Source organism: Sminthopsis crassicaudata, chromosome 1 (assembly GCF_048593235.1).
Source record: "Sminthopsis crassicaudata isolate SCR6 chromosome 1, ASM4859323v1, whole genome shotgun sequence".
NCBI classification, from domain to species: Eukaryota; Metazoa; Chordata; class Mammalia; order Dasyuromorphia; family Dasyuridae; genus Sminthopsis; species Sminthopsis crassicaudata.
This window is the reverse complement of record NC_133617.1, coordinates 406,640,163-406,701,110: the sequence shown is the minus strand read 5'-3', so window position 1 is coordinate 406,701,110 and position 60,948 is coordinate 406,640,163. Positions and strand designations below refer to the sequence as shown.

The 60,948-nt window shown below is 35.8% G+C and overlaps 1 protein-coding gene across 1 annotated transcript; it reads left to right on the top strand.

Annotated features, from left to right (window-relative positions):
* Nucleotides 1-486: 486 nt before the first annotated feature.
* On the top strand, nucleotides 487-45,431 carry GALNT12 (polypeptide N-acetylgalactosaminyltransferase 12). Its single transcript, XM_074280094.1, has 10 exons — nucleotides 487-1,190; nucleotides 6,563-6,732; nucleotides 11,518-11,707; nucleotides 20,586-20,771; nucleotides 24,245-24,362; nucleotides 31,787-31,963; nucleotides 33,326-33,457; nucleotides 33,636-33,749; nucleotides 36,730-36,876; nucleotides 43,512-45,431. Exons 1-10 carry the CDS (start codon nucleotides 760-762, stop codon nucleotides 43,647-43,649), a joined length of 1,803 nt encoding a protein of 600 aa, XP_074136195.1. The 5' UTR covers nucleotides 487-759; the 3' UTR covers nucleotides 43,650-45,431.
* Nucleotides 45,432-60,948: the final 15,517 nt, after the last annotated feature.

The following is a 60,948-nucleotide window of genomic DNA, read 5'->3' as shown; positions in this document are numbered from 1 at the left end:
AAATTTTAAAAAAAGGTACATTGGAAAACTCTGAAAGTAACACTTTGCCTTTATTTTCTATTTAAAGGAAGTTGTATGTAATGACGATCCCTAGTTCCATTGGTATTTTTTATCTGCTCTACTTTGTGTAAATTACTTTATACAAAAAAGAAAAAAAAAAACAACTTTTCTTTAAAAAGAAAAGTTAAGTTCCGAATAAAAAAAAAAGAAAAAAAAAAGATGAAGTAGACTCCAGTTTCGATCAACAAGTTAGCCTCGATCGGAGTTGCTTCGTAACAACCTGAATGCGCTCGCCCCCGCCCCCGCCCCTGCCTCATCCTTCCCTTCTTCCCCGGCTTCTGCTTGTCCAGGGGGAGGACCTCTCCTATCAAGCAGAATCAGCCAGGGGCTGCATTTCTAAGTTTTGCGAGAACTTCTCTGTTTTCGTCACCGTCTGCGGGACTGATCGGTCCACCAGGGGCAGGCCCCGGGAAAGGGCTGGGCCCAGGGAGAGGAAGCTGGGCAGGAGTTCGAGTGAGCGTGGGCACGAAGGCGGGGAGGGCAAGCGCGGGACTCCTGCGGGAGCGCCGATGGGCGAGACCGGAGGAGGGCAGGTGGGGCGGGGTGCCTTAGGCTAGGTGGGGGAGGGGAGCCTCGGGAGCCCGCGCCCGAGCGGGGTTCCGGGATCCGGATAGTATCCTCCTCCCTCTCCTCTTCCTTCTCCTCCTTCACTGCTGCGGCTGCCGCCGGGGGCAGGGGCTAAGACCGCTGCCCGGAGCCATGTGGTGGAAGCCGTGGCGGCGCTGCTGGCGGGGCCCCCGGCGCGGCCCGGGCTCTCTGGCGCTGCTGGTGCTGCTGACCGCGGCTGCCGCCACCTTGGCCTTGGCCTTGGTGCTCCGAAGGAGCTCCGCCCCGGGTCGGGAGGCGCGCGCGCCCCAGCTTCCCGGTCTGCAGCCCGAGCCCGCCGGGGCTGATGCCCTGCAGCCGGGAGAGAGCGCGGAGGAGAGGCTGCAACGGCTGAGCCGCCCCGTCTACCCGCGGCCGCCGCCCGAGCCCGGAGCGCTGGGATACTTGGGCCGCGCAGTGAGCTTGCAGCTGGACGAAGCCGGCAAGAAACGGCAGGAGGAGAGCATCCAGCGGCACCAGATCAACATCTACCTCAGCGACCTCATCTCGCTGCACCGGCGCCTGCCCGAGCGATGGCACCCGCTGTGAGTGACGCGCCCCGGGCGCAGGGGCTCCCTCTGCCCAGGGTCCTGGTACCCGCTCTGGCCCGGCCACCGAGGCGCATACGGTGCGACCGTGGCGAAAGAGCCACGTCTCTTGGCTGGATCTATATCCTTTGCAAAAAAGTTTTGTGGTGAGGGGGTGGCAGCACCCCAGGTGCGCTGGAGAGAAGGCTGGCTTGGAAGTCAGTCCTGTTCCGCTGCTTACTTTGTTCTGGCTGTGACTTTTGATCAAGACACTTCGGCTTCCTCAGTCTCTTGCTTCTTCAGTCTCTTGCTTCTTCACCGAGAACCTCTAATCTTAGCTTGCTCTTTTCCCTAAAAACAGGAACTGAATTGAGCTGTTCTCTCCCTGTCTCTGTCTGCCTGTCTGTCTGTGGTCAGTCAATAAGTCGATATATTAGTAGAAGAAATGACATTCTCATAATGAATGATACTAAGAGAAGGGAGGATCCCGCCTTTTCAACATTTTTGTCATTTTGTAAATACCTTTGACTTTTCACTACTAGATACACACAGCCCAAGCACCCTGTGACATTTAAATCATGAGTTAGGCCCATATCTAGGGTTTTTCTAAAGAAGGCAATAAAAGGTATTTATTGTATAATATAAATCTGGTATAGGAGTGATGTTTTGCTTTAATACACAAAAGGAATTCTAAACACTGAAATGTGCCCTTCCAAGGGAATATGTGAACAAAAACAAACTTAAAACAGGATTCAATAACTTATAATCATTGCTAACAATCTTCTCGCTTTCTTCTAACAATCTTTTGCAAAATTGCCCCCTCATATATTTGAAGATAACTTATTAGGACTTTTCAAAGTTTTATTTTCCCTTTTCCAGAGCAACTATCCCCATTTCCTAGACTTTTCTGCATCAGGCCACCCTCTGTTTATTATTTCAATTTAGTTTCTATCCCTAAAACATTTATATTTCAGATTGATCTGGTCAGAGCAGAATATAGTTGAACCATTACTTCTCTCCCTGTGATTACTGTCTCTTTTGCCTACGCTTTTTTGGCTATACTCTTGACACCCTTGATCTCTTTTGAACCTTACTCTGTCAAAGCAGTTAGATGAAGAACAACTCTGGACTTGGAGTCAAGAGGATCTGAGTTCGAATCTAGGGTTAGACACATACTATTTGGGCAAGTTACTTAGTTTCCTCATGCATAAAACAAGCTGGAAAAGGAAATGGCAAGCCACTTTACTATCTTTGACAAGAATACCTCAGAGAGATCATGAAAAGTCAGACGACAACAACAGTTATGAAAGCCACTAGATCCTAGATTTCATGAACAGTCCCAGCCACTTCTCCCTTATCCTGCACTTGTGGAATTGATTTTATGAACTCAGTTGTAGGACTTAGTATTTAATGCTATAGGATTTCATCTTATTAGGATCAGCCAATCATTCTAATATATAAAAATCTTTTTGCATTCTGACTTTGATCTTAAATAAATATTAATTTTCTCTCTTTTTAAAAGCTTGTCATTTGCAAACTTGAATGTTATCTGCATGTGCCTCCAACTTATTGATAAAAATATGAAACACTATAGGGTAAAGGATAGGTTCTTAAGTTCACACATTCCCCCTTCCTCAAAGTTGACATTGATTCATCAGTGATTAATGGCTTATATTCAGGTCTGGTAATTCAATCAGTTGTGAAGCCAGTGCACGAGTTTAGCTCATAACTTGACATCTTTGTACACAAGAATAGCTTGAAGGACTTTACCAAATTCTTCATTGAAATTGCATTATATTCTTATTATAGCATTTCCCTGATCTAATAAACCTGTCAAAAGAGGAAATGAAGTTAGTCTGGAATGGCCTGTTCTTAATGAAGTCATACTAACTCTTAATAGTCAATGCTTCCCTTTCTAAATGCTCACAAATTATCCCTCAAATGATATGTTTAGAATTTTGCTAGAATTGAAGTCAAGCTCAACAGTCATAGTTTGAGAAGTGATCCGGACGAAGTTTGCCTTTCAATACTGCAACATAACATAAACTTCTCCTGTTTTCCATTATTTTTCAACAATCACTGACCACTAACTAGTAATATCTATTAATTCTTTTATTATCATGGAAAGTAGCTTGCCTGAATCTAGTGATTTTAATTCCTGGATGTGGTAGCTTTTATAAACTTTCAGCACTAAGAGACAACTTTACCGAGTGGATAGCAAGCTATATGCTTTGGGTAAGAAGGGGTTGGATTCAGAGGACCTAAGTGCAAACTTATTGAGAAATCAGGGAGATCACTAGTTGTTGAAGAGGAGGGAGAGATTTCCAGACTAGAGAAAATGCTCATAGCAGAGAGATAGAGTGTCTTGTTAATAGAAAAGCCAGGAGGACAATATCACTGGATTGAAGAGTATGTGGAAGAGTAAACTTGTGAGTCACTGGTTTCTTATTCCTGAACGCTAGGGTCTCCTGGGACCGGGGTGCTTAAAACCTGTGTCAGAACTCTTCACTACCCACTTTCTGCTCTATTGGGTTTCTGGAAATAACCTGATGGATGGACTATTCTGATTGAATTCCCAACTAGTCATCCTTTCATTCCCTGCCTCCCATTCTTCTACTTAAATAGTCATCCTAAGTCCTGGACTCTCTGTAGGTTTTGGATCATGGTTTTATGTCCCTTTGTCTAATTCTCCTTTGGTCTAATCTACTGATTTTGCTTCTGCTTTCTGTACTCATGCCCTAAAATAAAAAGCCCTCAGCTTTGCTCTCATGTTTTGAATATAGGACTTAACTAAGCCCTTTAATTGGGTATAGATTCTTACTTTTAGAATTCTCAGGCCTGGCCCATCCTAGTTCATCCCAAGCTGCCTGAGCCCTGTGTATGACATATATCTTCAGACCTTGTTCTCTGAGAAGTGTAATTGCTAAGCTCAGATGATATATTGAGTGATAAACAGGATAGATAAGCTATTCTCAAACACAAAATGATAGACACTGGCTTTTTTGTCTCACTGAAGTGAAGGTTCACCTAAATTAATTAAAAAGCTTCTTAATAAAGTTTCATTAGAGATTTCCAGAACTCCTGACTCAATCCTATGATCCCATTATTGTCATAATACATTTTGAAAAGACTAATTTAGCTCAATTTTCTAACTTAGGTCAGTTCTGACCCTTGTTCAATTGCCTTGGATATACCTAGTATCCATTTATTCTCCTTGAAAGCTAACTGTGTCAGATGTTAGGAATAAGAATGGGATAGCCGATTTAATTCTGTCATTTTAGAGAATAGTTGACCCAATGAAACCACTTCCAATCCTTTGCTAGCCAGCTTTCTCTATCTCTAATAATCAGGGAGTCATTCTGTAGAGAGGGAAAGTCATCTTTGCTAGCCCTTTGCTAGGCAGCCCCTGAACACTTGCCACATCTGTGACCACAGATAGGTCAATTAATGTCACTGGACTTGGTTTCCTCATCTGTAAAATGAAGGGGTTGGATTATATGAAGACTCTTCTAATTAGATATATGAATCTATGATTTCTGTGTGGCCAGAGAAAGTCACAAAAATCTGATAACATGTTTTATTTGCCCTATTTTGTAAAGCACTAAGATTTTAAATATTTGCGGCTATAGTTTTACAGGAGGTTTTTTTTTTTTATACACACACATATGATAGTGTGATTTTACTTTGGCAAATTGAGTAATGTATACATACAACATTATTTGTATAATGAATGTATGTAGATATATCTGAGTATTAACACACATATCCCAATACATACACAGATTGTTCTGCTAACCATCTTTATGTATATACATATATAAAGAATATATATGTATATATGCATGTGTGTGTATATGTGGCTGGCAGAATAGTCTTAATTTACCTTTTGATGTAATCTTCTATCTGAGATGATTAACATCTATATGGTTCTTAGACATTTAATTCCTAAGTCCTCAAGCCTTAATCACTGGCATCTATCTAGACTTAAAAAAAAACTTTTATGTCAATTCTATCAGGCCAATTTGAATTTCTGAGATGTGCCTGACATCACAGAATATGTTTAAAGCCATGTCATTTTGTTACCTTCAGATATATAATGTAACCTGGGGAACAGTGTTGTCAAATACAGGCATACCTCAGAGGTATTGTGAGTTTGGTCCAGATTAGCACTTTAAAATGATTATCACAACATAAAAAGTCATGAATTTTTTGGTTTCCCAGTGAATATAAAAGTTATGTTTATAGTATATTGTAGTTTATTAACTGATTCCTTGTAACCTCATTTGACTTCATTTGAATTTTTCTAGTCATAAATACTGGAGTGATTTGCCATTTCCTTTTTCAACTTATTTTACGGGTGAGAAACTAAGGTAAAAGTGTCACATAGCTAGCAAGTGTCTGAAGCTAGATTTGAACTCAGGAACATGAGTATTCCTGATTCCATGCCTGGCACTATTCATTATACCATCTAACTGCCCATAGTATTATGTCTAAAAATGTACATATGTTAATTTAAAATACTTTATTTCTAATAAATGCTAACCATTGTCTGAATTTTCAGCAAGTCATAATCTTTTTTGTTGGTGAATGGTCTTAACTCAGTGTTGATGGCTGCTGACTGAACAGGGTGTCGGTTGCTAAAGGGTGTTGGGTGGCTATGGCAGTTTCTTAAAATAAGAAAACAATGAAGTTTGCCTCATAGATTTTCTCTTCCTTTAACACTTAGAGGACATTGTAGGGTTACTAATCAACCTGGTTTCAATATTGTTGTGTCTCAGGGAAAAGTGAGATCCAAGGAAAGGAAGAGAGATAAGAAATAGCCAATTGGTGGAGCAGTCAGAACACACAATATTTATCAATTAATTTTGCCATCTTATGTGGGTATAATTCATGTTACCCCAAAACAATTACCATAGTAACATCAAAAATCACTAATCATAGATCACCATAACAGATAAAATAATAATGAAAAAGTTTGAAATATCATGAGAATTACCAAAATGTAATAGAGACATAATGTAAGTACATACCATTGGGAAAATGGCACCAATATACTTACTAGATGCAAGATTGCCACAAAACTTGAATTAGTTTAAAAAAAAAGCAATATGCAAAGCATAATTAATCAAAATACAATAAAATGAGGTATGTCTGTGTTCTCTAAGTACCTATACTCCAAATACTAAGGTTTTCTAATCTGTTAAGTGGAGATAATAAAAATTTTGCTATTTGTCTCTGACCAGAGTTATTTTGAGGAAAACATTCATAAACCATCATGCTCTATAATGTGAACTATTACCATTTATAAATTACCTTCAGTCCAGCTTCATTTCTAACTTACAAATTAGTGGAGTCTGAATTAATGAGTTTTTTTTTTGGTTAATTTGCAGGTGCAGAGAGAAGAAATATGATTATGAAAATTTACCAAAAACATCTGTTGTAATAGCTTTTTATAATGAAGCATGGTCAACTCTTCTACGAACAGTATATAGTGTTCTTGAGACATCTCCAGATATTTTGCTTAAGGAAATCATCCTGGTGGATGATTACAGTGACAGAGGTGAGCAACTTTTTAGAATGAACTTTGTTTAAAGATGGAGTGTTTTTTTGTTACAGAAATGACAAAAAAAGTTGTAAAAGATAAATAAAGGGATAATGTGTGTGTGTTGCATAGAATATATGGTCTGACTTTTGTCATCATTTAAAACAGAAAGGAATTTTATGTCACTTTGGCCCAAGATTGTTTGTCAGTCTAAAGGACTAAAACCTAAAAGTTGGAAGTCGTAAATCTCTGGATTGGAACCATTGATTAAAAAATAAAAAGACAATGGGGAAGCCATTTTCTGCTTTATCAAATGAACAGAGTATGCACTTGAAGTGACTGACAACTTTTCTCAAAAGTTATGTAGAAATTTCATTGTAATGATATCTAAAAATTTCTGTCAAATTAAAATTGTTTACAAATATGCAGAGATAACTTTTGAATATTGGCCTTTGATTTGGGGTAGAAGTTGTAAAGCTTTTTGAGGCTTTTTGTTTTAGTAAACATGTTCAACTAAATGATCAATTCATTGTAAAGGAGGTATTGGAAAGAGAAATGAACATTATAAAGAGGAGTGAGTCAGGATTTCTATGCTCAAGTAAATTATAATTTTCTCAAAGGCACATACTACCATAACATATTTATCTTAATGATTATCTTTTTATTGGAAGAAAGGAAGCCAGGGTAGTATAATGGATAGGATGTTAGACCTAAAGTCAGTAAGACTCACATTCCTGGATTCAAACAATTACTAGCTGTATGAACTTGGGAAAATCACTTAATTCTGTTTGTCTCTATTTCCTTATCTCTGAAATGAGCTGGAAAAGAAAATGACAGACCACCCCAGTATCTCTGACAAGAAAATTCCAAATGAGATAATAAAGAGTTGGATAGCACTGAAAATAATTGAGTTATGACAGCTACAACATTAAGAGAAAATGCTACTGGGAGGAATATTTAAAGAAATACAGTACCTACACAAATACAATCACTCTTATGATTGAAAAGGCATGATGCCCCAGACTAATGCTGACAGTCTTGATCTACAAGATATATACTTTTTTTTAGGATATAGGGACTAGTTATTAGAAATTATGAAAGAAAGGAAGGAAACAAGCATTTATTAATCACTTATTATGTACCAGTGCTTTACAAATATTATCTCCTTTGATTCTCATGGCATCCCTGGGAAGTAGATGTTTTTGTTATCTCTATTTTATAGTTGAGGAAAATGAGGCAAACAGAGGTTAAGTCTGGGGTTAGACACGGTGTCTGAGACCAGATTTGAAGTCAGATCTTTCTGATTTCATTCTCAATAATATATTCACTGTACCACCTGGTATGGAAGCATAACCTTGCCAAGTCATGTCATAAGAGGTTAAATTTGAAATTCCTAGCTCTGGTTGCTAACACAAGAATTCACTGAGATAAAACTTTTTTCACCATGTGTCAGTCTCAAGTTGAGCAATTATAATCAGATACAATGGAACAATTTCCATAGTGGAAATTGAAGTCCATTATCCTTGTACATGGGGAGAAGTAACAATATTTCATTCTTTTTCTTGATGACTTTCCTCAAGAGTTAGAAGAATTCTGAGATATTTGAATTATCATGGCTACAACAAGATACGTTTGAAGAGAATGATAAACAGATACAGTGTAGTTAATGTATGATAAATCTTTTAGGCACTATGCAAAATATGATCCATAGAACCAAAAATGAAACATCAATAAGTCACAAAAGGATTATTCCATAGAAAAGCTGGAAGGCAAAGTAAAGAGCACACTTAGATATATAGTGTTTTTTAATGGGAGAACAAAATATTCTGTGATGTGAATCCTGAGACCAATCATCCTGGGAATCCAAGGAGAGAGCCATCTACTCAAAGAGAAAACTTGTCATTGTATGTTAGAAGGAATATTCAAAAATCCTCTATTGAGACTGTTTTCAGAGAGTATTCACTATTGTATGACCTACAATTAGAGATAGTCATAATTATATTATATATTATATGTATTCAGTATTGTGGCATGTGTGATACACATGTATAGTCTCTGCTATTAGGAGACTAAGCTGGTGGATTGCTTATGTTTGGAAGTTCTGAACTGGAATAGGATTAAAATTGATCACTTCTCCATATTGAGTACAGCACTAATAAAAATATTGGGGTTTGGGGAGAGAGATCCACTGGACTACTTAAAGAGGGGGTGAACTGCTTAGGTTGGAAGCTGAACGGTCTAAAGTTTCCTTGCTTATCAACAGCTGAGTTATGCCTGTGACTTAGTGACTGAACTTCCAGGTTGGGTGGAATCTTAAGAAAGAAAGGAAGGAAAAAATTAAGGAAAAGAAGAAGGAAGGAAAAAGGAAGAAAGGATAAAGGAAAAAAAAGGGAAGGAGAAAAAAGCAAAAATATTTAATGCTTCAATGATTTTTTCTTTTTTTCCAACAACTCTTATGAGCAAGGTAGTTAGTTCTAAGTATTACTATCCCCATTATGTAGATTAGAAAACTGAATTTCAGAGACCTTGCCTGTGCTCACCCAGTTAATATAGGTCAGATCTAAGAGTCAAATCCAAGCCCCCTGGCTCCCCATGTTACATCATGCTGCTTGTATATGAGATGAGTCAGAATTCCTTTAACTCTTGAAGGAAAGTTAACAGAAGAAGTAGTAAAATAAGGCAAACTTTCTATCAGTGTTACAAGGCCTTCCAGAAATCTCAGGTGAGGAGGAAAACAGAGCTTGCTGTCTTAACTATTTATCTTGTATATCAGAGTTCCATCTGGCCTCAGATATATCCTAATGGCAGGTTTTAAGAAAGGAGATAAAGACAGGTTGGCAGACTATCCATTCCTCTCTAATGTCATTAACTGGCTCCAGGGGAATATAATAGTAGGTAAAAACAATGTTACAGGAGGTATAAATTTCTTAGAAACAGAACTGAGTATAGTTACCTATGGCAAGAATCTCCAAACTGGGAAGGTAGGTATGACAGCTTTACTGTACTAGTCACTGAAGATTAATTTCACACTTGTTTCAAAATCTCCCATGAAAGTGGAAGGTTCAGAGCAGTATGGGAGAGAATAAGGAAGGATAGTTTTGGTGTTACAGGTATATTTTAGCTCAAAAGCAGTTCAATATATCTGAGGGTTAAGATAAGCATATAGCTCTAGAAATGAGAACTGGAGCTTTTAGTTTGAATGAAAAAGGACATCCTTTCTGGTTTATTATCAAAGCATCAAGAAGATATTGCTGGAATTGCTATTAAAGGCTAGGGGTTTTCTTTTTGGCATCTACATCTTTTTTAATACCTTTAGAACTTTGGCCAGGCTGATGGTTTATCAGTATGCATAATTATAACATTATAATGTAGTTCAACTAGTATGTGAACATAAACATATAATGAATTAGAGCACTATACCTGAGTTTCAATATCTTCACATGTAAACTGTAATGACATCAACAATAATACATATAAAGATTATAATATTTATAATTAGAGCCTTCATTTATTACCAGCTCCTCTGTTTTATTTCAACTATATTATTATCTTCATTATGTCCTTGTGTTTGGTGCCTCTGGTATTTCCTCTTCCCCAGTTTTAGCTTACTTTTGTGTTGTCTTCCCCCATTATATTGTAAGCTCCTTGAAGGAATATATTGTCATTATTTTTCTTATTTGTTTCCTTAGCCCTTAGAACAGTGTTTGATACAAATGTTTATTATACTGTATTGTAAATACACAGTATGAGTATGTACTATGGATAATTTTTTTACAATTCTTTTTACATGCTTTTACAATTAGCTGTAAGATCCATACCTAGTTGCTATTGTCTATTTAAGATCAGTTAACAAATATTTATTGAGTACTCACTATACATAAGAAGTTAATTTCATTGAATTTTTGGCATCTTGAGGAGTTATTCCCATTTTTTTAAGTGGGGGAAATTGAGGCTAAATTTGTACTTCAGATTTCAAGAAAGGTTAATGTATATTTATTTTGAATGTTGGTGATAAATTGCTTTTTTTTTCTTATACCTGCGTGATACACCATTAACATTAAATTGGCATGGAGAACAATATACATCATGGGTATTCCAGATATCCATCAAAGGATCTGATTTTGTTGGGATAGAAAAAATATTTTTCACCAATTCCTATTGCATCTAATCTACAACTTAGTAGATAAATCTCTGAGTGACTTAAGGCTCAGAGAAGCTAGAATTTCTCACAATTGCCCAGGTGAATTTGAACTTAGATGTTCCTGATTCCAGGTCTAGATTCATCTTAATTATTCTGTATTGGAGGAAAGTAGACAATTCAAATCACTGAAAACACCTACTGACAATAATATATGTGGTTTTCTGTCTTCAAAAGGCAGAAAGTAGCTGGAAGCAATATGATACAGTTGAAAGGGATGTAGATTTGATGTCCAGGGATTTAGATTCAAATTCTACTTGGGTAAGTCATCAAGCTCTTTGGATCTGAGATTTAATAGTAAAGTGAAAGAGGCTGAATTGCATAATCTTTAAGGTCTCTTGCAACTCTAAATCTGTCACCCTCTGATCCTTTATTTTTCTAAGGCATTTTATTTTAACTGAGTATGTGGAAATATTATAACTATTAAGGTTATTTTTCATTTTGTTTTGCAAAGCATTTAAATTTCTTTTGGAAGGAAGTGATATATAATAAATAAGGAAAAAATATTCAGAAAACTTTTTCATCTTTCTAAAATGTGAAACCATTTACATTAGAATTTGGTAATTTGTTTAGTTTTTTGTTGTTATTGTTCTTATTCTTATTAGAACATTTAAAGGAGCCTTTGGAAAACCATTTGTCTGGTCTACGTAAAGTACGTTTGATCCGGGCAAATAAAAGGGAAGGACTAGTTCGAGCTCGACTTCTGGGAGCTTCTGTGGCAACTGGAGAGATTCTGACTTTCCTTGACTGTCACTGTGAATGTCATGATGGTTGGCTAGAGCCGTTGTTGGAAAGGTAGGAGAATCTTTTAGTCAAATGATTTGAAATGAAGAAAGAATAATTTTAAAGAAACTACTATCTATTTTCTTTCCTTAATTGATTTGCTCTTGGCACTACCAATACAGATGTAACTGGTTTTTCGAACCACCTTTGAGAGTAGTTTGAGAACCTTGGAATTTCTTCCTATCAGGCAGTTGCCTTCCTTAAATTCATATTAATTCAGGTCCTTAGTCTCCTCTTGTCCAAACTACTATAATAGTTTCTTTTTATTTCTTCTCCTTCCTTCTTTTTTTTTTCTTCCTTCTTTTCTTCTTGCCTTCTTTCTTTTACTTTTCTTCTTATCTTCTTAATTCTTTCTTACTTAGGTTGTCTCTTCATAAACAAAGCTCATCTTCTGACTTTTTTCTAGCTGTCCTTCTATTTGGAATATTCTCCATCACTTCCTATGTCTGCTGAATCCCGTGACTTCTTCAAGTCTCTAATTAAATCCTATCTTTGGCAGGAAGATTTTTTTTTTTTACTTATAGCTTTTTATTGACAGAACATGATCCTTACAAACACTTCTGCTCCAACTTTTCCCTTCTTTCCCTTCCCCCCTCTCCTAGATGGCAGGCAGTCTCATACATGTTAAACATGTTAAAGCATATCTTAAATACAATATATGTGTACATATTTATATAGTTCTCTTGTTGCACAAGAAAAATCAGTTTTAGAAAGGTGAAAATAACCTGGGAAGGAAAACAAAAATGTAAGCAGTTAATACTCGTTTCCCAGTGTTTTTTCACTGGGTGTAGTTAGTTCTGTTCATCACTGATCAATTGGAACTAAATTGGATCTTCTCATTGCTGAAGATAGCCACTTCCATCAGAATTGATCTTCATATAGTATTGTTGTTGAAGTGTATAATGATCTGGTTTTGCTTATTTCACTTAGCAGCAGCAGCCTCTCTGTATTCATCCTGCTGGTCATTTCTTACAGACTAATAATATTCCATAGCATTCATATAACATAATTTACTCAGCCATTCTCCAATTGATGGGAATCCATTCAATTTCCAATTTCTGGCCACTACGAAAAGGGCTGGCAGGAAGATTTTTAAAACCCCTTCATTTAGTTACTCCTCTTTAAGATCCCCTCCCATGTACTCTGTATACATCTTATATATTCTTAGTTATTTACATGTTATTCTCCCTATTAGAATATAACCTCCCTGAAAACAGGACTCTTTTTGCCTTTATTTGTATCCCCATGGCTTAAAACCACATCTGACACATAGCAAGCTCTAAAAAATGTTTTTTGATTGATTAATTTCCAAGTCTACAGTCTTGAATTGTCTTATATGCACATTTTAGAGTTAGAAAATGCTAGATTCAGATATTGGCTTTGTTACTTAATAGTTGTGTGATCTTGAATTAGTTCACTTAGTCTTTCATAGCCTCAGTTTTCCTTATTTATAAAATGAAGACATAGAATTATTGGGAGGATCAAGTGACTGGAAAGAACCTTTAACACCGAAATACACAAGTGGCTGGTAATCTCATCAATAAGTATTTCATGGCTGCTTATTATATAGTCCTTTTTTCCATATTCCCTCATAAATTTGCCATAGAGGATTTATTCAAAGTACTGAAGGTCTTCCTTTTTTCCTTCTGTAACTGCATATCCTTTTCTCCTATACTTCCCACATGACAAAGCCATCATTCTTCTGTTGAATAGTAGGTGCTTCCCAAATGCTTGTTGAATCGATCACTTTTTTTACCTTATCCCTGCTTTCTTTGATGACATCTTTTACTGTTGTAAAAGTCTCTCATTGGATTTATATTCTGTTTATTCACACCTTCCTTTACTTTCCATATTTACTTTTAATTTTGAGGAAATTATTGTATTCCATGTCTCACTGCAAAACCACAGCATTGGTAGGTTGTTCATATTAGACAGATGAGACTTTGTGTCCATGGGAAGCTTAGAGTTATTAAAAGAGCTTTATAATTTATGGGGAAATTTAGCCTGTTCTTAAAAACACTATGAACTTATACTAGAAGAAACAAAATAGAATTTACTTATATTCTCTTTAAAAAGAAAAGATCCTATTTTTCCATAGGGGAAAATACTAAAATAAGTAGTAGCATCTTAGAATGAGACATGTGTCCAATTATCTTTCTAGTTTGCTTTACATAATAAATTTGCAACTGAGAGAAGTGCCAGTGGTAGAGGAAAAATTCTAGCCATTCTCTGCTTTAGACAAGAAGTATAAGGAAAGACTGTGATGATCTGGATCTCTAGTTGTTCCTGCATGCCCTGGGCACTGAAAACTGAAAACAATGGTACTTTTACCTAGTTCTGATCCCCAGATTGGGATTACATTTCTTACCAGTAGTAACTCTCCATGTTTTTCAATGTCATATTAATATGTGTCCTAGGATAATCACACTGGCCATGTTGCCCTTACCTTACTGTGTAATCTTAGCTAAGTTATCTTAATTCTTTATATTGGTTTCCTACTTCACAAATGGAAGAAAATAGCTGCCTGCTATGTAGGCATATGGGCAACTAGATGGCACAATAAATAAAATACTATACCTGGAGTCAGAAAGACCTGAATTCAAATCCAGCCTCAGATATTTATTAGCTGTGTGACCTCTGGGCCAGGCATTTCATTGTACAAATTCGGTTTTCAGTTTCATCTGTAAAATGGGATGGAGAAGGAAATGGAAAACCACTCTAGTTATCTTTGTCAAGGAAACCTCAAATGGGGTCACAAAAGGGATGGATGAGACTGAGTTGAACAACAGCACTTGTAGGGATATGAAGTGAATAAAACTTTCTTTGCTACAGAAAAAGACAGCATTTACCCAAGATCTTGAGGAAACTAAGGAAATAATAGGTACCAAGAATCAAAATATCAAATAGGTATCAAAGTACTTTGGCCAGGCAATGCAATTATATTGAGAATGACCGTGACCCTGGTTGAAAGGTTCTCAGAGCCAAATCATTCTGCTGTTGACTCTGGAATCTAACTCAATATGAAATATCCAAAGAAAACTCTATTTGCTAGTAAGCCATCAGAATTAGATCAATTAGACATATTAATAGTTTAGAAACTAAGTAAATAGCAGATTGGGAATGTTTTGTTTCTGAGACACCTTCATGAATCAGGCTTTGGATCTGAATCAGGACATAATAGAGCAAATTCAGGGGAAGCCTTAGGTAGATTTCTCTGTAGAGAAAAAGCTCCATGAAAGTTTTGGCAATGACTCTTGGGAGTCCTGTACTATTAACTATGAATCCTATAGAATATTAATCTAAATCTTCATGGATATCTTTGGAACTGAATTGGTTTCCCTAACATCCACTTATCGTGGTAATGACTCTAGACCACAGTACCTTAGATTTGAGCCATTAAGGTTTTTTTTAAAAATAATAATAACTTGTAATTTTTCAAAAAACGTGCAAAGATGGTTTTCAACATTCACCCTTGCAAAATCTTGTGTTCCAAAATTTTCTCCCTCTCTCCCTAACTCCCTCTCCTCTAGATAGCAAGTAATCCGATGCAATTCTTCTAAACATATTCCCACATTTATCAAGAAAAATCTGATCAAAAGGGGGAAAATGAGAAAGAAAAACAACAACAACAACAAAAAGGTGAAAATACTATATTGTGATCCACTTTCAGTCTCTATAGTCTCTTCTCTGGATGCAGATGACTCTCTCCATTACAAGTTTATCGGAATTTCTCTGGGTCACCTCAATGCTGAAAAGATCCAAGTCCGTCACAGTCGACCATCACATAATTCTGTTGTTGCTGTGTACATTGTTCTCTTGGTTCTACTCACTTCACTTAGTATCAGTTCATGTAAGTCCCTTCAGGCCTTTCTGAAATCAGCCTGCTCATCATTTCTTATAGAACAATAATATTCCATTACATTCATGTACCATAACTTATTCAGCTATTGCCCAATTGATGAGCATCCACTCAGTTTCCAATTTCTTGCCACTATAAAATATCTGCTACAAACATGCACATATGGTGCTCGCTTCGGCAGCACATATACAAACATGCACATATGGGTTCTTTTCCTTTTCTTTTTTTATGACCTCTTAGGGATATAGACCCAGTAGATATACTGCTGGATCAAAGGGTATGGCACAGTTTGATAATCCTTTGGGCATAGTTCCAAAGTGCTCTCCAGACTGGTTGAAACAAATTACAACTCCACCAACAATTTATTAGTGTTCCAGTTTTCCTACATCCCCTTCAATGTCATTACCTTTTCCTGTCATCTTAGCCAATCTGAGAGGTGTGAAGTGGTATTTCAGAGCTGACTTAATTTGCATTTCTCTAATCTAGAGTGATGTAGAGTGATTTTTTTTTCATATGACTAGAAAAGGTTTTAATTTCTTCATCTGAAAATTGTTCATATCCTTTGACCATTTATCAATTGGGGAATGTGAGTTATTAAGTTTTATCCGAATCAGAATTGCCTTAGCTTTGGAAGTCATTGTGAACAAGCAATGTTTTAAAGTTTGTCATGGACCTTAAAATAGTTCATGTAATTTTTACAACTCTTTAAGGTGATTGTTATTATTATCCCCATTTAGTAGATAAAGAAACTGAGGTTGAGAGATATAATGGGACTTACCTAGGATCACAGAGATAGCAGTTGTTTAGGTAAGATTTGAACCCAAATTGTCCTGAAATTGCATCCAGCTCACTTGATGGCACAATGGATAGAGCAGCAGTGCCATATCACCTTACTTTTTAATGTCAAATTTATCTTTTTATGTTCTGTTAGTTTTTATTCATTAGAATTCATTATTATCAAAAGCATGGTGCAAAATAGAAGATAAAGTACAATGGACCTTCTAAATACTAGAATCTGTGGAGGTTATTATTTAGTCTTTTATTATTTAACAACTTATATATACATATATCTATATATTTGGCATACTTTCTAGAGCCCCCAAATTGGGGTGCCAAAATATACTGTGCTTTCTAGAGCCCCCATGCTGGGGTGCCAAAATATAACATCCAGACTAGCTCTCTGGAGGATCTCGGGACCAGCCTGAATCCTTGGTCTTAGTGGAAGAATGATGAAGCAGGGGACCCAGGAGGCTGGTCAAAAATGGAATCCATTTGTCTCAAGTCTTCTCAAGCCTTAAATACCTTAATATGGTTACATCATTACAGCACACTGAGCATGTGCCAACTATAGAGCCATTATGTCACCACAGCACACTGTACAAGTGTTAACTATAAGCACTCTGCTATTGATATATAAATACCTTCTTACTGTAAGTATCCCTTGCTTTAAGTAGAATTATAGGTATACCCAAAGATTTGTCCAGATGGTCACGCCCTTTTTTGACTTCTCAGGAAAAATGAGGCACCAAAGGGAGATGGGGAGCAAAACCCGACATTATCATCAGGTTCTCTCTGAGCTGAAGTCTTATACCTTACCCAGAGTTCCCCCATTATCTACAGCCTTCTACACACACACACACACACACACACACACACACACACACACATTTATATATGTATGTATGTATATGTTATTTCTTTTACATCACAAACTCATTGAAGACAATAGTCATACTTTATATTAAAGTGCCTAGCATAATGCCATATATTTGTAAACTATAAAGTTCCATACTTCTGTTCAAAGTGCTTTCATATACATAATTTCATTTGATCTTCTCACTGATCTTTTTATGGTAGATAAAGCATTCTATTTTAACAGAGGGAGACACTAGTCCTTGAATGTCAAGTGAACAAATTTGGATATGATCCTATATATAAGCACTAGTGGAGCCATTATAAATTCTTAAACAAGGTAGAGACATAATGAAAGTAGTATTTTTTGGACAGCATTATAAAGAAGAGGGTTGAGCCCAAGAGACCAATTAAAAGACCATTACATCAATTTGAACCTGAAGTGATAAAGACCTCCATGATGGCCATGAAATATCTATATATATCAACAACAGAAATAATACTTTGATAGAACTAAACAATAGGGGTTTTTGTATTTTTTATTTGTATTAAATCATATGTTTACTTATCATCGGTCAACAACAGAAATATAAAACACAATCTGCTTAGCAAGTTTTAAACAGAATTCAGGGAATCCTATGATCTTAATTTTCTGATTCCCTGTAAGGAAGTTTTCAATTATGGTTACTTGAAAAATCATCAATAACCTTTTTTTGTTGTTGTTGTTGTTCTTACTCTACTAAATAAGAATGTAATCAATAAAAAATAGATAGGTGACTTTCAGAATATTAATAACAAAATCAAGATAATAAAAGTATTAGAAAGTCAAAGCAAAGCACTATTATGCCCACTATTATGCCCACTTAATAAATCTAGCTTCTGATCTGATTGCTCAAAATTCCCAGTGATTTTCAAATCTCAGTCCTCAACCCTCTTGATCTCTCTGTGACCTATGATCACTAAAGATGATCCCTTTCTCCTCCTGGATACTTTCCTCAATCTGGGTTTTTGTGACACTTCTCTGTTGGTTTTTGCACTTTACTTCTCTGACAGCTCCTTCTCAGTCTTCTCTCCTAATTAGAGGTATTTGTTGTTGTCTGCTTGTTTTCAGTTGTGTCCTACTCTTCATGACCCCATTTGACTTTTTCTTGGCAAAGATATTGCAGTGGTTTATCATATCCTTCTCCAGTTTTTTTTTTTTTTTTGATGAGGAAACAGAGGCAGATAGGATGAAGTGACTTGTCTAGAGAAACATAGCTAGTAAGACTGAGGCTAGATTTGAACTTAGATATTCCTGACTCAGACCTACAATATACAGTGCATCACCTAGCTGCCCAATTATAGGTATACCCAAAGATTTATCCTAGACTCTCTTCTGTTTCTACATACTTTTACTTGGTGATCTTGTCAATTCCCCTAGGCTCAATTATCATTTCTATGAAGAGGACTCTCACATTTATATATCTTGTTCTTGTTAATCATCATGAATTACTTTTTTGGATATCTCAAACTAGAAATTTAGAAGGAATCTCAAACTCAACATGCCCCAAACAGAACTCACTATATTTTCCTCAAAACCTATTTATTTTGCATATATACACATATGCATATCTTGTCTCTCTTATTAGATTGTAAGCTCCTTGAGGGTGAACTTTAAGGCACTATATAAAGATTAGGTACTATTGTTGTTGACATAATTGGCATTATCATTATTATCCTGGGATAAATAAGTTATCACTTTTGACTCTTTTAAAATGGAGCATGAAGGGAGAATAAATTAATGACTTTTTAAAAAAGCACTGATTAAGTTTTTGCTATGTGTCATATAGTCATTTGAGTACAGGGAACACAATAGAAAAAAAAATTACAAAAGTAAAGATAATCCCTTCCCTCAAGGAGCTTACATTAAATAAGGGAAGACCACTGGTACAAGGGGCAGTTTAGGTGGCTTCATAGTGGATAGAGTACTGGGCCTGAAGTCAGAAAGGCTCATCTTCCCAAGTTCAAATTTGACCTCAGATACTTACTACATGTGTGACCCTGGACAAGTCACTTAACTCTGGTTCTTAGTTTTTTTAATTTATAAAATGAGCTGGAGAAGCAAATGGCAAACCACTCCAGTATGTATGCCAAGAAAACTTCAGAATTGCATCATAAAGAGTAAAGAATGATTGAACAACAATAAATGTTATACCATTTGTTTTAGCCAAACAGAATCATTTGTTATTTCTGAAATAAATCCAGTCCTTTCTTGAGCCGTCTAGGTTGTGCTTTAATCATGTTTTCCTTCTGTCCATTCTCTCCTGCCAAATTTCTATTTGTTTTTCAAGGTTTATCTCACGTTCCACCTTTAGGAAACTTTTATATCTCCCAACTAAATGTCAGCTTTTCCTCCCTTGAAAATACATGATATGTTCTTTTGCCAAGGCACATTAGCACATTGTACCTGTATAAAGGTTATCTATGTTCTTGTTTTATCCCTCCTTTCCGATTTTAAGCTCTTTAAGGCAAAGGCTCTGTCTCACTTCTTTTGGTAGCTTTAACAGCACTTTGTACAAAGTAGGCTCTCCAGTATTAGTTGAACTGAATTCTGTGTTTCCTTCAGAACCCAATTCAAAACTTACTTTCTCCATGAATTATTTCCAGACTGTCTGGTTGGTTCCCAAGGCTTTTCTCCTTATTCAGAATTCTTAAGTCAGTTATGTTTTTATAGCCTGAATTTACGTTTGGACATGAAATGACTTGATTTTTCTTGAGTGGTTTTATGTATGGACTAATTCCCCAACTTAACTATAAGTACCTTAAAAACAGAATAGCTTTTACTTCTTTTGTATCTTTCACAGCTTTAGACATTTGTTTGGCAAACAGTGCTTCTAAGTTCAGATCAAACCTCAGATATTTACTTTGGAGAGTGACTAATCAAATAAAGACCAAGCATAGGCGATGGTAACCAGGAAAAATAATGATAAAAAACATCATTTTGGGAGGTTCTGTCATGGCTAATCATACATTATTATTTAATTAAAAACTGACTGAATAAATATGTAATTTTTTAATGTTCTACAGCAAGGACCTAAAGTCAGACAATATTCTCATCATATTTTAGTCTCAAAGGGGACTTTGGGGTTCATGTAGTCGAAACTTCCACCCAGGGCAGGAAGCTTATCTCCAACATCTTCTACATTGCTGACAAACTTCTGCACCAACACTGACAGAGATGGGGAATTTATCACCTGAGAGAGTAACCAGTTCCATTTTTAGTCATAGTAGTGTGACAAGTACAATCTAAGCATATGTTCTTATTTGAAATTAAGGACAATTGTCTTTCAAAATAGAAGTACAAATAGAGCTTTAATTTTCAAATTTACTAAGGGGAAAATGTCTAACTGCTAATTTCAGGATTCATGAAGAAGAATCAGCAGTTGTATGTCCTGTGATTGATGTCATTGATTGGAACACATTTGAGTATTTGGGAAATTCAGGAGATCCACAGATTGGAGGTTTTGACTGGAGACTGGTATTCACTTGGCATACAGTGCCTGAAAAGGAGCAAAAACAAAGGCGTTCCAAGATTGATGTCATCAGGTCAGGAATCATTTATCTCTGTTTTACAAGATTTCTCATGCTCATTGTTTTACAAGACAGTTGTAACTACGACTATTTTCAGGGCCTGGACTTGGATATTTGTATGCCTAGGAAACTCCATGACAAAATCATGAGTTGGTTGCCGTCTTGATCTCTCAGACCTTTCCTGTTAGGAAAATAACATTTCTTATTGACCTCCTTAAAAAAATTTTTTTTTTTTGCTGGAGTCTTTCTAGCTACCTGTTGTTTAGTTATCTGTTCCCAAGTGGTGTGTGTGTGTGTGTGTGTGTGTGTGTGTGTGTGTGTGTGTGTGTGTGTGTGTGTGTATTTGTCTGTGTGTGCATATGTGTTTTATGTGTGTGTGTTAAATAATCAGGCTCATTATATCTTGAAAAGGACTATTAGTTTCAAAAATGGATGAAACCTAATAAGATCCCTTCTAGTTGTGAATCTATAATCCTATGACACTTCAGTTAAATCATAAGTAAGGCCTTTTAAATTCTGTTCAGTTGGGTGAGCTTGTAAGACAGGTACAGAATTGGAGTTAATAATGGTCAAGAAAACCATGTGTTCTTTTGAGTTTCTTTTAGACTACATAAGTTCTTATTGGAATGCCCATTATAAGGCTAGGCAGCCAATTTTTGTTCTGGCAAGTTGATAAATTATGTAAACTCCAATTCATAAGGTGACTAAACCATGGTATGAGGAGTGAATGGTAACCGCCCCTAATTGGGATTTTTGTTGACTCTGTAGTGTTTCTGTCTTCAGGAAAGAAAGTATTTGTCAAATTTAAAAATTTAAAATAAGTATCAGAAAGGGGGAAATTAAAGCCTACAGGCATCTTGATATGAGGAGAAAAGTGTTAGATTCAGTCAGGTAGGACCCTTCTTATCCTCATAAGATACATGATTATGGGCAATTCACTTAATCTCTCTGGTTCATACTTCCTCATTTGTAAAATAGATATGTAATATTAGCACCTATCTCATAGTTGTGAAGATCAGATGAGATAATACATACAAACAGACTTGAAAACTTTAGCGTTATATAAATATTAGATGTTCTACTTGTTATAGAAAGGGAGCATCTTTAAATTAGTTCAAGTCTCTAGGCAAATGCTCTACCAGAGTACTCAGAAAAGATTTTAAGTGATTATGGCAACCCTATTAGTAATCTTTGAGGAATAAGAGAGAAGAAAAGGTGCCAGAAGTTTGGGGTCAATGAAGTTATGTCTCAATATTCAGAAAGGGAGAAAAAATGGTTTCAGAAAACTACTGATTATAATCATAATAATTTATAAATTATAGTAAACCATAATAAATTGTAAATGTGAGATTTCTATGCAAAATTTATCTAGCCTTTTTAAAAGAAATTGGTGATCATCAATGAATGAATGAAAAACAATTTGTTGTTTGTCAAGTACTATGTTAAGTACCTGGGGTATAACTATGAAAGTTTATGTAGTCCCTACCCTCTTCAAGCTTATATTCTAAAGGGAGAGCTAACATTTGTGAGAGTGAAGGCCAAAGAGGGATATTTAGATTTGGAAAGTCACAAGGAAGGTACTTAAAGCCTTAGAAGAAGTAGATTGGCATGCCCTTTATAGTAGCAGTGATAAAATTCATTAGATTATGGTTCTGGAACTGGAAAACAGATGGGGATGGAGAGGTCATCCTCAGTATTTCAGAAGTAGATGGGTGGAGAATGAGGTGAAGTTTAGTTGAAAGTGGACCTGGTTATAGTAGATGACCACTAAGATAACCACTTATCAGTACTATGGGGATCTTAGGGAAGGGATTTTGTGAAAGGATTAAGTCCAGTTGAACTTGCTTTCTGGTCTGGTAGGCATGGGAAGTAAATCCTTGAGGTAGTAGGTGACTGAAGCAGCCATCAATCAAGGGGAGACTAGAGGACAGACTAGGTTTCACCAAGACCAAACCATGCCAAAAGAACATTTGGTTCTTTTTGTTAAACTGACAATTCTTTAACTAGTTGAAGATAATAATTATTCCTTCCTGCTTCTCGTAAAGCTCTCTATGACTTCAGCTTTTCCTTATGACATGACTTCTAGAACTCTAACTATTCTTGTTATCTCTTGGGGACATCCTTCTGGTTTGCTAACATCCTTCTAAAATATGGTTCTTAGAACAGAACCCAGTATTTCAGATGTGGGCTGACCAGTATAGGCTGTTATACTTTCAGTAGTCTGAACACCACAGTCTATTAATGGAGTCCAATATTTGGTGAGTCATATTTTTTTAAAAGCAGCTGTGTCATATTGTTCATTGCTCATTTATACTAAGGTATTCCTGAATTGTAATTTCCAGGTTTGTTTTTGTTTGTTTTAATGAACTGACAAACTATTTTTTATTATTAAATAATTATTAATACAATTATTTTTTAAATTAAATACAAGACTAAATTTGTCCCTCTTAAATTTGATGGCCATGGCAGTTTAGACATCATTCTGGCCTGTTTTGTAATTTTTGAATCTTGATTTTATTGTTTGTCCTATTAGCTCTTCCTTCTAACTTTGGGTCAACTGCAAATTTGTTAATATTTCCAATTTCGATATGTTCAACTCACTGATGGAGAAACAAAACAGGACAGGATCCAGGCACCTCTGGAGAATCTGCCCCTTCTAAGTGACATCAATGCATTAATCAAATTTTTTGGGGTATGATTATTCATTTTCAGTCAAAACCCCAAATTGGACTGAATAAAGACAATTTCCCCTCAAAATCTAACTTGTATATAAGTTGATTGTACCTGAGAATTGATATAGTTTTCCTAGGTATATTTCCACCAAGTCTTAGACTTGCTAAATATTCCTACAGGGACTGCATTGCAATTTCTCATTGGCTATTTCTATATAATGTACATGTTAACAGGTGATATTAGATGGAAATGACTTCCAGTACAGGCCCAGTACCAAATTGTATGCCTGTTAATCTGAAGACTAGCTTAACCAAGGTTGTAGAGACCCTTCCCAAGACTAGCAGTAGGGTGATGGTTTTTTTTCCTTTTTTTTTTTTTTTTAATATCTACAATGAGTCACTGCAGAGATGCAATCTGTGCCAGTACAAGGTGTACCCATGCTAACAATATTATAAGTCCCTGAAGAATTAAGTACCTATACATATATTTTTCCCATTTCAAAGAGATCTAATTTTTCTATATCCAGGGCAGCCTATATTTGGATTAAAATGTGGCAGAAAAAATAAGTCTACTCATAATAGAGGCTAATGGATAGCTGTGAGAAGAGTCAGAAACTGTTAAACTTGGCTGCTGATAGTCCTTGTATATAGGACAAAGAGAAGCTCAAATAAATGGAAATAGCTTTCTTTTGTTTCTAATCTAACTGAACTTGATCTTCTTATGCTATGTTGAAGATGTAGCCATAATTGACCTCTTAAAGTTTCCAGTAGCTTTTTTTCTACATATATTAGAATCAATATGGAAATATTTTCTAGGTCCCCAACCATGGCTGGTGGACTGTTTGCTGTGAATAAGAGGTACTTTGAATATCTTGGATCATATGATACAGGAATGGAAGTATGGGGAGGAGAAAACCTTGAGTTTTCATTTAGGGTAAGTGTTATAATAAACTATTTGAATTAAATTTTAGCAAAATTTTCAACTGTTCTCTCAGGAATATAAAACCATGAACTGTTGATGAAGATGTATTGAGAATGCTCTCTGTAACAACAGTCATCTGTATTAATGTATAAACTAAACATATAACCTTTACTAGCTTTATGTTAGCTCTTACTTGTATGGGACCTTAACTCAGGTTATTCCATTCAACCAGGTATAGACATTCACTAGTTTTACAAAATGGTAACTCCATCAACAACATAAAATAATTTGCTCCATAATGATTATGGAGCTGAATTAGCAGCTAGGTGGTAGAGTAGATAGAGTGCTGGGTCTGAAGTCAGGCAGACTCCTCTTCTTGAATTCAAATCTGACCTCAGACTGTGTGACCCTAAGCAAGTCCCTTAACCCTGTTTGCCTTGTTTCCTCATCTGTAAAATGAGCTGGAGAATGACAAACCATTCTAATATCTTTACCCAGAAAACCCTAGAATATTAATTGACCAAATAGTAGCAAAAGAGATCGATCGAGGGTGATTGTGAATTGACTCATTCCAGAGTCAGGAAGACCTGAAAGTTGCTTCTAACAATGACTAGATGACCACAGGCAAATTATGCCCCAGGCAATTATCTGAAGCTATATACATTATAGAACAATTGTTCATATATATTATTAGAAGTAGTTTCTGTACTAGGAATTCCCTGCCAGGGGTAGGCAAAGTATTGCTACCAAATCCTACTGTGGTTATATAAAAACCATTCCTAGCCATAGACCATACAAAAACAAGTCTCTGCCAAATTTGGCCAAGGGACTGGAGTTTGCTGACTCTTGCCCTATGTTAATAAAATCACAGGTAGTTTGAACCAAAAAAAAAAATCCTGGTGTTTATGTATATGTTAATTAGTGACAGGAATCAGTCATTCAAACATTTATGAAATGCCCACTATGTACCAGGGAGTGTGTAGAATTGATGAGATCCCTCAATAGCTGGGTGCAGTTGGCAGGAAAGGGATGGAACATATATGGAATTAGTCCCTGGGGCAAGCAGGAAAGGGCAATGATAGGACTTAGGTTAGCCTCATAGTCCTGCCCTTTGTGGAAGTAGCCCTCTCCTTTGGGTGACCCCACTTGCTGTGTCCAGCCAAGCAATCCTAGTTATGTCACACCCCCGAGGCCCACCTTCTTTGGGGGTCGTGGGCAATCTTGCCTTGCCATGTCCTTTCAGAAATCCTTGTCCTTGAGGTAAAATTTCCCCTATAAATTTGCTTATGGCCCCTGCCTTCTCTGCTACACACCTTTGGGTTAGTCTATTCTGTCACTCTGTCTTTCCCTTACCCCGGTGCCTCTCCTCTCATCCCCTCACCGTGCTTCATGCTGTCTATCCTCTCATCCTCCCACTATTCTCTCCTCTCAACCTCCCCCATGCCTTGCGGTATCTTTCTTCTCGTTATAGCTAACTCTATTAGGGTGCTAAATCCCTCTTAGGATTTATCCTGCCAGCTGAAGGCATGTCCCAAGCTCTTGGGGGGGTATTTCCTTTCCCCTGGCTAATTGTAAATTCCACTAGGGAACTCGCCCTTTCCAGCGTTAATTATTAAAATTCCTTTCCTTGTTATGTGTTCTCCCACTCTCATATTTACCATTCCTGGTGTCTGTTGTATCTCTACATTTTGTCTATAATCTCTTCTCCTAAATAAACATATTTTGCTAAAAGAGAATGGCCATTGTGAATTTTTCATATGACCAAACCCCAACATTTGGTACTTCTTCTAAAGCACATCATCTGGTACTACATTAGCCACATCAGAATGTTTAGAGAGGACTAGCAGTTCTGATGTGAAGGCTTGTGGAGCCCTTTTTAGGGCTGCTCATTCATCTTTGGCATCCACCTTTCACTCAACTCTTACCTGTGGCTAGAGCCCCAGTGAAGCCTGTAGCTATAACAGGCACAATGGTCACACCCTCATAAATTTTCTTGATAGACAGATTAAACCAGGTTTAATGAATTCTTCACATGGTCAAACCCCAATAGTTGGTGCCAGATGCTTACCTCATCTCATCATTTGATGTCTACATCAATCATCATTTGTTGCTGAATCTCAATCACATCATCCCCCTAATAAATCTCAGTTTTACTGATAATCCATATACCAACATCCAGAAAGGCTTAAATTAATAAACTGAGCAAAGCAGTACATAAATCTTAAAGCAGTTTGGGCAGAATCACTGATGTCCTTCAGAACCTCATTCCTGAATTACCTGAATTATATTACCTCAGGGTCTAACCATTCGAGGTACCTATTGTGTTCTACTTATACTTTCTACATTATCTGGGTGGAGTCTATCAAGTGCTATCTCTTAAATTCTTACTTCTTAAATTTATTACTTAAAACAACCCATCACATTCTTTATTCCCTAGTAAATCATGAATTTGGTACTTACTTATCAAGTCTTCTTTTTTTCTTCCAGATGAATATTTTTTGGATAGGACTTTAGGATACCCTGTGATTATATTGGTTAGAAACATTGATGAACTTTAGACTTTGTTACATGAAATTCTTACATTTCCTCCAGTCTTCCTTCCTTCCTTCCTTCCTTCCTTCCTTCCTTCCTTCCTTCCTTCCTTCCTTCCTTCCTTCCTTCCTTCCTTCCTTCCTTCCTTCCTTCCTTCCTTCCTTCCTTCCTTCCTTCCTTCCTTCCTTTCCTCTCTCCCTCCCTCCCTCCCTCCCTCTCTCCCTCCCTCCCTCCCTCCCTCTTCCTTCCTTCCTTCCTTCCTTCCTTCCTTCCTTCCTTCCTTCCTTCCTTCCTTCCTTCCTTCCTTCCTTCCTTCCTTCCTTCCTTCCTTCCTTCCTTCCTTCCCTCTCTACCTCCCTCCCTCCCTCCCTCCTTCCTTCCTTCCTCCCTCCCTCCCTCCCTCCCTCCCTCCCTCCCTCCTTCCTTCCTTCCTTCCTTCCTTCCTTCCTTCCTTCCTTCCTTCCTTCCTTCCTTCCTTCCTTCCCTCCTTCCTTCCTTCCTTCCCTCCTTCCTTCTTTCCCTCCTTCCCTCCTTCCTTCTTTCCCTCCTTCCCTCCTTCCTTCTTTCCCTCCTTCCCTTCTTTCCTTCCCTTCTTCTCCCCTTCCCTCCTTCCTTCCTTCCTTCCTATCTTTTTTTTTTCTTTCTCTTCATTCTTAGTATAAGGGATCTCAATCTCTTTTCTCCCTTTCAAACTTTTGCCAAGGTTTTTAATAAGTAGAAACATTTAACTTATTTACATTTTCTTTCCCTTACTTACCCATAGTAGTGAAATGCCAAAAGTAGGCAATAGGGGATTAAATTTCATTAGTGGTAATATAGGTTCTTAAGCCAACAAACTTCTATATACAAAGCTACATTTGGACAATTTGTAATACTTCAGGCAAAATCATGAAGTTGCATTATAATGCTCCGCCTCAACAGGAAGTAACAAGCTAACCACTTTTCCACATCCTGTATGACTCCTGGGCTTTCATTCTGTGCTACAGTTGGTTCATTCCAGCTAATAGTAGCATATATCAGCCAAAGTTAATGTTGCTTTTTGTTAAGCTATCTTTCTGAATCATGCATTCTATGGTACAAGGGAAAATCTAGTGTTGGGAATGTTCAGCTTTCACTGTACAACCTGTATGTTGAGTAACACCAAACAGTTAATATCAACAAAATACTTAAGTAATGAAAATAAATGTGTCAAAAGATTCAAAAGCAAGATTTCTTACAGTTTCTGACAGTAATTTTCATACTCATAGCTCTTATCTGCAGAAAAAGGGGGCAGAGATAGTGGCAAGATATACTTTTTCTCAATACTTATCTGGGATTCAGTTTTCTTTTTCTTACTCTTTATGTTATTATTGTCTTTAAGTATATTGTTTTCCTGCTTCTTCATCCTGTATCAATTTATATGTGTGTGTATACATATATATATGTATACACATACACACACACACATACAAACACACACATACAAACACACACATATATATATTTATCTTTCCATGTTTTTCTGACTTCTTTGTTCTATAAACAGTAGTCCTTGTTCACTTTGGTATAGTAATAATCTGTTATATTCATGGACCATAATTTGTTAGCCATTTTATAATGGGCAGGTACCTTCTTTGTTTCTGTTCTTTTCTCCCTTCCTGCCCCCCAAATATGCTCCATTGAATCTTTTGGAATATATGAGTCCTTTCTATCTTTGACTTCCTCTGATCTGTGGGGTAAATACCCACAACATTATCTCTAGCTTAAAGGGTATGGATATTTTAGCCATTTTTAAAAAAAGCATAATTCCACATTATTTTCTAAAATGATTCTACTAATTCACAGCTTCTCTAACAGTTTATTAGGGTTTTTGTCTTCCTGCATCCTATTCAACACCAACTATTTCCATCTTTTATCTTTTTTTTTTTTTTTGGCCAATTTGTCAGGTGCAAAGTAAAACCACTATTATTTCAAATTTCATTTCAATTTTAAAATGTTTTCCTCATTTAAACTAGAAATTCATATACTATTTAAGATAGAAAGTTTAAAAAGATGTTAGTTTATTCTCTTTTATCATAATTTTTGTTTTTGTTAGCTTTCTTTTTTCCTTCCTTTTTCATCCATCTCCTCTCTATAAATAAAGAGTATATATACATATGAGTGTATGTTTATTTGTTTATTTTTCTTTCTTCCTTTCTATTATTCAGGATTTTTGGGGAGATAGCAATATTGTAAAACAGTAAAGTAATAACAATTTTGGTAAGACTTAATTGTAGCTTTCTAATAATTTGGAGGTATTTTTCAAGAGAGGAGATAGAAAAACCATTTTAAAAAGTATAAAAAGCTAATGTAAAACTTGGAGAACAATAATTCAGGGTTTTTTAGTGTAGAGGTAAGCAAAGATTATGCCCAAGTAGTCCAGAATGGCAACATTGTATTGCATCATGGTACAATAACTGATATTCATAATGATTAACTCTGAATTCTAAAAAATCATAAAAATGCTATGTTTGATATACAACTCATTATGTAATATAATTAAGTCAGCCAGGCAAGGAGAGGTTGTAATAGTTACAGATAGCTGGTCCTAACTTTTCTGGGCCTTGCAAGTCTAAAATATCTTTGCTGGCTCTAGAGCTGTTTTTGAATATTCTTATGATCACACCCAATCTGTATGAGTGTGCTATTCCCTATTTTCTATATTTATCTAAGTGTAGAAAAAACTTTTTTTTCTTTTTTTTAAAATTAATTTTATAATTATAACTTTTTTTTACAACATTATCCCTTGTACTCCCTTCTGTTCTGAATTTTCCCTTACTTCCCTCCACCTCCTCCCCTAGATGGCAGGCATTCCCATACATATTAAATATGTTATAGTATATCCTAGGTACAATATATATGTGCGGAACCGAATTTTGTTGTTGTTATTGTTGTTGCAAAGGAATAATTGGATTCAGAAGGTAAAAATAACCTGAGGAGAAAAACAAAAAATGCTAACAGTTTACACTCATTTCCCAGTGTTCCTTTTCTGGATGTAGCTGATTCTGTCCATCATTGATCAATTGGAACTGGATTAGCTCTTCTCTATGTTGAAGATATCCACTTCCATCAGAATACATCCTCATACAGTATCATTGTTGAAGTGTATAATGATCCCCTATTTCTGCTCGTTTCACTCAGCATCAGTTGATGTAAGTCTTTCCAGGCCTCTCTGTATTCCTCCTGTTGATCATTTCTTACAGAACAATAATATTCCATAACATTCATATACCATAATTTACCCAACCATTCTCCAATTGATGGGCATTCATTCATTTTCCAGTTTCTAGCCACTACAAAAAGGGCTGCCACAAACATTTTGGCACATACAGGTCCCTTTCCCTTCTTTAGTATTTCCTTGGGAAAAAAAAACTTTTTCTTAAGTCAGCTGAATTATGCTTGGAATTTTTTAAAAGAAACTTTACTAAGAAATGAAGAAAAAACAAGACAAACCTTAAAAGCATAGACAGGAATAAATTTGAAGAATAAAAACTTCTGATTCAAACTTAAGCAAAAAAAAATCATGCAGCTGACCATTGTGATTATTTATATTTAGCTAGGTAGCATAATAGAGAAAGCATTGGGTCTAAAATCAATAAGACCTGAGTTCAAATCCAGGTTCAAAGATCTACTAGCTGAGTGATCTTTGGCAAGTTACTTATCTGCTGCCTCAGTTTCCTTATCTGTAAAATGGGGATAATCATAGTACCAACTTTACAAGATTATTATGAGAGTCAAATGAAATGATATTTGTGAAGTGCTTAACAGAGAGCCTGGCATATGAGAAGTGTTATGTAAATGCTATTTTTCATGATTAATATATTTGTTAAGAAGAATAAATAAAGTAGTTCTTCTTGTTACCTCAGTTCTGTTGGCCCTTCTGAAAAGCCTGTTTTAATTGTCAATTATTTTTACTCTTCTTGCTATCCTATTTCCTCAAGAAAGGTGTGTATTCAAACCCCACATCTGACACTTATCTTTGTAACCTTTAGTAGGTCACATCCCCTCATTGTTGAAAAGAGCCATATCTATCAGAATTGATCAACATATAATCATGTTGTTGCTGTGCAATATTCTATTGGTTCTATTCACTTCGCTTAGCATCAGTTCCTGTCAATCACTCCAGGTCTCTCTGAAATCATCCTGCTACTTGTTTCTTATGGAACTATAATATTTCATGCCATTCATCTACCATAATTTATTCAGCCATTCTCCAATTGATGGGCATCCATTCAGTTTCCAATTTCTTGACACTACAAAGAGGGCTTCCACAAACATTTTTCTACATGTGGGTCCCTTTCCCTCCTTTAAGATCTCTTTGGGATATAAGCCCAGTAGAGACACTGTAGAATCAAAGGGTATGCACAATTTGATAACCCTTTGGTGTAGTTCTAAATTACTCTCCAGAATGGCTGGATTCTTTCACAACTCCACCAACAATGTATTAGTGTTCCAGTTTTCCCACATCCCCTCCAACATTTATCATTATCGTTTCCTGTCATCTTAGCCAATCTGACAGGTGTGTAGTGGTATCTCAGAGTTTTCTTAATTTGCATTTCTCTGATTAATAGTAATTTAAAAATGAGACCTTTATCAGAACTCTTGAATGAAAAACATTTCCCCCAGTTTTCTGCTTCCCATAAACATGCTATTTAAAAGAAAAGCCATACAATGTTTAAAAAATAAATTATATTTTAAAGCAATGAACTGATATTGGTAAAGTAAGCAGATTCAGGAGAGTGACTACAGCACTCTGTGTGTGTGTGTGTGTTTATTAGAATATTTAGGAGAAGGTGAAAATGAGGTGTTTACTTTACATATTACTATGTATAGTATCCTTATGGTGCATGCTGACCTATGATTCACCACCAATGTTATATGTTTAGATCTGGCAGTGTGGAGGAAGTCTTGAGATCCATCCTTGTTCTCACGTAGGTCATGTCTTCCCTAAGCAAGCTCCTTATTCACGGAGCAAGGCTCTGGCTAATAGTGTTCGTGCTGCTGAAGTCTGGATGGATGAATATAAAGAAATTTATTATCATCGAAATATGCATGCACGTAAGGTGAGTTTGTAACTTGAATTCTTGTGCGATGAACCGAATAAGAATCAATTTCATCTTGCCTTTTTCTCCATTGATGCCATGTTGAAGAATGATGTCTTCCTCCTCATCTCTGCCTCCCTTTTTATGACTCATTACCTCAGCTGTCCTCAAGATAATTTGCTGCTTACTGAGGCTGAATTAGGATTGTCTCCTAATCTTGGCAGGGCAGTTAGGTGGCACAGCAGATAAGAATGCCAGGCCTAGGTCAGGAATTCAAATGTGACCTCAGACATTTATTAGTTATATGATCCCAGGCAAATTACATCACCTTGTTTGCCTCACTTTCCTTTTTTGTAAAATGAGCTGAATAAAAAAATGGTGAACAACTCTAGTATCTTTGCCAAGAAAACCCCAAATGGAGTCACAAAGAGTTGGATATGACTGAAAGGAAAAAAGAACAGTCTCTTCTCAGTCTTAGATTTTTCTCTTGATAATGGGGTCAACAAAAGTGTAGTTCTTCTATTCTATTCTTCTTATTATAAGCTGCATTGCTCTATGTTTTATTTCTAGGTATGATGTCCTTTTGTCTCTATCTATAGACTCTTTTTCTACCAAACCCAACTAAAGGGGTGATTGATCGATCAAGTGCTCTGTTTGCTATACCTTATATACAAGTCATTCATATACCCAATATTTGTTGAGTTTCAGTTATGTACACAGCATTTTATTAAATATAATTGGACATATAAAAAGTACAATAAATGATCCTTTTCTTTGTAGAACTTAAAACTCAATAAAAATGAAAATGTAAATTGAAAACTGAAAAAAAGAAAAGTTAACACCAGTATAAGAGCTAAATAACAAGGCAATACAACTAGGCATGTGCATGGGATATCTTCAATATGCTTAGAGACACACTAATATCTCCATTTTGTGTCTCATGTTAAAATAATTTGTATTTTTATGCAAAATTTAGTTTAGTTGTTTCAATTTCTTGAATTTATTGACTAGCAATTGAATTTCCTTTAATAGCAATAAATTTTTCCTCTGAAAAAAATTTTTAAAATTCATTGGATTCACATTAATAAAATGTACTGCAGAATACAGTCATTTAGCAGCACAGCAAGTGCTGAAGGAATGCATGTAATTGATTCCAATGGTGTTGTGTTGAAGTTTGTTCTAGCCCCAAAGTGTTGTGAGTTAAGAGAAAGAAACGATTATTATGGGTTGAAGTGATCAAGGGCTTCATAGAAGAAGTGGACTTACTCTGGAGTTAAGGTTAGGTTAGAGATAGGTAAGGGTGTAAATTTATTGGTAACATCTAATTAAGCTAATATAGAAGGCTAAATTCCAAAATTGATTGATTTCTTTTTTTTCCCTGAGGAACCATATGGAGATATAACAGAGAGGAAAGAACTTCGTGCTAAGCTTAAATGTAAGGATTTCAGATGGTTCCTAGAGAATGTATATCCAGAACTTCACATTCCTGAAGATAGACCTGGCTACTTTGGAATGGTAAATAGACTCTGTGGTTAAAGATGTCTCCTATTGTCTAGATCTTTCTTTTTTCTTAATAATAATTATAATGATGATAGTAATCTGGGAATATTAAAGAGGTTTCGTTGATTACATGGATATGTGGGTAGACTGATATACCTATGTTTAAAATATTTCTATTTATTCTTTTATTTAGTTGATAAACAGAGGAATGGCAGATTATTGTTTTGACTATAATCCTCCTAGTGAAAATGAAATAACAGGAAACCAAGTCATTCTTTATCTCTGTCATGGAATGGGACAGAACCAGGTGAGTTTTTTTCATCAGCATTTCATTTAGGATGGATAGTATTTGAATACTGATCACATTTTCTTTTTAGTTGAATTAAAAAAGTGTGTTTGTAGATGGACCACCTTTGTAATAATATCCCATTTTCCTTGACTTCCAAATAGTTTCACTTATTTTTGTTATCTTATTAAATGCTTACAACAACAATACTTTGAGGGAAGTGGCACTAGTATCCTAATTTTGTAAGTGCTGAAACAGAGACCCAGAGAAGTCATCTAATTCAGACTCACATACGCTAGTGGCAGAGCTTTTTGAATACTTTCTCTAATATTTCACATTGTAGTTGAAATTTGTTGGACCCAATTTTACTCCTGTTGCTTAAATCTAGGATATAATTCAAGTTATGCATCCTACAAGCCCCCGGCTTTATTCCTTTTGCCCATTTTAGATTTTTCTTTGCAACCACGACTCTTCCTGGAGGACAAAGTGACCACTGGCAATTAATAGCAACCTTGTTTCTGACTTTACTTACTAGGAGAGAAAAATGATGGACTGTTAGTCTACATCAGGATTCATTTTGCTTCTTTTTTTTTTTGAAATTACAGTTATAAATCATGGTCCTTTATTTTTGGGAAGAATAAAAAGAGTACTGAATCTGAAATCATAAGGCTTGGGTTGAATTCTGATTTCCTCTATCTAGAACACGTCACAAACATCAGTGTCTTCATTTGTAAAACAGGAGACTTTTAAAGTCTTTTCCAACTCCAATGATTACAAATTATAATTAAGGTCTGTAGCTGAATCCAGCCAAAAAAAGACAAAGGACCAATGCCCTTTCTTGGAATTTCACTTAGCTCTTTTTTTAAATTAATTAATTAATTAATTAAGTAATTTTTTTAAATAAGAAGGAGTCCCAGGAAAGTTCCAGTCTCATTGCACATATCTCTTCTCTCCACACCTGGAATGCCCTCCCTTCCGTATACGATGCTTTACTCCCTTAAAAACACAATTCCAGCACCACCTTTTGCATGAAGACTTTCTGATCCTTTCAGCAGCCGTCCTTTCCAAATCAATTTGTATTCAGCTACTTTGTATTTATCTATGTTTCATTTTTTGAAAGTAATTGTGTATGTGTGTGCCAGCTCCCACGCATACATACACACATCCTTCCTCCTCCCCATTAGTATATAAGCTTCTTGCAAGTAGAGATTGTTTCTTTCATTGTATTTGTATTCAGAACTCTCAGCATGGTGCTCTGTACACTGTAAGTATTTGATAAATCACCTCTGTTAATGAATTGATTTCCCAAAACCACACAAGAGAATAAGCGGAGAAGGGATTCTGGGTTGTGGTTAGTTTGTATGTCAAAGGTCCTGATCAATACTTATTAATTCCTCTGCTGCAAGACCTAGTGTTTTGGATTCTGGATTTTTTTTTTTTTTTCCTTCTTGAATTTCAAAAACACAGAGTTTTTCCAGATAAGCAGTGTGGAGGTCAAGGCTCATTCCAACCTTGACATTTATATCTAGCCTCATACCTTGGCTCCCCCTGCTGGAAGATCATCTGGAATTGCACAGAGCTGTGATGAATGAGCTAGAGAAATCATCTTGTCTGCAATTTGACAATATGGTTATTCCCCTCCCTAGACAGGTGCCAGTGGATAGAAAACTGCCAAATCCTCCTTGGAGATAGAGGACAAGAAATTTGAGCTGGGAAAGAAGCAACAACAAATTAAAAATCTGTTTGTTTGTTTTTGGTTCCAGGTCTACAGGACTTTTTAAGCTTTTTTGGGCAAACCCCTTTTTGCCCGAGAAATTTTTACATGATCCTGGGTTTATAGGTATACAAAATAAGTATGCAAATCAAAGACTTACTGATAATAAATTGAAATTTTTCAACCCCCATCCATATTCAATTATGTGATCCCTTATGGAGTTAACCTTTTTGTTGTTTTTTATTTTGTTTATGTTATTTTTTGTAAAGATACTGAAGTGATTTGCCATTTTCTTCTCCAGCTCATTTTACAGATGAGGAAACTGAGGCAAACAGAATTAAGTGAATTGCCCTGAGTCACATAGCTAGAAAGTATCTGAGGCCAGATTTGAGTTCAGGAAGAAGAGAATTCCTTACTTCAGACCTGGCATTTTATTCACTGTGCCACCTAGCTGCCCTTGGTTCCTAAGTTATAAACCCATAATCTAAGTCAACCTAATTCTCCAAAGCTTTAGTATTTTTATTGTAGTAACTTCTTGTCCTTTTAGTCACAGGAAAGCTCTATCATGGCCCCTCCTGATTTGGCCATCTTTAACACATAGCTAGAGTGCTCAAATTGGGGATGGATAGCTAGATAATCTTGCTTTGAGTGTGGTTCAGAATGTAAAATTAGAGGGCTTATGTTGAGGAGTAGAGATAAATAAAATGAAAACAGAATTTTGCTAGAGTATTAAGATCTTGAATTACAGGCAAAGAAGATTATCCCATTTGTGAAATATGAAAGCATCATTGTTTTTTTGTGATATGATCCAAGTAAATAAACTAGAAGCATTGGAGGTGGGGAGATACTACAGATAAATGAGGAGATGAATATATATGATCTTATATAATATCATCATTGTTTCATTTTATCTTTGTTATCTCCTATGCATATAATAGATACCTAATAAATGCTTGTTGACTATTACTTTAAAACTTTATGACTAAAATGCAAAACTTTTCTCTGAAACTCTATGAAATTCTGTTGATCAGTTTAAACTCTTAGGATTCAGCCCAGCTTCTTAGAGGAGATAGTTCCTTCCTAGAAGTTTCCCTTTCCTCCCATGAGCCAGACTATTTAGTCCACAAGTATTTATTAAGTTCCTACTATGTACAAAAAATGTAGAGTATATTAATACATTTAAAAGAGTGATTAATACATTTAAAAAAACATTTTATTTATCAGATTTTATATTCATTTCTTATGTTTGTATAATCTAATTATTTGTTTCATGTCTCATTTTCATAGTTTTTTGAATATACTTCACATGGTGAACTACGATATAACACCCGCCAACCAGAAGCCTGTGTAGCTGTTGATGTAGGCACTGATCATCTGACCATGCATCTCTGTTATAAAAATGCCCCAGAAAATCAGAAATTTATTTTTAAAGAGGTAGGTATATTTTTTTAGGATCCTAATCTATTCCAGTACCATTGTTTCCAAGTGATTATATTAACATAAAATATCATTTATACTTTGGACCACAAAAATATCTGTGAGAGATAGTTAGTCATAGTAAAGAATCCTGGAGTTAGAAAGTACTCAAGGATGATCTAAATTAATTAGTGCCCAAACAATTCCTCTATTATTTGTATCTTGGCCACGTCTGAAAAAATATATTTCTTATTCTGCACCTTGAATTCATTACCTCTTGATGTGGGCAGGACATTTCATATCAGTCTTCTGGAATCATGGTTGGTCAACATTGTTTTTATAGTTTTGCTCTCACATAAATTTTTCACTCAGTGTTTTTCTCATTTTAGCCTGCATTAGTTTATACAAGTCTTCCTGGGTTCTATTGAAGCTATCCCTCCCATTGTGTCCTTTAGTGCAATAGTATTCAATTTTTACTCATTATACCTTAATAAGTATATCCATTTCCCCAATTGATGGGAATTACTGTAATTTTTAGTTCCTTGTTATTGTGAAAAGAGATAATATAAAAATATTGGGGCATATGGATAATTCTCCTTCTTCCTTTGCTGTTCTTGAGATATAGCCCTAGTGCTAGTGTTATTGAGTCCAAATAGAACATTCTTTTTTTTTTTCTTTATTTGCATTTGGAATTTTATTTTCCCCAATTTTTAACATTTGTTTAAAAAACTTTGAATTTTAGATTCTCTCCCTTCATCTTCCTCCATTCCTTCTCGCAATCTTTTCCATAGAGAAGGCACATTTGAAGTTATATAAAACATTTCCATAAAAGTCATGTTGCGAAAGAAAACATAGATCTCCCTCCCCCAAAAAAAATCCTCCAAAAAAAGTAAAAAAGAATGTATATTTCTATCCATATTAAGACAATCAGTTTTTTCTCTAGGTTTGGATAGCATTTTTCATCATAAGTCCTTTAGAGAAATCTTGGATCATTCTATTACTGAGTCATTCACAGCTGATCATCCTACAATGTTGCTATTACTTTTTGTACACAGTACATTTCACTTTGTGTGAACTCATGGAGGATTTCCAGGTTTTTCTAAAATTATGCTGCTCATCATTTACCAGAGAATAATAGTATTTCATCATAATCACACTATAATTTAATCACCCATTTCCCAAATGATGGGCATCCCCTCAATTTCTGACTCTTTGTCTTAAGAAAAGAACTGCTCCCTCTTTGTGGTGGCCAGAAACTGGAAACTACATGGATGCCCATTAATTGGAGATTGGCTGAATAAATTGTGGTATATGAATATTATGGAATATTATTGTTCTGTAAGAAATGACCAACAGGATGATTTCAGAAAGACCTGGAGAGACTTATATGAACTGATCCTGAGTGAAATGAGCAGGACCAGGAGATCATTATATACTTCAATACTATATGATGATTAATTCTGATGGATGTGGCCATTTTCAACAATAAGATGAAACAAATCAGTAATGAACTGAACAGTAATAAACTGAACTAGCTACACCCAGCGAAAGAACTCTGGGAGATGACTATGAACCACTACATAGAATTTCCAATCCCTCTAATTTTATCCACCTGCATTTTGAATTTCCTTCACAGGCTAATTGTACACTATTTCAAAATCCGATTCTTTTTGTACAGTTGTTTAACTGTTTGGACATGTATACATATATTGTATTTAATTTATACTCTAACATATTTAACATGTATTGGTCAACCTGCCATCTGGAAGGGGGGGAAGAAGGGGAAAAATTAGAACAAAAGGTTTGGCAATTGTCAATGTTGTAAAATTACCTATGCATATATCTGGTAAATAAAAACTATTAAAATATTAAAAAAAAAAGAAAAGAAAAGAACTGCTACAATTTTTTTATACACATAGACCTTTTTTCTTTTTTAAACTCTCTTTTCAAATATATGCCTAGTAATAGTATTGTTAGATTTTTCAAAGGGTTATGCATGATTTTGTAGACCTTTGGGCATAATTCTAAACTGCTCTACAGAAGGACTGAATAAGTTCACAATTCTACCAACAATGCATTAATGCCTCATTTTCTCCACATAACCTCCAACATTTGTCATTTTACCCCTTTGGTCCATTAGCCAATCTAATAGGTATATGGTAGTATTTCAGAATTGTTTTAATTTGCATTTCTTTAATCAGTAGTGAGTTAGAGAATTTTTATGGTTACAAATAGCTTGATTAATTCATCTGAAAACTGTTTTGTCTCTTTTGATTATTTATCAATTGGGAAATGGCTCTTTTTTTTTTTTTTTATAAATTTGCTTCAAAATTATTTTCACAATTATTATTGCTAACTGTATCTTCCCCCCTGTTTATTCTATTCTCTCTCCCCTTTTACCCTGTCTCTTTTCAAAAGAGTTTTGCTTCTGACCACTCCCTCCTCTCACTTTCTTGCATGGTAAGATAGATTACTATACCCACATTGAGTGTAGAACACGATTCTTGAAGAGCATTTCTCCTCCTCTGCATTGTCCTATAGATGTATTTACTTTGTTTCTATTGTTTCCCTCCTTTTGTCTCCAGCCTTTTTAATCTTGTTCCTGAACTGTGTGTCTGAAATGTCATGTCACTTAAGAAATGTCAATGGCTCCTGTTCTCTCTAGGATTATTATTCTTTTGCCTTTCAATCTGGGTTCTTTCCTTCCTTCCTTCCTTCCTTCCTTCCTTCCTTCCTTCCTTCCTTCCTTCCTTCTTTCCTTCCTTCCTTCCTTCCTTCCTTCCTTCCTTCCTTCCTTCCTTCCTTCCTTCCTTCCTTCCTTCCTTCCTTTCTTTCTTTCTTTCTTTCTTTCTTTATTTCACCCAGGGTCACACAGCTAGGAAGTGTTAAGTGTCTGAGACCAGATTTGAACTCAGGTCCTCCTGAATTCAAGGCTGGTGCTCTATCTACTGCACCACCTAGCTGCCCCCAGCTTTGCTTTTTCACAGATCCTATGACTGAAATATTCTTCTCCTCTCTTTCTAGTAGAATTCCTAATTTTCTCAAAACCTAACTCAGGTTCCTCTTAGAGGAATATTACCTGATTCCTTGAGTATTATTGAATGTTATTCAATTCAAGGTGTACTGTTTACCCTGCAATACTTCGTATTTACTTTAAAAATCTTTATCTTGGTGCTTCCCTTCAATAGAATGTGGGCTCACTGAGTGTAGGGATTACTCTGGGTACCAGAGTTTAAGAAAGGTATTGATAATCTGCAGAATGTCCCAAGCATTGCAACCAGAATAGTGAAGGGCTATTAACCATATGTCCATCTTCTATGAGGATGTACTGAAGAAATTGGGGATATTTGGCCTGAAGGGAGAGGATAGCTAACTTCAGTTATTCATAATGCTTTCATTGGGGAAAAGATATAAGACTTGCAGAAATCAAAATCTGCCTTGACATTACCTCCTAACAATCTGAGCTGTCTAAAAGTAGAATAGGTTTCCTCAAAAGTTGGTGGGTTCTACTTCCTTAGGAACATTTAGGAGGATTGCAGGTATGTTGAAGTAGACGCTCCTTCCATGTATAGCATAGACCTGGATGGCTACTGAGATCCTTTTAGCATTGCATTAAATTGATGTTACTCTTCTTTTGCTTTTCTCTGTTTTCTGACATCCATCATGTTATATTTCACCAAGTTTTTTCAGGTGCATTGGATTGTACCCCCTTGAGAGACAAATCCATCTGGAACTAGGCAATCTTTTATTTTGGCAATAGAAAGTCATTTTCCCATTTCACAAAGTCTGAGTAATCCCCTTCCTGAGACTTACTCCAGCAGCATCTGTTGCCTCTCTGCATGAATACATTCTTTGATGAGAATCTTGCTACTATCCCACTGCAATTCATTCCATTTTTCAGCAACAATTATTGTTAGGAAATTCTTTCCTCTACTGAGTCGAACTATGTCTCCCTGTTAACTTCTTCCTATTGAGTCCTAGCCCTGGAACTAGGTAGAGTAAATTTAACATGCAGCTGAGATACAAGCATATTAGCTTATAGCCACACTTAAGCATCTATCAGTCAGTTCCTTAATTTGGAACCTACACTAGTGTGTAGATTGGCCTTCAAACTTTCTATTTTCATATTTCCTCACCTTACATTAAAGTGAAATTCTCAGAATAAAGGTGAGCATACCCTATATCTGCCTTCATAGCTTCAAGTAACTTAAAGTAAATAATTTTTGATTGATATTCTAGAGGTTCACTGCCTCTCCATGTTGACCTAATTTGCATTATTTTTAAATTGTTCTTTTGGCTCTTCTTTCTTTAGTATATATTTTTCATACATCTTTCCATAGTTTTCTGAATTTTTCATATTCATTATTCCCTACTATGCAATAATATTATATTCCATTCATTTATGATAATTTATTTGGTCATCCCCCTGTCACTGGTCTTTTTCTCCAGCTTTTTTCTTTTTCTTTTTCTTTTTCTTTTTTTCTTTTTCTTTTTCTTTCTTTCTTTCTTTCTTTTTTTTTTTTTGAGGCTGGGGTTAAGTAACTTGCCCAGGGTCACACAGCTAGGAAGTGTTAAGTGTCTGAGACCAGATTTGAACTCGGGTCCTCCTGAATTCAAGGCTGGTGCTCTATCCACTGTGCCACCTAGCTGCCCCTCCACTTTTTTTCTTATTTCAAATAATGTTATGAATATTTTGAAATTTTAATTTAAAATCATCCTTTTAAAAAGTTAATTGAGTATAATTTATTATTTTTTTATGTTTTAAGATATTTTTATTTTTTTAATTTTTTTATTTTTTATTTTATATATATATATTTTATAATATTATCCCTTGTATTCATTTTTCCAAATTATCCCCCCCTCCCTCTATTCCCTCCCCCCGATGACAGGCAATCCCATACATTTTACATGTGTTACAATATAGTCTAGGTACAATACATGTGTGTGAATATCATTTTCTTGTTGCACAATAAACATTAGAATCCGAAGGTACATGCAACCTGGGCAGACAGATATTAGTGCTAACAATTTACATTCCCCTCCCAGTGTTTCTTCTCTGGGTGTAGCTACCTCTGTCCATCATTGATCAACTGGAAGTGAGTTGGATCTTCTTTATGTTGAAAATATCCACTTCCATCAGCATACATCCTCATACAGTATTGTTGTTGAAGTGTATAGTGATCTTCTGGTTCTGCTCATTTCACTCAGCATCAGTTGATATAAGTCTCTCCAAGCCTCTCTGTATTCCTCCTGTTGGTCATTTCTTACAGAGCAATAATATTCCATAACCTTCATATACCACAATTTACCCAACCATTCTCCAACTGATGGACATCCATTCATCTTCCAGTTTCTAGCTACAACAAAAAGAGCTGCCACAAACATTTTGGCACATACAGGTCCCTTTCTGCTCTTTAGTATTTCTTTGGGATATAATCCCAGTAGTAGCACTGCTGGGTCAAAGGGTATGCACAGTTTGATAACTTTTTGGGCATAATTCCAGATTGCTCTCCAGAATGGCTGGATTCTTTCACAACTCCACCAGCAATGTATTAGTGTCCCAGTTTCCCCACATCCCCTCCAACATTCATCATTATTTGTTCCTGTCATCTTAGCCAATCTGACAGGTGTGTAGTGGTATCTCAGAGTGGTCTTAATTTGCATTTCTCTGATCAGTAATGATTTGGAACACTCTTTCATGTGAGTGGATATAGTTTCAATTTCTTCCTCTGAGAATTGTCTGTTCATATCCTTTGACCATTTATCAATTGGAGAATGGTTCGGTTTCTTATAAATTAAGGTCAGTTCTCTATATATTTTGGAAATGAGACCTTTGTCAGAATCTTTGTTTTTAAAAATATTTTCCCAATTTGTTACTTCCCTTCTAATCTTGTTTGCATTAGTATTATTTGTACAGAAACTTTTTAGTTTGATGTAATCAAAATCTTCTATTTTGTGATCAATAATGATCTCTAGTTCTCCTCTGGTCATAAATTCCTTCCTCCTCCACAAGTCTGAGAGGTAGATTATCCTCTGTTCCTCTAATCTATTTATTATCTCCCTCTTTATGCCTAAATCATGGACCCATTTTGATCTTATCTTGGTATATGGTGTTAAGTGTGGATCCATATCTAATTTCTGCCATACTAATTTCCAGTTTTCCCAACAGTTTTTTCCGAATAATGAATTTTTATCCCTAAAGTTGGAATCTTTGGGTTTGTCATAACCCTAATGTTGGAATCTTTGCGTTTGTCAAAGATTAGGTTGTCCTTTGTATCTAATCTGTTCCACTGATCTACCGGTCTATTTCTTAGCCAATACCAAATGGTTTTGGTGACTGCTGCTATATAATATAGCTTTAGATCAGGTACACTTAGACCACCTTCCTCTGAGTTTTTTTTCATTAGTTCCCTTGCAATTCTCGACCTTTTATTCTTCCATATGAATTTTGTTGTTATTTTTTCTAGGTCATTGAAATAGTTTCTTGGGAGTCTGATTGGTATAGCACTAAATAAATAGATTAGTTTGGGGAGTATTGTCATCTTTATTATATTCGCTCGGCTAATTGAGTATAATTTAAAGAGAAAACAGTCATCTTCTTATAAAGTGTTGATAATGCAATTAAAAAGTAATTCTTTATCAATCCTTTCTAGGATGGAACCTTATTCCATGTACAGTCTAAGAAATGTGTGCAAGCTGAGCCAAATGCTTCTAATGGCAGTCCAGCCCCACTATTAAGAACATGTACAAATTCAGAGTATCAAAAATGGTTCTTCAAAGAAAGAAGTTAATATGTTACTGTGCCAGCCAACCAGATGATGGACTGATGATCAGGAGGTCTGAATTCCAGTTCCAGTTCCACCATTAGGTGACTTTACGCAAATCCCTTCATGTCTGAATCTCAGTTTAAGAATATTTGCTCAGCCTACCTCGCAGTGTTGTTGTGAGGGTCAAAGGAAACATGTGAAAGACTTTTTAACTGACTATAAGACATCGTATATATGTAAGGTATGACAATGATTGTGCTCAGGAGGACTTTGTAGCCAATAGCTACTGAGTTCAGTGCAATGTGAGGTTATCATGCAAAACTTGACAGCAATATTTTCATAAAGAAATAATTTTACAAGGTGTGAATTTTTTTTGAGAATTAGCAGAAGAGCTTAAACTTTGCACTATTTATTTAAAAAGCTTTATTGTTGTTTCAAGATGGCCTATTTTCATAGAGAGAAGCACATAATTCTTTTTATTCAGTGACTTAAAAGCAGTTATCTACCAAATACTTTTTAGTATTGCCTATATTCTATAATAGTGCCTTTTTTCCAGAAATAAAGTAGAGGTTGAATATTGATATTTTTTCATATATTAAGCTATTTGCACAGTTAAAACAAAAAAAAAAACCCACATGTATTGTAGATTGCAGTGATTAATATTTTGGTAGAATTTTCCTAGTGCATGAAATTGTAGAAAAGCTGCATATATGGAAAGGGATGATAGCTCCTTCATATCACTGGGATACTCAAAGCTTATTTTAAATAAAACTGTCTGTATGTTATTGAGCTGTCAACAACAGCCAGAGAGTTCTTACCAATGATACCTAGAATCATAAGAGTTTTAAAGGGCATTATGTCCAAACTCTTGCTGAATAGCCAAAAGTTCTCTATAATGTTCCCGGAATATGACTATTCAGCCTTTGCTTAAATACTACCTCATAAGGCAATTCATTCCTTTTTCAAATGATCATAATTGTTAAGATATTTTTTCTTCTACTGAGTTGAAAGCTGCCTTCCTATTAATTCAACCCCATTTGATTCTAGTCATGGCTTCTGGAGTCATAATATATCTTTAAATATTTAAAAACAGCTATCATGTCCCCCTTAACTCTTTTCTTCTTTAGACTAACCCACCCTAATTTATCTGAACCATTTCTTCTATGACATACATTTGATACCTGAAACAATCCTGTTACTCTAGTTTGTCAATGTTGGGTTCCAAACTGAAGCCAGCAAGTAATCTAAATATGATTTGATCAGAGATTAGGATAATAGGGCTGTCAATTACTCTTTCAGGACACTGTGCTTCTATTAATGTTGCCTAAAACTGACCATTTGAAACAATAACCTTACTATAAACTTTCATAAAAAATAAACTTTTAATAATGCTTTAATGTGGCTTCACCATCCTTACTACTACTAATTACTACTGTGACTTTTAAAAATGTACATACAATAAAAATTTTTGGTAAACCTTAGTTTAAGAAATAAAATTTTAATACATAATTGATCATTTAAACCTGAACACTAATTTTAGTACTCTGAAAGTTGTAGCAAATGCTACTGAAATTATTTTCTAAATGTTTTTATTTCTCTAGTTAGTTTTGATTTTCATATAAATTCTAGATATACTTCTATAGTTTTGCTGAAGATAATAAAATGAAATTTGTAAATATGAAGTGTGCTATTTTGAATATTGAAGTCTTTCAAAGCAATTGCTGATATTTTTCATTCAATCAGATGTAAGATGATGACATTGATACCAAATTTATTAAAGATTCTGTGACTTTGTTTGAAACACTTTTTTTTCTACCTGTGACTCTGTTTTTTGTTTTTTACTTTAGAGAACATAGAATACTTCCTGTCTGTATTGTTAGGTGGTGTAGTGGATAAGCACTGAGTCTAATATCAGGAAGACCTGAATTCAAGTGTGGCTTCAGTCACTTGCTATTGACTCCATTTAACTTGTCTGCCTCAGTTTCCTTGCCTGTAAAATAGTGATAATAGCACCTACCTCACAGAATTGTTGTGAAGATCCATGATAACAACATTTGCAAAGCTCTTGGCACAATGTATGACCCACAGTTGGTACTTATTAAATTATTTTCCCTCTATCCCTTTTTATTTTCCCCTTCCTCTTCTTCTTTCTGTCCTATAAATTCATTATTTCTTTGTTCATTTGTGCTATATTTTGCACTTGTTCCTCACTTTTATTTTTTCAATTGCTCATTTTTTACTTCATCTATTCTTTTTTGCCACTTCCACTATTTTTTGATATCACTTCCTTAATTACATCTTCATCTATTTTTAAAAATGTTTAAATTTGAAATGAATTTCTATAATTTCTTTATTTATGACTCCATTTAAATCACCCTTCACATTTTGTTCAATTCCACTGACATTACAATTCAAAGCTCTAAGGGAATTTTATCTCTTCACTCTTTTAATGTTGCAGAATTTCTTTCACAAAATTTTTGTTGCTGGGAATTGGAATGGTAGTTATGGTAATTCTCTGAGATTTAATCGGGATAAGAAGTGATTTAGATTGGAATTTTCAGTCAGATTCAGGAATGAGATTTGCTGAACTCTGATAGAGGTCATAAAGTATGGAATCAGGGAATCGCCTCAGCAACAGGGCAGCAGAGGATATCCAGTTTGGGGCTGCTTTTTGAAGGATGGGGGATAGATAGGAGGCTTGAGCTAGAAGAGGAAGATGGAGAGCTAGGAAGGACTAGTGAACAGGACCAAAGAGTGACTCTGCCCAGCTTTCCCAAGAACAGGAGAGGAATTTGCCTCTGGTGGGGTTAAGAAAGTCTGGAAAGATCTTTAATTGTAATTTTTTAAACCCAGGAAGAATGGTGAACACATAAGTACTACTCATATAAGAAGAAAAATGTATTGGCAAAGATTACTAATGAAGGAATGATGGCTCTAGTATCAAAGACTGGACTTTGGCCACAACAATTTAAGAACTGACCACAAAATCAATTCTCAAAAAAAGAGCACCTGGGGAGCTTTGATTCATCAAGTAATGAGTAGAAGGAGAATTTCTGCAGTGACTAGCATTGCATATGCAATATTTATTTTTCTGAGATAGTCAAATAACTGCTATGTCTAAGCTCAAAGAGAAGACTATTATCTTTGCTCAAATGGAAAGGAGCTTGAAGAATTCCTTTCTAATGTGAAAAATGAAATGTTCCTTTAAGATGAAAAGGGAATTTGAAGGTGAAAACTAAGAGATAAAAGGATCTAGCAGAGAAAAATGCTGGACTAGAAGGAATTTTGAAGGTGGAAAAATGTGATAGAAAGTGAAGAATTGACAGGGTTAGGGGGGAGGTGCTCCTGCACAGAATACCCCAAAATATATTGGAGTTCCAGGACTTTCCCTGTATGGTCCAGCAAATGTTGAAAAGTAGGGATTGGGCCCCTGAACATATTGGGGTTCCAGGGCTTTCCCTGTATGGTTCAGCAAATGTTGAAGAATAGGAGTTGGGCCTTTAAACATATTGAGGTTTCTAGTTAATATCACTGCCTCAAAAGAATTTATAGGCTTAGATTATCAACAAATTCTGTCAAAATTTTTTTTCATAACACCCCATTGACTGGCTTGCTAAGTTCCTAATGAATGCGCCATTATGACACTTAGTAAGAGCGTTAACTCTAAAAGGAGTTAGCAAACAAGTGGGAAACCACTAAGTTCTTTTATAAAAGAAAAATAACCTGGGAGGTGAGGGGGATTGACATCATAACTTGACCACCTTCTGATTAGATTTAGTAGCTGTGAGGTCATGATAATTTTGTCAATGAAGGGAATTGATAAGACATTCAACAAGGCCCTTTAACAAAAAGGACCCACATAAGGATATCTAAAGGCCTACTTAAGAACAAATGGTCCATGGAAGGAGACAGTACTGTTTGTTCCACTTCCTGCCTGCCTCAGGAAGTCCTGGTTTGTTAATGCTCTTACTTTTTACCTACCCAGCTACCAAAAACCTAGGATCACCCATCAGGACCACTGAACACTTAGAGCCAAAAAATAGATTGAAGGTCTTCTTGTAGAAAGGAGAGCTGGACTGGACTTTTTCTGAGGAGAAAGTGGCAGATTTCTTTTTAAGAAATTATGATGTGTACCAACAAGTACTATAAAAAGAGATTATCCAATAATAGAAGAGGCAAATAGTGGTGACTGGTGATATACTACTGATTTTGCTATCTGTTGGGCCAATATTAAACAATATTAATATGACTTCCCAGGTCATATATCCAAGAAGTACAGTAAAAATAAATCTGTTCACTTTTCTTTTTTTTTGGAGACTGGGTATCCTTTTCTTGCCCAACCTGGGATACAGGAATCCATCACAACTGATTCTGATAGGGGTTGAGGTCCCTTTAAGATTACTTTCTAATTGCCCAACCCCCATGGCTGATTTTGACTCACAAATCCTGGTCAAAAGCACCCTTTTGAATATTCGGGCCCAGCCCCCACTATCTGCTCAGCTTTCCCCAGCCCCCATCGGATCTGAGCTAACTGAAAAGTCCTCCGAGAACTTGGGGTACCGCCTACAATCCCCTTCTAGGTATAAAAGAGCCGAGTTGGAGCTCTCTCCTTGCAGGAGCCCTTCCCCCAACACATGGTGCCCTTCTGGCCATGTAAGGGTTCCTGCCTGCCCAGTGGCCACCTCTGGCCCTGGCGTCTCTCTAACTGAGCTTTTCTTCCAAATTCCTACAATAAACCTTTTATTTATCAATCTAGGTTTTCAGGCCTGTAAATTCATTTACAGGGGACACTGCGCCTCATGGGATTATCTTACTATCTATGCGCCGACAAATGGGGTTTCCCCTTTCCTTTCCCTAATTATTTCCACTTTGGCACAAAATCTCTGACCTGTTTCCTACTCGTGATGACTGGCTTCTCTTCACTCTCCTCAGATTATTTTATCAGTGCTGGACCTGGTAGAGATGCCAAACAACCTAGCCTATTTCAGCTCAGAATTCCTGAGCTCAAGAGATCAACCTCTGTTTCTCAGGAGCAAAGACCATAGATATTAACTACTATATCATGTTCTGTTATTTACTTTCAGTAATCCACATAAGGATGAAAAACCCCAAACAAACCCTGTCAAAAGGAATTCAGAAAGTACTGCTAAAAAGAATAGGGGAGAAATCTTAAGAGTTCTTAAGATCTGAAGTCCAGATGGTATTTTTATCACAGCTTCCTACCAAAGAAAAGGGCTACCAAAGAGAAAGGCAGATTTGGGAACCTGATTTAAGAAGATGGTATCCGAGAACAGGATTTCTGGGCCACATTTTAAAATAGAGATGATGTAGACTAGTTTAAGATTGGGCCCCTTCCCAATGGAAGGGTAGAGGAGGGGTGATATGTTCAAAATAGTGAGAAATCAACCAAGACCAAAATAGTGAGAAATAAGGCCAAGGTTGCTAATTCAGGAAATGAATGGTGATGCCTTTGACAGATTTAGAAAAAATTGGAAGGAAAATGCTCTGGGAGGGAGGGGAAGATCATGAGTTTTGTTGATTTTTATATACGTTCATATTATTAAATGGAAGTCCTCATTCTATTATCCAAGGAGTCAGACTAAATAATTGTTTAAAGTACAACAGAAAATAATTTATAAATTTGACAATTTTTGTTCTTTTTCTTGAAAAATACAATAATCCAATAATTTAAAAGATCCTTGATTTAATCCATATGGATATTCCCTCTACCAACACATATAAAAGAACTCTCTCATGATTTAATTGGATGGTCCCAATGAGTTTCTGAGGCTGAAAAAAAATCATCTCTCAGTGGCCAACCTTGTGGTGATGAGCCTTTCCAAATTTAGCTTAGTTGGTTCTCAAACAGGAAAATGATATGGGGCAGGAACTGAAACTTTTCATAGTTTAGGATTTGCCAACATTTGTAGGACATAAGTGGAATAGGCACATATTAATGTTATATAAATAATACTATGAAAAATGCAACTCTTGGCCCTAAGTATGTTCTGTCAAGCATGTGATGAGTATGACATACACAAATTTCATCATAATAAGAGAAGGAACATATTGTAATAGAAAAAAAATCCTGTACTTCAAATCAAACTTGGTGTTCTGAGGATTTTTCTTAAATTAAGTGTTCAAAAAATAGAAGAAATCTTGGAGGCTATCTAATTCAACCTCCATCATTATAATCATTATTGTTGTTAACAATTGGTCTCTTTCTTGCTTATGCTGGAAATATAGGAACTACTTAGGATGTGGTCCTACTCTGATCCACATTGGAGTTATTCCTATTTTTTTTTTTTTAACTTACACCATTTTATCTTGCCTTAGTCTATCTGGTGACTCTCCCTCTCTTGCTTCTGTAGGATCACCATATTAAAACTAAATTTAATTTTGATACTCAATTTGTTTAGCCACTTTCAAGCCATTGTAGTCTAGAACTCTAGAGCTCAAGAGATCCTCCAGCTTTAGCTGCTGTGATGCTGTTCTAGTGGCAGTGTATAGAGTTGTGGGAATTCCTTTTGGTCAAAGGCGCAGGTCCTTTGTGAAAGAATTCACAAACCCAAAATATTAATGGCAAAAAGGAAGTTTTATTGGCACTGCAGAAGTCAGTCTTGCTAGGAGACTGACTTTCTCAGTGGCAAAGAAATAACAAAAGATTTTTTGCTGAGAAGAGGGTCTCTTCACAGCAGGCAGGAGTCCTGATAGGCAGCTATATCAAGAAATTCCTTGACAAGACATACTCCTACTTTGGACATTCCACAAAGAAATGAGTTTAAAATAGCCCTTTAATAGGAAATCTGAAGCTCAGGTTTCAAGCCAATGCCCCCGCCTCCCCCAGGGCTAGATACTTATCAATATCTGGCTCAGATTTCCAATCGAATGAAAATCACTTTGAAGGCTTTTCCCTAGAATTTGAATGGGGATCTGGCTATCCAAAAGTTGGTGATTTGCCTTAAAAAAGCCCAGATTTCTCCTAGAATTCTGGGGGAGGGTGGAATCTCTCTTCTTTTACAGTTCAAATTTCAAAGTGATAATTTTATAGATTAAAGGGGACAGTTTCACCCCCATAAGTAGCAGATATTAGAAAGCAGGCCATTATGTCTGGCCAATCCTTTCATTGTAAAAGTAAGAAAACAGAGAAACTGAGGAGCTGATTTGTCCAAAGTCACCCAGTTAGTAAGTAACAGTTACAATTTAAATCCAAGTCCCAGACACCAAGTCTAGCACACTTTCCACTTTGCCATGCTTCTTCCTCTGGACAGGTTTTAAAAGAAAAAAGTAAACTATTGACAATTTTTTGAAAAAATTGTTCACAATGATTAATTATTTTTAAAAATACAATTTAAAACAATCTTGAGTTATTAAAATAAACTGATATGTGACCCCATTAAATGAAATGATTTGTCCAGGATCACAATCTTTATATAATAAAGATTTACAATAAAGATTGACTCTCTGTCCATCAATTTAGTTTAAAGTTTCCAGGTAAAAACCTAGAAAAACCCATTGAAGGCTTTGTGCAATGGCAATGACACTAATTTGATGCTGAAGAGCTATGAATTGATTCAACTGTTCTTGAAAAATTATGGCATTATTTGACTAAAGTTACTAAATTATTAGCCTTTGATAAGGCTTTCACTGCTGGAATTATGCCCCAAAGAGATTTTTGATATTAAGAAAAAAACCCTTATTTTTTTTCATGTTACACATGTTAAGGTATATCTTAAATACAATGTATATGTACATATTTATACAGTTCTCTTGTTGCACAAGAAAAATCGGATTTAGAAAGGTAAAAATAAACTGGGAAGAAAAACAAAAATGCAAGCAGTCCACATTCATTTCCCAGTGTTCTTTCTCTGGGTGTAGCTGATTCTGTTCATCACTGATCAATTGGAACTGAATTGGATCTTTATAGTGTTCTTTGTGGTTTTCTGGAGGTCTAAGGACCAGCCTTCAGTTCAGCAGATTAATCACCACAAGAATAGCCAGGTGTTAAGTCCAAAGTCCAAATTCTTTATTGTCTCCTTGCCTGGGGCCTCGTTAGCTTTCTTGAGGCCCTTCAGACTGGTCTTGGTCTCAGTGGGGGGGGAGCAGGAGGACAGGCCAGTCACCACGGTGGTGTGAGATGGAATTAATCTCTCTGAGTCTGAGGGCTTGTGCTTCAGCCTGCAGCCACCACAAAGGTGGACAATGGAATGACTCTGTCTCTCAGTCTTACCCTGACTGAGTTTGCATGCTCTATTATAAGTAGATCATTTATAGTATACTGAGTACAAACCAATCATTATATCATTAGGGAACCATTATTTGTTGTACGAGTAAATCAATCATACTGAACTAGAGAATTATTAATCACCATATTGAACTAGATAACCATTGTCTTATCAATTCCACTGAGTTAGCACCTTGTAAGAATCCTTGTTTAAAGTAGAGTTCTGGCCCATAACAGAGCTTCTCATTGCCGAAGATAGCCACGTCCATCAGAATTGATCATCATATAGTATTGTTGCTGATGTGTATGATGATCTCCTGGTTCTGCTCATTTCACTCAGCATCAGTTAATGTAAGTCTCTCCAGGCCTTTCTGAAATCATCCTGCTGGTCATTTCTTTTTTTTTTTTTAGGGTTGTATTTGATCTGAACCTTTTTTGAAAAAAATTTTTTTATTAATTTTATAATTATAACATTTTTTGACAGTACATATGCATAAGCAATTTTTTACAACATTATTCCTTGTACTCCCTTCTGTTCTGAATTTTCCCCTCCTTCCCTCCACCCCCTGCCCTAGATGGCAGGCATTCCCATACATATTAAATATGTTATAGTATATCCTAGGTACAATATATGTGTGCAGAACCGAATTTTGTTGTTGTTGTTACAAAGGAAGAATTGGATTCAGAAGGTAAAAATAACCTGGGAAGAAAAACAAACAAATGCAAACAGTTTACATTCATTTCCCAATGTTCCTTTTCTGGACGTAGCTGGTTCTGTCCATCATTGATCAATTGGAATTGGATTAGCTCTTCTCTGTGTTGAAGATTTCCACTTCCATCAGCATACATCCTCATACAGTATTGTTGTTGAAGTGTATAGTGATCTCCTAGTTCTGCTCATTTCACTCAGCATCAGTTCATGTAAGTCTCTCCAGGCCTCTCTGTACTCATCCTGTTGGTCATTTCTTACAGAACAATAATATTCCATAACATTCATATACCATAATTTACCCAACCATTCTCCAAATGATGGACATCCATTCATTTTCTAGTTTCTAGCCACTACAAAAAGGACTGCCACAAACATTTTGGCACATACAGGTCCCTTTCCCTTCTTCAGTATTTCCTTGGGATATAAGCCCAGTAGTCTGCTGGTCATTTCTTACAGAACAATAATATTCCATAATATTCATATACCACAATTTACCCAGCCATCCTCCTACTGATGGACATCCATTCAATTTACAGTTTCTTGCAAAAAGGGTTGCCACAAACATTTTTACATATGTGGGTCCCTTTCCCTCCTTTAAGATCTCTTTGAGATATAAGCCCAGTAGTAACACTGCTGGTTCAAAGGGTATGCACAGTTTGATAACTTTTTGAGCAGAGTTCCAAATTGCTCTCCAGAATGGTTGGATCCATTCACAACTCCACCAACAATGCATCAGTGTCCCAGTTTTCCTACATTCCCTGCAACATTTGTCATTATCTTTTCCTGTCATCTTAGCCAATCTGACAGGTATGTAGTGGTATCTCAGAGTTGTCTTAATATGCATTTCTCTGATCAGTAGTGACTTGGAACATCCTTTCATGTGAGTAGAAATATTTTCAATTTCATCATCTGAAAATTGGATGTTCATATCCTTTGACCATTTATCAGTTGGAGAATGGATTGATTTCTGTAAAAATGTAAAAATTTACTGCTTCCTTTCTAATCTTGTTTGCATTAGTTTTGTTTGTACAAAAGCTTTTTAACTTGATATAATCAAAATTTTCTATTTTGTGTTCAATAATGATCTCTAGTTCTTCTTTGGTCACAAATTCCTTCCTCCTCCACAAGTCTGAGAGGTAAACTATTCTATGTTCTTCTAATTTATTTATAACCTTGTTCTTTATGCCTAAATCATGAACCCATTTTAATCTTATCTTGGTGTAGGATGGGTGCTAAGTGTGGATCCATGCCTAAAAATCCTTATGTTTAAAAACATTCATAGCAGAGTTATTTGTGATAACAAAAGGCTGGAAAATGACTGAACAAATTATGACATGGAAACATAATATAAACTACATGACATAAAGAAAAATGACTATGAAGAATACAGAGAATCAGAGGAAGACTTGTGTAGAGTGATTCAAAGTGAAGATGGGACCAAAAAAAAGCCATGATGATAACAAAAACAACACAAAAAGCAACAGAATATGGGCCAAATATAATGGCCAAAGTTGGAGTTGTTATTTCCAAGGTGGAGCATACATCTTTCTGGTAGCAAACACAAGTGATAGAAAAGGAAAGTGACAGGTATTAGTTTGAATAACACTACAAGGCTCTGTCAGTTTTATTGAACTGTACTTTGTAGGGGGATTGGTTTGTGGGGGATTTTTTGGGGAAGGGGTCAATGTGTCTTGTTTTAAAACCACATTTGTCAGTGAATGAAAAATCCTTAAATACCTCTCATAAAACCCAACAACAAAATAAATCTTTATCTCTATAATAATGTGGATGGAGCTCTGGGCCTGGGATCAGGAAAACTCTTCTTCATGAGTTAAAATCCAACTTTACAGACTTCCTACTGTGTGACCTTGGGAAAGTCATTTAACTCTGCTTCAGTTTCCTCATCTCTAAAAAGAACTAAGAAAGGAAATGGCAAACCATTCTAATATCTTTGCCAAGAGAACCTCCAAAAAAGGTCACAAAGAGTAAGAAATGATTAAAAAATTACTCAACAATAGTCTTAGATAGATGCTATTTGTTAAAGTTTTGAATTTGTATTTTTTCACTAGGTTGAAAGTCTTTCAAATTTTAATTTCTATTTCTAGTTTCTAGGTTTTTTTTTTTATCAGATCTACTAACTCACAATTTTAAAGAACTTCCAATTAGTAATTTATTCTATAAATGCAGATCTGCACTTTGCTACTATTGTTTTGAGGGCACTGATCATACACCCAGCTAGTGTCAGATATGAAACTTGCATCTAGATAGCTTATTCTAAGGCACTTCTCTATCAACTGCACCACATCATCTCTCAATCTCTAACAACAAACAACATATTAAAAGAAATAAAAAAGATTATGGCCTTTGTTAAGCCACTTAACCTCCACGAGCTCCAGTTTCCTTATCTGAAAAAACGAGAGGGTTGGACTAAAAAAAAGACACCTCTGTGGTGCAGTGAATAGAATACTAGACCAGAAGACTGGAAGACTTGAATTCAAATTCAGCCTGAAATATTTCCTAGTTTTTGTGACCCTGGGTACGTCACTTAACCTCTGCTTGCCTGTTTCCTTATATGTAAAATGGGGATGATAATAGCACCTAGGGTGAAGATCAAATGAAACAATATTTGTTAGCTGCTTTTTTTAATCTTAAAGCTATGCAAACTCCTATAGTTGGAGTCCTCCTCCTCCTCTTCCTCTTCCTCTTCTTTTTCTTCCCTTCTTCCTTCTTATCTACCTCTGAAATCTCTTTCAGCCCTAAATTTAGATTTCTATGATATTATTTACCCCTTGGGAAAAGAAAATGGGCAAAGAAATACCTAACTCTCACCAGTAGGTGGCACTGCTATCTCAGAAAACTGCTTTGGTTCTTTATAGATAGGTTTTTTAAAATATCCAAATGTAAGAAAATTATTTTTGTTTTACCACTACCATTTTTTTTTAGTCCTTTTTTTTTGGGTTGTACAATTTTATCATTTCTATTTATATAATAAACATGTAGTTTGTATGGAGTTTGATAAATAACTAAATGGCATCCCTTTCCCCTTGTTTTGATTTAAAAAAAAAAAAAAAAAAAAAAAAAAAGGGAAGAAACTGTCCTAAGAGCTTAAAGTATTGTCATCATACCACCACCTCCATCATCATGGTCATCACTGACATTATCATCATCATCATTTTTAATAGCCACTGTCCTTGGCAATCAATAATATTTGAAGTAGTCTGTCACAGAGAAAATCTTGTATCTGACACTGTGAAATCTTAGCTAAGTCCCTTAACTCGGATGATCCTTTTCCTCAATCTTTTATTTTACTTGAAGAAATGACCTCACAATTTATCACTCAGATTGAGATTAATTAATAGTACATTTAATCTACATGTGATTTGCTACTTATACAACCTTTTTGTAGACATGATTTGCTTTATTTTTCACAGTCAATCTTTGAAATAGGAAGGATACCCTTTCAAATGAAGAACTTGTAATTCAGAGAAATTTAAGCTTACATTTTGCATCTTCCAAATTCCTAGAGCCATAATGGGGAAGAGGGCAGGCCAGGAGCTTTGTACAAGGATGGGAAATTTCCTCAAGGTAGAAAATTGTTCAAAGGTAAGAAACTGAAAGGTTGAGTCTTTTGTTATGTACTCATGTCTGCTTATCCAGTTTTTTTTTTTTTTTGGCAAAGATACTGAAGTGGTTTGCTATTTCTTTCTCCAACTCATTCCCTTCTAACCCTTCCCAGATGAGGAAACTGAGGCAAATAGGTTGAGTGACTTGTCTGAGGTCACATAGTAAGTATCTGAGATTGGGTTTGAACTCCGGTCTTCTTGACTCCAGGCCTGGCACTTTATCCAGCTGTTTCAAATTTAGTTTACAACTATATTTTTATAAGGAAGAATGCATAGGTGAAACTTGGTGGTAGATTTGGCTTAGAGTATGGTAATAGGGTGGGGCTGGAGCTGGAGCTAGGCAGAATTTTAAGAGGATGGTGAGCATGTATACCCAGCAGACTCGCACAGTAGACACAGATTGACTGTCTCATAGAGTTCCTTGGACAGAGACCAGTAGTAATGGGACTAGTGAGGAGAGAAGCTTAGTCCTGGAATAGTGAAATCATTATCATATGAATTCATTCATATTATTGCAAAGCAATTTATAAATATTAACTCATTTTATCTTCATAATAGCTCTAGGAGGTAGATGCTATTGTTACTCCCATTTTATAGATGAGGAAACTCAGATAAGTGACTTGCTCAGGATCAGATAATCCATATTTAAACTCAGTTCTCTTTCACTTCAGGTAAATATTGTACCCATAGTTCCAATTATCTAGGCCCAGTGAAAGACTGAGACATAGCAGACCTGGATTCTACTACCTTCTTGATAACTCTAGGTTTCCATTCTTCCTGTAAGATGAGAAGGTTGGTGAAGGCATCTTACGGCCCTTTCTTATTTTAACAGTTTGTAAATCTGTGAGAATAAGGTTCCATTTGGATTTCCCCAGACTATCCATCCCCGCCCCCCAGGATAACTTCAATTTTATCAAAAGTGGACTGGGTGACTTTGAGCAAGCACCTTACATTTCTCTATGGACCCAGTTTTTCTACTATAAAATTAAGGAATTGGGCTGGATGCTCCCTAAAATCTCTTCCAGTTCCAATCTGATAGACCTCATGGAGTATTAGAGGAATTAGAGGAATTGGTTTTAAGTCCTCTTTCAGGCCCTATTCCCAAATCATCTATTTGTTATCACCCTCCCCCTCATCTGTAATCAGACTTCTTAGGTGCCAAAAAGGAAACTGACTTTAGCAACTGATTTTTGTGCATTTAAATTGGAAGCCACCAAATGACCTGATTCCTAGAGGTGACATCTGGAGCATCCTTCCTGTCACAACTTTTGTGATACACAAGGATTTCTTTCTTCTTCCAACTGAGAATACTTTTCTTGCCACTTGCTAAAGGTGAAAAATTTCTTGTCTATATGTTATCCATGCTTCTTATGGCAATAAAAATCAGAATCATTCCTTAAAAGTTAATAGGTCTTTATTTTCACATAGCAGTGAGAAAAGAAACATGTTAAGTGATTTTTTTTTACCTTGTCATGTTTATGATGAATTTAAGCAAATAAAATAGGAAATAAAAGGAGAAAAAGCAATGTAAATGGCAATCATTTGGGGATGACTGAATGAGTTGTGGTATATGCTTGTGATAAATATTACTGCACTATAAGAAGTGATGAGCTAAATGATTTTTATAAATACATGAGAAGACTTGCATGAAATAATGAAGAGCAAAATTAGAAGAAACAAGAGAACATTGTATACAGTAACAGCGATATTGTTTTAAGAATGAGACCCCAACTTTTGGGATAAGAACTCACTGTTTGACAAAAATTGTTGGGAAAATTGGAAATTAGTATGGCAGAAACTAGGCATTGACCCACACTTAACACCATACACCACGATCAGGTCAAAATGGGTTCATGATTTAGGCATAAAGAATGAGATTATAAATAAATTAGAAGAGCATAGGAGAGTTTACCTCTCAGACCTGTGGAAGAGCAAGGAATTTATGACCAAAGAAGAATTAGAGGTCATTATTGATCACAAAATAGAAAAATTTGATTTTATCAAATTGAAAAGTTTTTGTACAAACAAAACTAATGAAGAATGACTTTGAGTGAATAAATTATTTTGCATATTATAAATACCTAAATTAACTTTAAAGAACATATAAAGAAAAATGCTATCTGTATCCAGGGAAAGAACTTATAAATAGAAGTGATGGGGGTTGAGGTCCCTTTAAGAAACTCTCCCCATGGCTGACCTTTGATTTACAAATCCTGGTCACCGGGCTTTCCCCAGCCCAACACCCGAGTTGAGCTAACTTGAGTTTTCCCAACCCCCACAGTTTAAACCCATTGAATTCTATTCAATGCTGACCCTAGCTGAAAAACCCACCAAGAGCCTGGGACTCCAACCACTTTCAAGACACCAAGAGCCCCCATAATAAAAGGGACTTCTTTGGAGTCCACGTTTGCAGAAGTCCTAAGTGTGGCATCCTTATGTTGGCCATGCCAAGGGTTTCTGCCCACCGGACCTAATCCGGTACCCTTTTATCTCTACCCTCAACTTTACCAACTAAACTTTGCTTCCAAATCCCTACAATAAACCCTTTTTATCAATCTAGGTTTTCGGGCTTCTAAATTCATTTATAGGAGACTCTGCGCCCCCACAGGGGGGCGTTCCCCTTCCCTAACTCTCATCAGAAGTATATATAGAATAGCTTTATCTATCTATCTATCTATCTATCTATCTATCTATCTATCTATCTATATCGACTTGTGTCTAGTGATAGCTACATCTATGGTGGAGAAGGAGTTAAGAAAGAAAAAAAATGAAAAAAAAACATGCTAATTTTGTTGTGTATTTGAAAGGAATAGCAAGTTGAACATAATTTATTTACAGTTTCATATATAATCATTTTTTTAAATTATGGAAATGCTTATTTTATTCCATATATCAAAAAGTCAAAGAAAAGATGAGTAGAGAAATTTTATAAAGAACTTGATAGGATCCTTCTAAATAAGTCATTATTTACTTTTATATTTATTGGATTTAATGCAGAAGTGAGCACAGGGTAGCAAGATGGCAAAAGCTGTATTGGAAAAAATGGTTTGAGGATCAAGAAATGAAAGACTTAAAAGTTACTAGGAAACCTCATTCCTATACAACATGAGTACGTTTTGCCAAATAGTTGGAAGGCCTTGGACATGGCAAATGTCAAATGTCACACTTTAAAAAAAAAAGGCAAAATTGCTTCTATTTTAAATGGTCAGGAAATTATTGGTTTGTGACTTAGAAAGTGTTCTAGAATCAGCTTACTGTGTATAGTCAAATCATTAGCTGGTGAGTGCAGGAGTCAAATTAAAACATGAGGAAATAATGTTGCATGCAATTATGACAGTAACAACCCAACCTATTTAAGCAAGCTCTTGTCTCCAAAAATAATTAGAAAATGAAAAAAAAAAGTAATGACACTAGCTATCCACATTTCCTAAAAATGTTTGACAGTTACAAAACAGCAACCACAACAAGGAAGCCAAAAGAGCCCAGAAACCATCTTAACCATCAAAACTTTCTTGCCAAGCACAAAGAAATGGGCAATTCAGAGCAAGGCTGTTATAGAGTGCTAGGTCATTTGAAAAACAATGTCAGCACCATGGTTAGGGAAAGCAGTGAAAGTTGGCTGTGGATGAGTTTGTCAGCGCCATACTTCAGAAAAAGCAAGCAATGTTGACAGCAACTAGTAGCATTGGACCACCATTACAAGCAGTTCAGCAGTGACATGGAGTGATTGTTGCTAAAGGGAAAAGGATAGCAGCCTCTTGATTTGGAGAAGGTCTAAGCCTACAAATTCTTTTGAGACACCTTGGGACATTGATTTCAAACCCTAATATCTTTTTGGAGTTCAACTCCTGCACCCCCTCATTAATACCCAGAACACCTATGTCACAAGGAAATTATGGAGCTTGAAAGAAATGATGAATAGATAGTTTGTTGAAAGTCAGAATTTAAAAAAAACCAAGCAAACAAATGTCTGTATGTGATATGTTTGAGGTGAGAAACTGGCACCAAATGTTGGAGTTCAGTACCAAATGTTAGGGTTCAGTCATGTGACAAATTCACAATGGCCTTTTTTCTCTGCCAAAAAGTAAATTTATTTATGAAATAGTTACAGACAAAATGAATAGCTAAAATGGACACCAGGAGTGGTAAAATATGAAATAGATTTGGGAGAGCATAGAGTTAGAAAGGAAAGAGGTTTTAACAATTAACAATAGAAAAGACAAGTTCTCTAATGGAATGCACAATTAACCAGGAGAAAGGGAATATACTTATGAAATGGGAATATTCCATTGACTGGATGGCTAAATCCATTAGAGGAGTTTAGCACTTTAAAAAGTTAGTTAGCTATAACAAAGAGAAAAGCACCATTAATACAAGGTTTTGTGAGGGTGAATGTTGAAAACTTTGCATGTATTTTGAAAAACAAAAAGCTATTACTATTAAAAAAATCACAATGAGGCATGGGGGAATGGGTAAGGAGAAAGACATCATGAGACAGAATGCGAACCAAAAAAAGATTCAACAAAGATGGGGTAGGCCATGGACAGATTAATAGGAGAATTTAACTTTAGGGTTTGACATAACTTGGTTTTTTGATTATATACAGTAAGGGAGGGTTACACAAGACCTCTACAGGAAGTGGGATTGTAAAATTGAGCGGTTCCCCTTCAGTGCCTTAACCTGCTTGCTTCAAGGAGTAATTTTTAAAAAAATTTTATAATTGTAACATTTTTTTGACAGTACACATGCATAGGTAATTTTTTA

What these genes read in the sequence shown, in the direction of transcription:
- GALNT12 (XM_074280094.1), top strand. Translation starts at nt 760, where the DNA reads ATGTGGTGGAAGCCGTGGCGGCGCTGCTGGCGGGGCCCCCGGCGCGGC. An exon ending in GAAATATGCATGCACGTAAG is followed by an intron (nt 31,964 to 33,325) that starts GTGAGTTTGTAA and finishes TTTTTCCCTGAG; the next exon opens with GAACCATATGGAGATATAAC. An exon ending in ATGGAATGGGACAGAACCAG is followed by an intron (nt 33,750 to 36,729) that starts GTGAGTTTTTTT and finishes TCATTTTCATAG; the next exon opens with TTTTTTGAATATACTTCACA.